The sequence below is a fragment of the Gossypium hirsutum genome, chromosome D08 (assembly GCF_007990345.1).
Source record: "Gossypium hirsutum isolate 1008001.06 chromosome D08, Gossypium_hirsutum_v2.1, whole genome shotgun sequence".
Lineage (NCBI taxonomy): Eukaryota > Viridiplantae > Streptophyta > Magnoliopsida > Malvales > Malvaceae > Gossypium > Gossypium hirsutum.
The window spans coordinates 36,415,235-36,487,323 of record NC_053444.1 but is presented as its reverse complement, the minus strand read 5'-3'; the positions used below and the strand labels follow the sequence as shown (position 1 = coordinate 36,487,323).

At 34.4% G+C, this 72,089-nt stretch overlaps 1 pseudogene; it reads left to right on the top strand.

Annotated features, from left to right (window-relative positions):
• The first annotated feature begins 23,600 nt into the window (after nucleotides 1-23,600).
• LOC107917752 (tripeptidyl-peptidase 2-like) lies at nucleotides 23,601-55,202 on the top strand (annotated as a pseudogene).
• Nucleotides 55,203-72,089: the final 16,887 nt, after the last annotated feature.

Sequence of the window (72,089 nt, the reverse complement as noted above, 5' to 3'; positions counted from 1 at the left end):
GATCCTAATGGATTATAATGAAGTACGACATTCATTCTTGCTGAATGGAGTATTTAAACCTAGTGGCTAAGGTATGGTTCTACTTTTTTCGGTATAGCTTCATGCAATCTCACATAGTTCCACCATCTCGATGGAACGAATGTTTTTTATATGCAATTCTGATAGAGAGGTCTATTAATGTTGGGAAAATTATTCTCAAGGAAATTAAAGATTTTGCTAGGAAAAAGGCAAGAAATGCTTATTTTCCATCACTGATTACTTCACTTTGCTTGAGTGCCTAAGTGAAATCAAAAGCAAACCTAAAGGGCTGTTATATTTAATGTTGCATAACAAGACATGATCTTCAAAGGTTAGTGGCGAATGTTGAACTACTGTGTAATATCCAGATTTTGGGCCTAGTTGGAACAGTGGTTTTGGGACCACAAATCCGATGAGGGAAAATTTATTTTTTCTATATTTTTATGGCCTACAATTTCAAATTTTCCCTTCTCTTTTTCTTTTAACAAATCTTCTGCCTTACAGGCTCTTTCAACCAGACCAAAAACTCTCTAATTTCTAAAACACGCACTGACAGTCAGATATCATGATTGGGCCCATCTTCAAATCTCTTGCACATATTGGCTTCGGTGGACACAAATTCCTGAGCATATTTACTAAGTCTAACAAATTCACGTTCATATTCAGTCACAGTCATCTTACCTTGTTTTAACTCAAGAAAATCTTTTCTTTTTTGATCTATAAACCTCTCACTGATATACTTTTTTACGGAACTCCTCCTGGAAGAAATCCCAAGTAATTCTCTCACTCGGTACCACTGACACAAGAGTCTTCCACCAATGATAGGTCAAATTTCTGAGAAGTGAGACAACACACTTCATGCATTCTTCAGGTGTACAGATAATTCATCAAAAACTCTGATAGTATTCTCGAGCCAAAATTCAGCTTTCTCTGCATCATCATCTTTAGTAGCCCAAAACTCTTCAGCCACTTGTTTTCTGATCTTATAAACTGGTGGTCTTTCTCTTATAACTATACCTGCAACTGGGAAAGCTACATGGGGAACCTGAAAATCATGAGGGGTGGAGGTCTAATAGTCGGATTCGTACGAACGAACTCGGTAAACCAATCATTCATAGCTTGGAAGAAGGCTTCTCGAACCCCTCCTCCCTGACTAACTGATACGGGCCTTTCACTACTATCGGGTGTCACCATCCCTTCTGTGGAAGCGGGCACATTCCTCTCTACATCATCTACACCAGCTCATTCGAGATCCATAACTATAAAAGAAAACATTTTAAAATCGTCAGGAGTCGTCACACTATCAAAATATAAGTATGGCATGTATAGCTAGACTCTTATTCACACTGAATGTTCCGAGAACAGACTAAACCTGCTCGGATACTACCAACAAATGTAACACCCCTTACCCGAGACCGTTTTCAGAGTTGAGCATGGGGCATTACTTGACTTAACTTATTAGTTCGGGGCATAAAAATTTTCTTTTAAAATTTATTTCATTGTTCACCATAATGCTGTGCACCTGCACAATAGTCACTAATTTAATTATAACTCGTGTTAAAAAACTCAAAATTTAGATTTGTAAATTTTACCTGAAACTAGACTCATATATTACCTTACCATAAAATTTTCAGAATTTTTGGCTTAGTCAATTAGTACAGTTTAGTCATTAAAGTCTCCCCTATTTCACTGCCTAATGGTTCTGACCTTTATTCACTAAAAATCAATTTTCTCATCGTATGATTTTCATATGCTATTCTCAGTTGTTTCTACAGAAAATAGACTCACTAAGGAATCTAGACATATAAAGTCAGAACCGGGGACTCCAAAAACCATTCTGACCCTGTCTAACCAAAATTCAAATATATCAGAATATAAAATTTCTTTACCCACACCGTTATTTTTATATGAAAATAGACTCGATAAGATTTAATTCTATATATCATTCACTCTCTAATTAATTTTATACTATCCTTGGTGATTTTTCAAATTCACGTCACTGGTGTTGTCCCAAAACTGTTTCATTGCAAATTTTTACTCTTTCATAATTTCTAGGTATAAACTATCACTTAGGAATTCATAATACCAAACATATTCTTACTTAGTCATTTTAATAGCTAAACGTTATCACATATTTACACATCATCCTTTAGCAATATCATAAGGACATACATTCAAAATGACTAAGTCGCTATACATGCCATAGCTCAAACATTGATCATCATAAAATACCGAGTTGTTGTTGTTGATAGTGTGAGCACTCTTCGACGTCTTTAAGATTCTCGACTTTGCTTGTAATAATATAAAAGAAGAAAAATAAAGGAAGTAATCATAAAGCTTAGTAAGTTTACAAGCAAATAAATAACAACATTTAACACAAATAAATATACTCAAGTGTTATGATCTCTAATTTCCTCTTTACTTAATCTCTTACTCGTTCACTTACTTGTTTACTTAGATAACTCATGATTATAACTTACTTTTCTCTTGCTAAAATGTTGGTTCTCAATTGATAACATAATATGTTCTTAACTCTTATAACTCACCTGAATTTGTTATTTATGCTTTTACCTGAACTTTCATGGAATATAATTTGTTTACTAGCCCGTTGAGTCACATTGGAATAATAAGGATACTTGGGCCTCTTTTCTGATAATAACATGCCAAATACATGTCCCAGACATGGTCTTACATGGGATTTTTCTTGTACTGTCAAGGTCATATCCCAGATATGGTCTTACATGAGAGTTCTCATATCAGTGCCCATGTCATGTCCCAAACATGGTCTTACGGGGGACCTCTCATCTCGGTGCCAACGTCATGTCCCAGACATGGTCTTACATGGTACCTCTTATCTCGGTGCTAATATCATGTCCCAGACATGGTCTTACATGGGATCTCTTTATCAAAATGTCATGACATTTGTATCCAATACATTCCTTATGTTTCAACGGGACTTTTTAACACTGATTCTCTATCATCTTATACTTGAGTCAAAATTAAATAATTTCATGAAATAAATACATAATTGCTGGAAAATAGCAGCATTAATAATAATTATTGAAATATTATATTTATTTACTGTAAACTTACCTCGATACAAAATATGGTCAAATCTATCAACTTAGTCTTTAACCTTTTTCTTTCCTCGGTCTAACCCCAAATTTTATTCTTCTTAATCTAAAATAGAAAATTTAGTTTATTTAATACTCACATTTATCAAAACAGCCCTCGACTCTAACTTTGGCAAAATTATGATTTTGCCCCTAAACTTTTACATATTTACACTTTTGCCCCAAAGCTCGGAAATTAAAATTCATCTCATATTCTTATGTTTTATAACATGCTGAAAATTTTTCACTTCTATGGCAACATCGACTTCCCACTCTAACACTTACTTATGAACATTAGGTATTTTTATCGATTATGTCGTTTTACTCGTTTTCACTTAAAATCTCTTAGAAATAGTTGTTTAACATAATTTCAAGCTTCATATTCTATCATAAAACATCAAAATAAACACATTTCACCTATGGGTATTTTTCCAAATATAAACCCTAGGTTAAATTATTGCTAGGATAAGCTAAATCAAGTTAACGGGACTCTAAAAACGTAAAGAACATTAAAAACGGGGCTTGGAATCACTTACTATGGAGCTTGGAAGCTTGAAAATCCTAACTATGGCTTCCCCCCTTGCTAATTTCAGCCAAATGAAGAAGATGAGCACAATTTGCCATCTTTTTCCCTTTTAATTCATTTTAATTACTAAATTACCAAAATGCCCCTAATTTAAAATTTTCCTGTTTCACTTATCTCATGTCCACTTTTGTCCATAACTTAACCAATGGTCTAATTACTATATAAAGACCTCCAATTAAAAATTTCATAACAATTGGACACCTCTAACATGTAGAACTCAACTTTTACACTTTTTACAATTTAGTCCTTTTGACTAAATTGAGTGCCCAAACGTCAAAAATTTTGAACGAAATTTTCACAAAATCATTTCGTGAAATTGTAGGCCATAAAAATATAGTAAAAATAAAATTTTCCTCATCGAATTTATGGTCCCAAAACCACTGTATCGACTAGGCCTAAAATCGGGATGTTACATACTGAACCAGATTGAGCCAAATGAACCGAACGAACCATAATTTGATGAGTCGTCAACCAAATCTTAACCGAAAGTTGACTCAGTAAATGAAATAGAAGAGGCAGAATCTGAAGGGGAACCAAACAGTCCTGAACCAAGGATGGAACAAAATGTTGCTAAACTAATGGAGCCAAGTGTTAATCCTAAGTTGGTCATTCCAATGTCCACTTCTTCAAACACTATGAAAAAATTAGAATTTTTAATTATGATGGATATGTGAAAATTCATGCATAACCAATAGCAAGCTTATTGAAGATATACAAAAATTAGAGATGATTTCATACGAAATACTTTTAAGAATGTATCTAAGTATTTTGTTCCTGAGTTTCCAGATCATATCTTCGAGACATGAAAGAAGAAATTTTGGGATCAAGTGAGACTAAGAAGGCAAAGGAGAAAGACATAGAAGATGAAACAAATTAAAAAGGGGAAATTTCTTTTTCTTAGTACTTATTTTTAGGCATTTATATTTTTCTTTTCGTAGTTAGTATTTTTCTTTCACAAAATAAGTAGGAAATTACAAACATGAATAAATTAAGCTCAATGTTTCTTCTCTAATAGAAATCCAAGTAATGTGGTAATGTGAATGAACATGTCTAGGATTGGATTGTTAAGAAAGACTTGATACTTAAGTAGTCTTCATGACTCACCTCTCTTTTCTTACAAGCCTACCTGGTGTTTAGTTCACATTCATGGGGTGAATTTTGTCTCAATTGATAAGGAAACTTTGTTGAATGGTGAATGTTATTTATGACCTTGAAAAGCATGCACTCTATGACTTATGTTAGCATTTTTCCGCACTTAGTAAAAAATTTTGAAATAATGTTTACATATGAGTGATTTATCAATAGAAAGAGTTTGTGAGCATAACTTTGTTGATGTATGATTATGTGTAAAAGATTATTCTACTTAAACTTATTGCAAGATTGTCTTATCTCAATTTTGCTTTGCATTACTCAGGACAAGCAATGGATTAAGTTTGAGGTGTGTAAACTCTAAATTATATAAATTTTTTATAGTTATTTATGGCATCTTTTTCCTTAAAAAATTATGTTAATCCCAAATATTTGATATTTAATTGGGTGAATTTTGTTTACATTAAGACAATGGGCATGGTTTAGTAACGTATGCAATTTTATGCTTTTATGTATTAAATTTTTACATAATTTAATTATTTCATGTGACATAATAACTTACTTTATTTAATTGTTGCAGTGGGACCACAGAATTAATAAGTTGAAAAGCTGATTATTAATTATACAGGGACATGATCTCTATTTCACCTTAGTTGTATGGCACGGGCAACCATATTGAGTCAAGAGAAAGTCACTTTGATCCAGTTAAAGTATATTTAATTGAATAGCAAGTCTGACAATTATTTAGGTCACAAAACCATCCAAGTAAGGGGCAAAGAAGCCCAATTTGGAAAGGGCATATGAGTAGCCCAAAATTAGCTTTTGGAAGATTTATTCAGAGGTCCTTACACTAGTAAAACAATTAAAAATCAGCTCCTAACAAACACCCAAGAAACCATCCAACCCTTGCTTGATTCGTGCATGAATCAAGAAACAATCAACCTTCCTCTCCATATTTCATGATCTGCCAAGTGAAAGGGATATTCAATGGGTGGTTTAGATATTTTAAGAAAATCTCTAAGCATCCCTTCAAGTATAAATAGGCCTTCCATTTCACAACATCAAGCATCCCTCACTTCACATTCTATCATCTTTTCTCTCATCTCATTTCCTCTCCCTCTCACGCATAAACCATCCATATTCCCCTACCATTTAGCTAGAAATTCCTTGAGAAAATTCTTTCTTGGCCGGCCACCTTGATGAGCATTTTGCAAAGGAGTAATTATGAGGATCAAAGGAAGCCACCGCGATCAATTTCTAAAGGATTGCCAAAATTATTCAGAGTTTCTTTTTCCTTAATCTTTATTGTTGTTCTTGTTATTCAACATGTTTGCAATTTGCTTTGTAATTTTTCATTAGCGATGATAGCTTAATTTTGTTTAGCTAGAATGATTACATAAATTTGATGAAGTTTATTTGATTTATGTTCATGATGTTCTGTTCCCTAATCGTTCATGTTTTCAATTAAAATCATGAATGTATTTCATTCATTAAAATGTGATTGAATGCAATAGAATTAGTTGATCAATCCTGACCAGATGAATATTAATGGATGCAATATTGGAAGGTGCATGCTTAATTTAGGTCCTGGTCCGATTAAATTAAAGGTTCGTAAAAACTTGCGAGAGCTCTATTACCTTGCATAACTTTAGGGATGTAAGATTAAATTTCTTTAAACCTGATCCATCCTTGTTACTTCATATAAACTCTAAGAAACCCTTAGTTAAATATGATCATGGTAGTATGCATTTTTTTTGAATAAAAGATTTCGAAAGGACTTAATTCTAGTTTCAAAGTTAATGAAAGATCGAGTTTCCATGGGATATTTTCCTGAACATTCTGAACATGATGAAAATGAACCAAGTCAAATGTTGTAACTATTTTAGCCTATTCATGTTATTGTTGTTGAAGCTTTTGAATTTTCTGCTAAACTCACACCATAAATTTTAATTATTCATCACACTTAGGTTAATTTGCATTTAGGATAATTTTGCATCTAGTTATTTATTTTTACATCAATCACTCGAAATCTATGCTTTTCTAACTAATTTGTAAAACTTTAATTTTGCAAAACATTGATTCACATAAATAGTACCTACGGAGACAATAACTCTTTTACATACTTATTACTTAATAACAACTGTTTACACTTGCACAAACCTACACGTTACAATGTCACAAGTGAATAAACCCATAAACAAATTCAGGATCTATTCTGCTTGGGTTTTATTTAGTCACATCTATGTCTCTATCTTCTAGAAGTCATCTGCTCTAATGCCCAAGACAAGGCATGTAATAACACGTTTTCAATGGTGTCGAAAATGGTGGTTTCGGGACCACAATTCCAACAAGTGAGATAGTAAATATTATTTATTTAAGATTTACGAGTATTTATTAGAGTCATATTAAAATTTGGTTTAGAAATTATAATGTTTAAATAGTTAATTTAGAAAAAAAGAGGATTAAATCGTAAAACCTACAACAGATAGTCTCTATTACTTAATGGTGTTAGATACTTAAATTAATAAAGTCAAAAGGTTTTATGTGGCAATTATACCATAATCAAATGGTATACTGACCACCTCCGGATGTACCAACATCCAGGGTAGAAATCTTGCACAAAATATATGAAAAGGCGGTATCCGCAAGTATACGGGTCATGTTGTAATATAGTTACAATGGAGTGGATGAGTACTTTGAGTATCATACCCTATGAAGGCGAGCACTAAATTAATTCTAACCTAAGCATAAATAGAACTAATTAGTACTTTAAATTAATTATATTACGATGAAATAAAAAGAAAGGTTTTTGTGATCTATACTAATAATAATGAAAGAAAATAAATAAATCACGAGAAATCAAATAATAGAATGTATCAAATCTGAATATGGGTAACTAGCTTACTTAAGTAGTCATAACCAACTATTGCTTTGGGTTTTCTTATTCAATCAACTAGTCGATATCCCAGCAGGGTCTTTCGATCTACCACTAAAATCATGAGTCGGTAAGAATTACTTATCTCTCGACCTCACAATCCAAACCAGTTCAGGATTAAGGTGTTCACAGATAGGCTACTGTCTAAAAAAAAAAGAAAAAACCTAAAGCCTAAAAAAAGAGAAAAAAAAACTAAATACTAAATCCAAGAAGAAAATTATACAAATCCAAGTTTTCCATAACATGTGTTAAATGAGTCTATTTATAGAATTTAGAGTGGTCTTCGTCCTTAACCCTAGGTCAGCTACTGTCCTCAAGCTTAATGTTTGATTGTACGAACCAAACTGCCCCTAACTCGTAATTTTTCTCGTAAAGAGGTGATGTCGCGACACACTAGGTCTTGTGACGTCGAGGGTAGTATGTTCCATCTTCAAGGTGTCTTCAAGGGTGTGTCGCGACACCATTAGGTTGTGTCATGACATTGAAGGCATTCTTGAAATTTTTCTATTCTTCTTCCTATGTTGCGACCTCCAACTCTTTATATTGCAACACAGCGACTAGTATCGAGTTAGTATGCCTTCTAATGGTCTCTTGCACACTCACAAAGTATACTAGCTCACCCTTAGACCTTATTCGGCCCCTAAGGTCAATAAAAGACTCAAATTACACACTTTATTGAATGTAACTAAAATTGTGAAACCATAATTAAAATGAAACCAAAATGCTTGTGTTGAAGCTCCTAAAGTGTGAAAACTAGTTTAATCATCTACACCGAATTACAGTAGATCAAACTCTCCCACACTTAAGTTATTGCTTATCCTTAAGAAAAGCAAACAAAAATAGTAAATGAAAAGATGAAACTTGATCAAGTATGGTAAAAATGTTGGTTTTTGAGCACATGAATAAACATTTCATATTTACTCATAATCTTGGCATGATATATAGCTGACTTACCACTTCTGATATTAAACACCTAAGTTTAGTATATTACAAATCATACAAGCATTAAGGGTCTCAAATGTAGGAATCCATCAATAAATGTGTAAATATGAAAAGAGTTTAGCACATAATATTGTCCCCTACTCTCTCCCTTAATGACTTTTTCCTACTCATTGCCTTATTTCTCCTTCTCTCACCTTTCTTATTTCTTCTTACAGGAATTCTCAACATCATATAGTAACTATGGCTAGCTCACGGGTTTTTGTGCATTAATGAATGAGTTTTTATATTTTTATGACTTTGTCACTTTTCTTTCTTTTTCGCAGTACCTTACCCACATATGCCTTTATTTTTCACGTACTTTTTCTACTCGTCTAATTTCCATTTTTTGAATTTTTCTTTTCACACTTTTAAGCTCATTTGTAATCACTATACTCCACTGATGTTTCCTATCACTCTATTTTTACAAAACCACCGTAATGTATCTACTTACCATCAATATGTATGGCTAGACGTCTATAATCATGCAGTTTAGGACCAAATAAAAGAGTAAGCACAAATTATCATTTTTAGCTCGGGTTTTGTATAGAGGTTCATCAAGAAGCGTTTTCTGGCTCAAAATTACAAAGAATGAATAAATAGGGTTAGCTTTTTTGCTCTAGGTGTATACCAAACAGTGCCTTAGGTCATCCCTAAGCATCTCAATATTAAAAAATTTAGTCAACCAAACAATCAAAAATTCAACAATTTATCATTCATACTAGCATACTCGTTTCCTTGTATTCTCTATCATTTGGCACATTCAATTGCTTAATACCTATTTACAGTGTAATATATAGAACTTCATAGTCTAATAATAAAAAATTTAAAATTACCTATCCTCATGCCAAATTTACTGCAAATACAATCAACCTATATACATGCTCCTAACCAATAACTTGTATTTCTACTAGCTCAAGCACACAATTGACAAGAAAAATCAAAGAAAATTGTAAAAATTAAACAAATTTTCTTTGTTACCCCCTACAGTTTAGAAAACACATTGTCCTCAATGTGTAGCCCCTAAAAAGATAAGGAAAGAAGTTACTTGATTGATCATGATGGTTTCGTGAGCTATTAGTTGGTGCTTTCTCCTTCGATCGTTGAAAGCTCAAAATTGTTGTGCATCTACCATGTAGGGTTCCTACATAGAAAATTTAAATAAAACATTAAACAACAAATAATTGACTATTACTCCTATTCCTAACAATTAAAAATCAACCCAAATTTAATACAATCTTTAAAAACAAAAATTAGAAGTCCAGTCATCCTCCTAAAAATCCATCTCATAATCTTCCTCCCCCTCCTCAGTTCCTTCTTCCTCTTCGCTCTCTTGCTCTTCTTCTTCTTGCTCTAGATGCGTTGGTCCAAACATATCCGGCGTGTAATTAGGTACCCTAATATTTTTTTTCGTGTGAATTCTTAAAAAATCGAGCCCGACTCCTACATCCAGTGTATTATTCAGTCCAGCTTGGAATAACTGCTCTCTCCAATTTCTTGTCTAGTGGTCGATTTTACTTTCCTTTGAGATGAAGTCGAAGTAGCCATCATCTCTTGTTGTCATTTATTCCACTCATTAATCTATTTAGCCAGAAGCTTAGTGTACTATGTTTACAAAGTGTCACTAATTATGCTTCGGGATGGCTTCATTGACTGCTCCGTAGACACCATCGGAACGCCTGCTCTTTTGCATAAGGTTGTCACTAAGTGGGGAAAGAAGACTCCCACCTTTTGGTTGCCGATGCACCGTTTCATATTTTGATATATCCATGTTTTGATGCATACCTGTTTTCTCTACAAAATAGCATAAAGCAAAACCGCTCGAAAAGTATTAACATTAGAAACATTCAAAGTAGAAGCTATTCTAGTGCTCAAAAATTGAATCCATATTTTTGCTTCAGGAAACATTATTGCTTGATTAAAGGAGGTTGGAATATCAATACTTGGGCGGCATTTCCATTTACCCCTCCTATCTGTTAGGAAATTTATAATGTTATCCATGTTTATATCTTAGAAATATTCCAAATAAGTTTCTTCTATAAAATATTTTCTATAAAATATAGCAATATAAAATTCACAAATAACCCGAAGGGTAATTCGTACTTCTTTCCCTCACATAGGTATCGTTTTCCATGTACGACTTCCAGCTTTTTAAACTTTTGGTCCCATAAAAATGCATAAAATTCCTGAACTATAAGGACTACAGCAAAGTCTTTGGGGATCGTACAAAAATGTTCTCATCTATGATATCTAACTAAAGGCCATATCTCCTAACAGAGAACCATCAGTGGTTCAAATCCCCTCTCTTGAAAAAACATGTTTCCCTAACGTTTTATGAAGTATTTCTCAAAATTTGGATCCGAGAAATTAGAAAGATTTGGAATAGTCGATGGTTCTATTTCATTAGTTCTTCTAACCTTCCTTGGAGGCATACTCAATACTATTGAATGTTAAAAACTAATGAGCTATCAAGAAACAATTTTAATGAAATAGTAAAATTAAATTAAGAACCCTTAACCTGGAGAGAAGATTCATTGGATTCCTTGAGAGAGCTTGTTGTATCGTCTCTAGTCTATTATGCCAATCTTGCACCAAAGAATATTACTTTGAGAAGAAGAGTTGCACAAAGAAATTGTGAAAAGACTAAGAAAATTTTACGGTTTTAAGAGTTTTAGGTTTTAAAAAATTAAGGGTTTTAGAGAATATTAGAGGTTAAAAAGGGTTTAGGTGATGTTTAAGTGTGTTAATATGAAAAATAAGGGTTTTTGGTGTTTAAAACACCGGTTAAAATAAGGGTTAAGTAACTGGGTTACGCAATCAAGTCGGGTCAATCCTACAGAAAATTGCAATGATGTCATGACACAAGGGTTCCGTGTCGCGACATCTTTAGCAATATGTCGTTGTTGCGACATTGGGGTTCAATGTCACAACACACTCTGGAATTTTGAAATTCTGTTTATACTGTCTTTGGTGTAACGCCACAGAGTCTTTGTCTCGACATCGAGTTGGTTTTCTCAATTCTTTTGATTCTGGCCTTGGTGTTGCAACACATGGTTGCCGTGTTTCACATTGGCTCTGTTTCTTCCCAAACTTCCAATTTCTAAAGTGTCACGGTTCCTATAAAATATAATTTTGATAAAAATTAAAATCTAGACTAAACAGTTAGTTAGATACACAATAATTTACATATAATTAAATATCAATTTCAATTATCAAGTTTTATTGTCGAATTCATCAGAGAACACCATTAAGGCATATAAGGACGATTATTTGGTTCCTTCAGTGTTAGTCCATCGCCAGTTGTGCCACTCCACCTTGTTCTACTTGTCTTGCTCATTGTACCTATACTTCCGACCTGCACTAATTACATAAAACACTTCCCATTGCTCAGGGTTGTTAAGGATAGATGTAAATATTTTGTAACATGATCTCCCTAATCTATCCCTCTTTACTTCATTTTGTTGGTAACCGCATTTAAAAATGTTAGTCTCTCTATTGATTCTTATTGTTAACTCGTTCTTTTCCAAATCAATGGTGGATTTCGACATTGTTAAGAAGGATCTTCCTAATAGGATAGGTATCTCACGGTTTTCTTTGAAATCTAATATTAAAAAATCTGTCCGGATGATGAAATTGCACACTACTAACACATATTCCAATACTCCTTTTGGCTCTATTGAAGATCTGTCGGCCAATTGTAGTGTAATTTGAGAGTTTTTAAGGTCCCCTAGCCCAAGTTTTTCATATATAGATAAAGCCATTAAATTGATGATATCTCCTAAGTCACATAGAGGTTTATTAAAATAGAGGCTCCCTATTTCTATGGGGATTGTAAAACTTCTCGGGTCTTTCAGCTTTTGGGAAACCTGTCTAGATATAATAGTACTACAAGAAGCATTCATATTAACTTGTTCACTTACCTTAATTTTTTTACGCCTAGACATAATTTCCTTTAAAAATTTTGTGTACTTAGGGACTTTTTCGAGCAGTTAAATTAACAGCATGTTAACATTTAATGTTTTAAACAAGTTCAAAAAGCTTACAAACTCATATTCATCCCTTTTTTTACTCTCTTTCAATCTTGAATTAAATGGTACCTGTGTATTGGTAGGTTTTTTTGTCGCCTCTTTCTCCACTCAACTACCGATTCAGTTACCCTCTCTTTTATATCCTCTCTTTTATATTCTCTTTCAAGCTCGATTGCTTTCACATGCTCCTTCCCTTCCTTTTGAGGATTATTTTTAGTATTGCTTGGAATGTCAGTGCCAATTTTCTTTTTAATATCTCTCATCATACTCATCAATTGGATCATCTAATCTTTTAGCTTAGTTAATGTTTTTGCTGGATTAGTGCACTCAAATTGCACCTGCTTCACGTCCATCCTCATTGACTGCATTTCACCCTCGATCCAATCCAAACGTTGACCACATACAATATGGCCATTTGCCTTGACCCTTTCTTGAGGTTTTTGTAAATAAAAAGGTTAATAATTAGCGTTTTTGACTTGATTAGAACTATTGCCTACTTTATTTCCTACTAATATCAAATTTGAGTTCTTTCTCCATCTGGGATTATAAGTATTTGAATAAGGTTTTCTAGCCCTATTCTTGATGTAATTTATATCCTCAGTTGGATTATTTATATAACGAAAGAGGGGTTTGTCCCATTCATATATAGATGATGCACTATTCTCAGACTCTACGGTTGATTCTATCCACTAGCTGTTAATATATGTCATCCTCATGAACAGTCTTTACTATAGATGATCTCTAGCCATATGTGTGTCATTCACTTGGCCACTACCAGGAGTAGAAATCTTGTACAAAATATATGAAAAGGCGACATTCGCAAGTATACGGGTCAGGTTGTAATATAGTTACAACGGAGTGGACGAGTACTTCAAGGATCGTACCCAAGAAGGGCAAGCACTAAATTAATTCTAGCCAAAACATAAATAGAACTAATTAGTACATTAAATTAATTACATTACGATGAAATAAAAAGAAAGGTTTTTATGATCTATACTAATAATAATAAAAGAAAATTAAAAAAATAAATCACGAGAAATCAAATAATAGAATGTATCAAATTTGAATATGGGTAATTAGCTTGCTTCAGTAGTCATAACCAACTATTGCTTTGGGTTTTCTTATTCAATCAACTAGTCGATATCCCAGCAGGGTCTTCCGATCTACCACTAAAATAACGAGTCGGTAAGAATTACTTATCTCTCAACCTCACAATCCAAACCAGTTCAGGATTAAGGTGTTCACAGATAGGCCATACCAAATTTGGGCTAATTCTCACCTTAATGACTTCCTAAGGTTGTCAGGCCTATGGTTTAGGTTCTTCATTTCCTGAATAGTTGATCCACTAAGAGAACCCTAGAAAATAGTTAATTAATCATACCTCCACTCGCTAATGCCCTACAAGAGGATTAGTTTCTCATGAATCTCATAAACAATATAAACTTGATAGAAAAGTAGACATGAATAATAATTCAAGAGTATAAAGTTTAGAAGAAGCTTGGTTTTTATTATATTGAATGTTGAATCCTCATAGAGTTTGATTATGTTTCCCAAATCTGATTTCTTCCACAAAAGCAAATAACAAAAACTGAAACAAACCTAAAGCCTAAGAAAAGAGAAATAACTAAAGACTAAATCTAAGAAGAAAATCATATAAATCCAAGTTGTCCATAACATGTGTTAAATAAGGCTATTTATCGACTTTAGAGTAGTCGTCGTCCTTAACCCTAGGCCAGCTATTGTCCTCATGCTTAATGTTTGATTGTGCAGACCAAAATGCCCTAACTCGTAATTATTTCCCGTATAGAGGTGATGTCGCGCACACCAGGTCCTGTGTCTGACATCGAGGGCAGTATGCTACATCTTCAAGGTATCTTCAGGGATGTGTCACAATATCATCAAGCTGTGTCACGATACTAGAGGCAGACTTGAAATTCTTCTATTCTGCTCCCTTTGTTGCAACCTCCAGCTCTGCGTGTTGCAACCCAACGACCAATATCGAGTTAGTATTCCTTCTAATGGTCTTATGCACATTCACAAAGTATATTAGCTCACCCTTAGGCCTCATTCGACCCCTAAGATCAATAAAAGACTCAAATTACACACTTTATTGAATGTAACTAAAACTGCGAAAATGTAATTAAAATAAAACCAAAATGCTTGCTTCAAGCTCCTAAAGTGTGAAAACTAGTTTAATCTGCTACACCGAATTACAGTAGATCATATACACGATTAGTGTTTTAATTAAGTTAATTTATATGTTATAATTAAAAATTATAAAGTAAGGTTAAGTTAAATTATAATAAACAAAAGTAAAAGCATTTTATTTTCTTTATGTTCTTCTTCTCCAAGCTAAAAAAACACCATTGTTGAGTCAAGGTGGTTCAACAAAGCTTTTCCCTTTGCATGGTTTTGATTTTGAGGTTCATTTTTAGTGATTTTTATGTTTTTGAGATCGTTTAAGCTTAGTTTAGTTAACCCGAGAGTTAATTTGTGAAATTGTTAAAATTCTAAGGACCTACCATGAATGGATTGAATGTGTTTTGAACTTATTTGTTAGATAAAAAAGGTTGATAGTTAAATAGAAGTATATTTTAAGTGGTTTTTAGTAATATTAATGTTTAAGGATTTAATTGATTAAATGGTAAAACTTCATGAAAACTTTGTAAAAACATGATAAATATGGCTGTAGAGGATCTTTAGGAAATTCGACTAGCATGAATCATAGTTAAAAATGGTTAATTTGCAAGTTTCGAGTTTAGGGGCTAAATTGCATAAAGGGTAGAATGTTAGGGTATTCTTTGTAAATTGATATTAAAATGGCCTATAAGTATAAATTTGATTATTTAATCTATTTGAATTATTTAATTGAGAGAAAATTATTATCTAGATCAAGAAACGAATAAATCGAACTTGAATCGTGGAAAAACTATAGTAGTGGATTAGTCGTCGGCTTTGCACTTATAACTATTTTTGTTTCAGTAAGTTCGTATATTGATTAAGTTGGTTAATTATTATTTTTTGGTTGAATTGTTGATTAATTTTGTGCTTTATATAGCTTTAGTTGATTGTTAAATGTTAAATTGTGACTTGGATTAAATTATAATGTTAATCAAATTGATAATTATGTTTGAATTATGAGTTTCATGATGTACATTGGACAAGATATAATGGAATAAAGATAAAGGATTTGAGTACGTAATGTGTTCCGTTTGAACCTAGTGAATACTTAGGATAAAAATGACATGCCATTAGGGGTTATACAGTTTCAAGTGTTAGTCTTAGATGTCCTACTGATGGTTGAGATCTTGCATTTGTTACGGCCTCTCTACAGCCCGTGTGAGCAGCATCGTATAGCTTTACATCCCGAACCATAGCTGGTGTGAGCAAGCCTATTTCACAGCTCGTGTGAGCATTACAGATATAGTTACAGTTATAGATACAGGCACACTTTGTGTGAGCATGGTTCTCGTGTATCCGATGTTGTTTCCTTTGGTTCAACGGGCAATAAAGGTTTAAACGAGTGAATTTAATTATGTGAAATGTTATGAGATCATGATAGATGAAATGGAAAATGTTGGCATAAATGCTTGATTGGAATGAGTAATGCAAATTGAAATTTGATGAATGAAATGTATATTGACATGTTTTATATAATAATAAGATTATATGTTACGTTATTGAGCTCACTAACTTGTGGGACTTGTGATGTATATAGGATTTGAATGAAATCATGAGAATGTTAATGGAACTATGTATGAACTAGATAAATTGAGCCTATTTGGTAAGTTTACGTTTAAGTTTTATATAAGCTTACTAAGCATTAGTTGCTTATGTTAGTTGTTTTTCTTTTCTTGTAGATCATCGGAAAGCTCGAACGATTGAAACCTAGTCGGAGCAAATACACACTATCCGTCCATAATTTTGGTAGATGTTTTGGTTATTTTGTTGATGGTTATAAATGGCATGTACTAGGATCTTTTATGCTATTTTACTATTATAATGTGGTTTGAACTCACATCTAACTTACTTATATATATATGACTTTGGTTTTTGACTTGTAAATGTCTATGTATATGTATTTTTGGTCACTTTGTTTATGCCTTTTGAAAGTAAATAGGATATGGTGGAATGGAATGTGATTGGAATAGTTAAATTAGTATGTTTCATATATGTTTAGGGTATGAACTTGTAGCATTGAACTTGAGTTAAATTGGTGTATGAATTGCGTTGCCAAATGATGGCATATTGGTTGGCACTTAGGTTGAATGTTTTGGTATATTTTAGGCTTGTTTGGATGTGTTTTGAAGGCATGTATATATGTGAATTTGGTTTGGCTTTGCACATAAGGAAGGGGCTTTGTTTTGGCTAATTTTGGTAGGTATTTTAGGTGCACATAGCCTCAGACACGGGTTGTCACACGGCGGTGTGCCATACACGATCACACCATATGGCAATGTGTGATTTTGATTTTAGGTGCAGGTTTGTCCACACAGTCATAGAGAGTTACACGGCCTGGCGACACAGTTGTGCGATCTCATTTTGAATACTCACATGGTTTAGGACACGACTTGCGACACGGTCGTGTGACCTTATTTTGATTTGTAAACAAGTAGGCATACGGGCTACGACACAGTCATGTGACCCATACTTCGAATGGTACATGGTTTGGCCACACGGCCATGTTTTGAGCCACACAATCGTGTGACCCTTGTTTCCAAAATTTTCAAATTTTTCCATATTTTTTTATTTGATTCAAATTGGTCCCTGATTGTTCCTAAACTATTTTTAAGGCCCCGTAAGCTCAGTTTCAGGTTCGTAAATGTAATTATACTATGAATGATATGTCATTTGAATTTTTGGTATTTAAATTACAATTTGAAAGGTTTTATGTTATCATTTGTTTTGTTTTGTGTCGTACTACTTCGAAACCCTAATCTGGTGACAAAGATGGGTTTGAGGTATTACAAGACATCTCCCCAGTTGGGCTTGATAGATGACATATTAGTCTTTCAATCGGTTTGCTTATTTCTGATTAGACTAAGGACATGTTTAGGTTCGTCTACTAGTACAAGTTGTCTTTCTGTATTACGATTCGACCACGTAATACCGCTTAGTATTAGTTAAACATTTAGACAACCGATGAGCAACATTTGCTTCCATTTTTCTTTGCCTACAAAAACCATGTAAGGACAATTATACAAAGTATATTAATGTAATCAATGAATTTGTTTTATTAACCAATCTGTTTGAAAAAATTACAAGTGTATATTGAAGAATATACTACACTTAGGGCACTAGATCCAACAATTATTGCCTCCCATAGGGGCTGTAATCATCCCAGCTAGTTGTTGAAGTACCATCCGCATCAGACACGAACAATTCTTTGTGCCACCTATAGCTATTATTAAACATGATTCTCAATCAAATATCAACAAAACAAGATTAAGAACATTGTTAAAATAGGGATAAAATGTCGTATTTATAACTTTGACTTTTGTCGATTATCTCTCTAAATAATGCAATGGGGAAAAAAGTAGTTCAATCAAATGCCGATTCCCCAGCAATGGTGCCAACAACTTGACTGCCTTTTTTCTCTCTATTTGTCCTCTTCGAACGAAAAGAGAGAAAGGTATGAATCAATATTCGGGGATTAAAATTAAATATAAAAATCACGACTTTATTGCAAGTATGATAGGTCAATTGTAATATTTGTAGTGTTACAATGGAATACTGAAGTATTCCAAGGATCTAACCAAAGAGAATTGTGGATTGAACAATTTTTAAGTAACGTGCGTGTAAAATACTGAGTCTAATTAACTAATTGCAAAAGAATTATATTACGACAAATCATAAAATCAAGAGAGATTAACCTAATTTACTATCTAGCTAACAAGGACTAAATTGTAAAACATGTAAAGTTACAAAATTAACAATTAAATAACAAAAGATGGTTGGTTGATCTTGATGTGGTCACTAATCCTCGAATTAGGGATCCATTTAACTTAAACTCCCAAAATTGCTCCATTTTACCTCTCTATTTCAATTTTACCAAGTTAGACAAATTGATTTGGATTATCTTTCAATCATACTGGTTAACTTAGGACTAATGAATTGGTGCCCAAAAAGATATCCTCTCAATCTCACTTTCTTATATGTTCCCTTAGGGTCATCAATGCTAAGTTTTTAGGTTCATTCAAATTAGTCTAATTTATTACGATTTGGTCTCTCATCCAAAAATCAACTCACCACATCTCCATCAACCAACCCCTTAAAGGTTTAGCTACTCATACTGGAAATAAAACTCATGAACATGGGAATGAAAAACATGGAAGTCATTAAAGAAAGCTTGAGAAAAATATAAAAGTTGGGATTTTTATGCAAGAAAAATTAAAAGACATGTAAAGGGAAACATTCAACAAGAAAATCTAAAACAATAAATATAAAAGGAACAAACTTTAACAAGTGCAATGAAAAAGAAATTGAAATACTTTAAACTAAATCTGAAAATGTCTTACAACCAAGGTACAGAGACTAAAAGTGCAAACAACTCTAAGCTATAATGGTAACTAACTTAACTAACACTAAGAAAAACTAAAACAAGAAGAAAAGTTGTACAGAAATGTTAAATCTATAGTTAAGGAAATGAAAATAAGAAACCCTAGAAGAAGAGAAAGAAAAGCTAACAGAAAACCTAAACTAAGCTAATGTGGTTTTTTTCTCTTTCAGCCAAATTTTGGATGATATAGCAACTATTCTGACCCAATTCTTGTGCCCAAAATACCTTTGAATGGGCCTTCAATGATTAGTGTTTCGGGTGAATAAAGACTACCATTTTGTCCATTTTTACCCTCTCACAATATCGGTATCACGATATCGGTATCATGATACTAAGGAAAATGATATCGTGACACCTCAGATAGTTTCAAACTTGGAGGACTCTTGGCAAGTGGATATCACGATACTCAAAGTGGATATCGCGATACCACTAAAGGGTGGTCTTCAGTCTTGGAGTTGTTGGAGGTATCGCGATTCCAAGGTTTGAATCTTGCCTTCCTTTTGTGTCGTTATTACTCAATTTTAGCCTCCAACATGTCCCTACATCACTCAACCATAAGTTAGGGCCCCCAATGACACTATTGGCCAATTTGGATCTCAAAATGAGTAAAAACAAGGCATTTACACTTATTAACTTAAAACCTAAAACTTAAGAAAAACTACGAAGAAGACACTATATTGCTTGAGAATAAACTCCTTAAGTGTATCGTGAAAGCCTAATTTGCCATATCAACTTACGGTAGATCACAAGACTAGGCTACCATGCTACAGAGCAATGCTAGCTTTGGTTGCTTCAACGAGTCCTACTCATTATGTTGCATCATGATGAAGAACTCCTTGACGTCATGAAGTGAACATTTTATTTTGAAATTCTTACAGTTTAGTTCTATTTCGATCTCGGGTTAGTTTTAGATTTTTCGTAAACTCGGATGAGACCCAAAAACTGTAATATTTTGTATGGTATACATGACTGAGATAAATTTAATCATTTAATAGTATAAATTGAATTTAGTTGATCATAGTTACTTCGGTAACGAATGTTACACCTTGTAACTCAGATCCAACGATCAGGTCGAGTATCGGGGTGTTACATCTATGCAAGGTGCATCAATCCCAATTATATTTTTACCCTCAACAAAGTGATCGGTTCTATAATTATCATCATCAGCAACGTTTCTTGATTCCCCAAACATTTTTAACTAAAAAATAAAGGAATTTTTAATCGACATCCAAATAGCGACTCATATTTGACTCAACTTTGGCATGTACCTATAAACTTATATTTAAGCTTGATTTAGTTCAAAAATAAGCTAAACCTATAGCTCTGATACCAATAAATATAACACTGCATACCGAACCTATCGTCGGGTCTGAGTTACGGGATGTCACATCTTTTGCTAAAGCAACTACGATAAACTATAATCAAATTCCATCATTATACACTTAGATAAGAGAATCACATGTTTGAAATATGATATATAATCATTTTTGGGTCATATACGAGCTTACAAAAGCTCAATGCCATCTCGAAGTTGAACGATGACTAAACTACAACATTTTCAAAACATCCTAGGTTGGTGTTGCAACTTCTAGGGTTCGGTGTCGCAACTTTAAAGATACTAAGCAAACTTCCCAACTTGAGGACCAAATTATAAAATTTTCAAAATATTATAGGGTCAACGTCGCAACAAATAGGGTTAGTGGCACACATTCAGGGTGTATAGTCGCGACATCCTTGATAGCCCATTAACTCTCAATTTCATACATTCCCAAACTAACATATGTCAACAATAGATGGCCTTAATTAACCATCCAACACAAACAAGATACTCAATTTACAATTACCAAACTATTAGTACCATTTTCATGCATGATCAAAACCATTTCCATATATTCACAACTCATTTACAACAATTTGACCATTTCCAACTTAAGTCTAGATAATCCTAGGTACATGTCATTTGACCAAAATAAAAAAGAGCTATACAAATTTAATTGAGTTGAAAACTTTGATCTGGATACTAACTTCACTTCCTAGGCTTCGAGAAATACCTATACCTGTGCACAGAATAAAAAAATCGTACGCTAAGCGATAAAACTCAGTGGTATTTTCATGATTTAAGATATTATAGCATAACATTAACAATTTAACATAATGCAACAAAAGTCATTATATCATGTACATATAAGCATTCTTATAACAATGGCAAACAAGTCTACTCAACATTTATCATTTTTAACCAATTCAATTCATTTACCACTTTCCTTTCAATAAGCCATTTAACATTCATATTCAATCATGAATTCAACATCTATACATACATGTAATTAACATTAAGTCATCCGAATTTCATAATCAATCTATACCATTTACCTTTTAACTTACCATTCAATCCTTTTCTAGAGTCTATCAACTCATTAGTATTCGTTTCGTCCCCTAGGGCTTGTTTTCAATTGATTTGCACAATAAATTACATGCTTTCTTTATCACAATTCACATATGAACATATTTGATTCCATAACATCATATAATTTTATTTCGGTATCATTTATCAAGCTTACAATTTATAACCCCTACTAACCTAACTCGTAATCGAATAGATACATAGATCGTCCAACCAACACACCAACTAGCACCAAAGTGCATCATCGAATAAACCGAAGTGGGGAAACTGGCACATATAATGCATACTGGAGCATGAAGCACATCCTAGCGCATCTGAAAGGGCTAGCTGTTCTTACAACTCTTTAAGAGATAAAATTGGGTTATTAAGTTTATCCACTAGAGTAGTCACATTCAAGGTAATACTTTTATTACATTTAACTCTGTCTTTTCAATCTTCTATTATATTAATCTCAAATGTTTTTAGGGAGCCTATCAGCTCATAACACATATTGTGCTAATATTCTTGACTTCTTCAATAGTTTTGAATTTGATAACAAACTTTTCAGGGAGTGATTGTAGTATCTTGTGGGTTAATTTCTTGTCAGGATATTCCTCATCAAGAGTAGAAGCTCATTAGTTATGTGATAAAGTTTAACATAAAATTTAGAAGTGCTCTTGTTATTAAACATTCGTAAGGATTCAAACTTGGTGGTAAGCATTTGAAGCTTTGATAGCTTGACTTTAAGAGTTCCCTCATAGATGGCTTCAAGGGTATTCCACGCTTTACATGCTAAGATACACTTTAAATCCTTTTTGAATTTTTATGGATTTACCCCATTGGAAATACTATTCAATGCTTTGAATTTAAATTCACTATTTTATCTTCTTTAAAGGTCTAAGTAGCTTTAGGCTTTAGGGTTTATAACCATATTTTAGTATATAGAGGCTCATATCTAGTTCGAATTAATCTTCATGCTTTCTCATCGAGTTATTTGATGAAAACCCTAATTTGAGCTTTTTAATATGCATAACTGGAACCATCCAATAATGGTGGATGTAAATTAAAACAAGCTTTTGAGCATAGCAAGTCTCGTGTTGAACTTCCTTCATTCCTGCCATTACACAACTACCAAATGCAAATCTTTAGATAGGATGCTCTGATTTTGATGGAAAATTCGAGTTGGGTAGTGAGATGTGGTAAGTTGTGTGGGCACAAACTTTAGAACACCAACTAATAAAGGCAAAGATAATGGAAGAACAAAAGACCAAAATTTAATGCAATTCAAACTTAACTTGCGTAAATGAGCCTTGCTTAGAAACGACTCTACTATACTCTCTAATATACAATAAATCATTTAAGCCTAATCTCCTTGAAATATGTTGCAACTTACATGTGTACAAATAAGTGAATTCACTCCTCAATCACTTTGCCTACAAAAAGTAGTAAGTAAATCGCTCAAAGGCGAGTAAAAAAGCACATTAAAGTTCGCCTCAAAATGAATAGAACTATACACTCGATTAATACCATGAATCCCACATATTAGCTACATATAAGCTATAAAAGCTAGAAAATGAGATCAAGTTGCGCTAAAGAAATAAATTAACTATAGACTTTTTATCGTCCAATGATCACCTTTTACCATTACCAACAAGTAAACAATCTATATATACTTGAGATAAATAAGGTGATAAAAGCATTATCAACCAAATATACCAATGATTCAAACTTTTATCACTTATATGATGTATTTAAATATTCTCAAACTCACGATAGTAAGGATGTCAATTGGCAACCTATTGAATCTAACGATCATTTTCACATGCACTGGAAATTTAGAGTTAGATGTCGTTTACTTTAGAATAGAAGGACAAAATAGGTAACTTAATTACATCTCAGCTCCCGCGCCACCCAAACCACATCCAATCATCAAAGCCCACCTACAAATACAAACTAACCTTATCCCCCTATACAGGAGGCGCGCTATTCCATAACGCCTTTCCTCCGCCGCAACACCCACCGCAATTCCCAAAACACCCTCTCATCCCCAGTCCCATGAAACACCTGTAAACTTAGAATGCAAACCTCGATATTTAATGTTCTGACCTGGGCCAAACCCCCGGTGACATTATTAGCTCCACCATTTCACACTTTCCCTTCTCTACTAATCATTGCACCCAGAAGAAAGCTTAAATATAATAATAATTTCAAGGGAAGAACCAAAAAGGAGGGGAATTATCATCGAAGCCGAAGCGGGAGTCGCGGTGGTATATGTAGAGCCATGCCTTGTTCTTCAATAGTGACTACTGATAATACTTGTGCTGATGTTGGTGGCGGGGGTGAAGAGAATGGGCGTTTTCGCAAATTTAAACTTAATCATTCCACATTCTTAGCCTCTCTGATGCCGAAGAAGGAGATTGGCGCCGATCGCTTCATTGAAGCTCATCCTTTTTACGACGGTCGCGGTGCCCTCATCGCGATCTTTGGTACTTTTTTGACATTGTTATTTAAATGGGGGGGGGGAGCAATATTTTGAAATTTTTTCATTTAATTAAACTTTTTTTTTCAAAGATTCTGGTGTTGATCCGGCTGCCGCTGGTTTGCAACTAACTTCAGATGGGAAGCCAAAGATCTTAGATGTTATTGACTGGTACTTACTCCTTAGCCTGCCACACTATCTGACCGCTAAATTGGTTCTTTTCATTTTTTATTATTTTCTCAAGTTACTTGAGAAGTATTTGTTTATTTATTTTTTTAGTACTGGGAGTGGAGATGTTGATACCTCAAAAGTGGTGAAGGCTGATGGAGACGGTCGGATTCGCGGGGCTTCTGGTTGTATTATTGCGCTTCTTTTTATTTTTCATTTTTCATGGTCATAGGATTTCGAATTCCTAAGTTCCTTGCCTTAAATGGTAGAAACATTGTGGGGTTTTTTCTTGTTCCTCAAGGCTTCTTCGATGTTGCCTTGAACTGGTAGCTAAAAGTTTACCTGCATTAAATGATAAGTAATTGGCTATTTCTGTAATATGGTTTCGACTGATTAATTGTCTCCATTTTCGTGTAGTTCTTGGACATTTCCGTTCTTTCTGTAACTTTCACTTTGTTAAGAAAATGTATGAATCTTCAAATGTATGGGGAATAGTATTTAACTTCTTGATAATGTTCTGTGTTGTTCTTTTTTGGCCCTCCTATATTTTCCATGTAGAACCATCAGCATCAGCATCTATTTTAATTCTGAGTTGACTTCTATTTTCTAATCCCATCTTCTATATTTTGTTAAAAAATAAATTATAGGGGCTTCACTGGTTGTCAGTTCTTCATGGAAAAACCCTTCTGGCGAGTGGCATGTAGGCTATAAATTGGTTTATGAGCTCTTTACAGACTCTTTAACTTCACGTCTAAAGGTAAGAAATATTTTCTGTTTAATCCATTAAGAAATTTCAACTTTTGATATTGGCCCCTGTTAAATGAACCGAAGGCTAACTATTTTATGGTCATTCACTTTATTATTAACAATGCAGAAAGAAAGGAAGAAAAAATGGGATGAAAAAACCCAGGAGGAGATTGCAAAGGCTGTAATGCATCTTGACAAGTTCGAGCAGGTTGTTGAAAATTCTATTTGGTGACCTTTTATTGTATGATCATAGGCATAGATTTTCACAGTAAAATTTCTTTAATAAACATAGTATAATTGTTAATTATTAATATATCTTTTGCATTTATTTGTGCATCCATTATGTGAAAGTAAAACTTGTTCTTCAATTTTATTTATGCGTTGCAGTCTGACCGTGTTGTGTGTATACTACTGTTCCTTTAGCTAACAACAAAAAGATTACACGCTTGTATACTCTTGTCATTCTTTTTGGTGACAAGTGCCATGCATTTTAGCCTCCGTTTAATGTGCTTAGTGCTTTCCTTATGCATATGCTTCAAAATATGACGTTTTTTCCATGATAAAGAAAATTCTATTGGGACAAACAGAAAAGCCCCACGCTTTTTTATGGTTTCTGTGTTACTGATAGCATTCTAGCTGCTGCTAGTCTGATAAGATCATACTTGTGCAGCATTCATTTTATTGATATTTCTGTGTATAATATGTTATATGTTCATTTATAGAAACATACGAAAGTGGAGGATCCAAAATTGAAAAGGGTTCGCGGTGATCTCCAGAATAGAATAGACATCTTAAGAAATCAGGCTGATGTAAGTGCTAAGGATTTTATCGAATTACCTTTTTTAATCTAAGTTTTTATTACTCTAAGCTTTCTACTTGTTCATGTGTTAGACCTATGATGACAAAGGACCTGTTATAGATGCTGTTGTATGGCATGATGGAGAAGTATGGAGGGTTGCTCTTGATACACAGAGTCTTGAGGATGATACTAAATCTGGGAAACTGGCTGATTTTGTGCCCTTAACTAATTACAGGTCTGCATGTTTGGCATTTATATTATCACCCTGTTAACTAATCTTTCTTGGACATATATACAAAGGCAACAAAATGGTTTATTAATGACGGAAGAATGTTATTATTAATGCAGTACCACAGTAAATTTGGTTTTGGATGTTTGACATGTGACATTCTATTTGAATATTGTTTCGTATTGTTAAGAACTTCTCATAGCAGTAATTTTCGTCATTGATTTTCTGCTCTGAGTTTATGTAACAAATGTCCTGGAATTGTTAGCTAACTCTGCCGAATCCTTGCAGGATTGAACGAAAATATGGCATTTTTAGCAAATTAGATGCTTGTACATTTGTTGTTAATGTGTATGATGAGTGTAAGTATTGTTACAGATAGCTCTCCTCATGGTACTCATGTTGCTGGTATTGCTGCTGCTTTCCACCCACAGGTATTGCTATTTAAGCTTAATTAATCAGTTTGTGGCATTTTCCTTTTTGAAGTTGGAATAAAATTTGTCTCTGATTTGCATCATGGCTGACAGGAGCCCTTGTTAAATGGTGTTGCACCTGGAGCACAGTTAATTTCATGTAAAATTGGAGACTCGCGTTTGGGTTCGATGGAGACAGGAACTGGCTTGACACGGGCACTAATAGCTGCTGTGGAGGTGGGTCAATGTGCATTTTTTCTCCGATGATTATTAACTTCTGTGTTGCTGTCATCCTTAGGTATTTATCATCTCGTGTGCTTGCGTAAATATCACCTTCTTACACATATCCAGATCATGTTCATTATAAACTCAGAACAGATGCATTTATCTTTTTGATGTATTTATGCATTTAGTGTCAATGGGTAACTAGCAGGTTGTCTCAGGTACTGCAAATGATACCAGGTTGTCATTTTGTATGTCAGTGTATCATATCTTTGGACTTCAATATGTTGCATTTTCATAATATAACCATATGGCTTTTCTACCTCCTTTTCCTTTGACAGCATAAATGTGATCTGATCAACATGAGCTATGGAGAACCTACATTATTACCAGACTATGGACGCTTTGTCGATCTTGTTAATGAAGTAACAATTCTGGACCTTTCCCTATAGGCATAAATCTATTATGTAGGTTGCCTCCTTAATTTTCATATCTCTAATATGCTAAGAGTGTCAACTTTGGGTTTAATTTAGGTGGTGAATGAACACCGCCTGATATTTGTGAGTAGTGCTGGTAATAGTGGACCAGCATTGAGCACTGTTGGTGCTCCGGGTGGTACCTCTTCAAGCATCATAGGAGTCGGTGCTTATGTCTCTCCTGCAATGGCTGCTGGTGCTCATTCTGTAGTTGAACCTCCAGCTGAAGGGCTTGAGTACACTTGGTAAGTTCTAATTTTCAGTGTTTGGCCTTGAAACATGATGTACCAGGCTACCAGCCTTCCACTTGTAGATCATTGTCCTTGTTTGCATCCAACTCATTGAAAGATTGGTCACAATGGATGCAGGTCCAGCCGAGGACCTACAGCTGATGGAGACCTTGGAGTCTGTATAAGCGCTCCTGGAGGGGCTGTTGCCCCTGTTCCTACTTGGACTCTCCAAGGGAGAATGCTCATGAATGGAACATCAATGGCCTCTCCATCTGCTTGTGGGGGAATTGCATTGCTTATTAGTGCCATGAAGGTCTTCCTATGAATTTTTCAAAATTTTTTAGTTTTTGATTGTTCCTTTCCCCTCTCATTTTGTCTTCACATGTTGGTGCTATTCTGTGTGCATCTAAAGGCAGATAATTTAATGTTGCCTGCAGGCAGAGGGAATTACTGTAAGCCCATACAGTGTAAGGAAAGCTCTTGAGAATACATCTATTCCTGTAGGTGGTTTGCCAGAAGATAAACTAACCACTGGACAAGGGCTTATGCAAGTTGACAAGTAAGAAATCTGCCCCTATCCTTGGCTTCTTTTTTATATTTATTTCATATTTGAATCTCATCTTGACCCTTATGTCTGGCAGAGCATATGAATATATACAGAAGTCTCAAGATTTTCCGTGTGTTTGGTATCAAATTAAGATCAATCAATCTGGAAAATCAAGTAAGTTTAGGTTGATATGCAGAAAAATACTATTCAGTGTGTTTGGTATCAAATAAAGGTCAATTGATCTAGAAAATCAAGTTTAGATTGATAGGCAGACAAGTACCATCCAGTTTTCCAAGTGTTTGGTAGTATTAACTTATGCCCAACAAACTTGTGTATGTTTATTGAAGATTAATGGAAAGCCTCAAGCCATTTATAAAACAAATTAAAAAAAGAAAAAGAAAAAAAAAAGAAGAAGAAGATAATATCTACATGGTTCTAGGGGTGCAACTTGGGTTGGGTAAATCTGAGAGCCAACCTAGCCTGAGTACTATGGATTGGGTTGGCTGGAAAAAATTTCAGCACCGGTCAGACCGTATTGTTCTTCACAGATCAACCACGGGTTGGTTAGGTCAGGGATTGTATCATGGGTTGCTGACCCAGCGTCCTATCCTTCATTTAAAAAAATCTATATGCTTTTCATTGATTACCACATTAGGCATTGAAACTTAACTGAATCTATTTCACTTGCAGCACCTACATCACGAGGTATCTACCTAAGAGAGTCTACCGCTTGCCAACATTCTACTGAGGTGCACTTTTATTACTTATAAATTTTAATTCATTAAAACAGTATTTTTTTGGGTTCTTTGCTTTTCATTTATTACTAACTTATGAGATTTCTTGCGAGAAATTCTATCAAGTGGATTTATTACCAACTTATGAGATTACTTGCATGAAATTCTATCTAGTGTTCATTTTCATAAAGTAATATATATATTACTTTCCTCACACACTGTTCATTTCAGATTCAAAATAAAGAAACTGTTTTGAAGATTACTATTTTCATGGCTATTTTCCTCGTAACTGTTTAAAACGGTATATTTTTTTAGTTCTTTGCTTTCCATTTATTACTAACTTATAAGATTACTTGCATGAAATTCAATCAAGATTTCATTTTCGAAAAGTAATATATATTACTTCCCACACTGTTCATTTAGATTCAAAATAAAGAAAGTTTTAAATATTTTCCCCTTTCACTTCATGTTTTCAGCTTATCCATGAGTTTTACAACTGCTAAAGTTTTATGTTAAATAGTGGGCAGTGCAAATTGAACCAAAGTTTCACGAAGGTGCAAGTAAATTAGACGAATTGGTTCCCTTTGAGGAGTGTATTGAGCTACATTCTAGCGATAATGCAGTTTTGAGAGTTCCTGAGTATCTTCTCCTTACACATAATGGGCGCCCCTTCAAGTTAGTTAACACTGCTGCAATATTCATACGAAAGTGCTTAATTTAATAATTATGCTTTTTGGTTATAAATTCCTTTTTCTTATTTTATTTTCTCTCTTTTATGTTAACCTCTATTTACTAAAATTTATCATTTCCAACCTTTTTTTCACTTGTAAAGTAGTTGAATCGAACTTTCTATATTTTCCAAATTAAGCTTGTGATCCTAGAAGATTATGTGTTTGATATGGGAATTATTTTCTCACCTTTTCAGCATAATTGTTGATCCTATGAATCTTCGTGATGGTCTTCATTATTATGAAGTCTATGGAATTGACTGCAAAGCCCCATGGCGTGGTCCTCTTTTCAGAATCCCGATTACTATAACAAAGCCAAAGGCTGTAATGAATCGGCCACCACTAGTTTCATTCTCAAGAATGTCATTCCTTCCAGGTCTGTTTGGCACAGAATGCAATCTCATTTATGTTTTCTGCACCCTTTGTGCATTCTAGAATCTTTCAATGTTATGATTTTTCCATGATTTGATTCACCTTTTGTGATGGTCTTGTTTAAATAGGCCACATAGAACGAAGGTATATAGAGGTGCCACTTGGTGCTAGTTGGGTTGAGGCAACAATACGGACATCTGGGTTTGATACTACGAGACGATTTTTTATCGACACCATCCAGGTATAGCATGCAGTGAGAACCAATACTAGAATTGACCTAAGCCTTGCTTGATGTGTGTAACATGCAGATTTGTCCACTAAGAAGGCCTATCAAGTTGGAGAGAGTCATAACATTTTCATCCCCCACAGCCAAAAGTTTCGCCTTTAGTGTCGTAGGTGGTCAAACAATGGAACTAGCAATAGCTCAGTTCTGGTCAAGTGGCATGGGAAGTCATGAGACAACCATTGTAGATTTTGAGGTTAATTTCTGTCATAATATTTGGAAACTTTATTCAATTTATAATTTTCCAGCCATGATATACTTCTTTGATTAATTTTTTTTATCAATGCTGCTTTAATTTCTTGTTTAGTGAATATTTGTTGCTCTAAAACATTTTTTGTGGCAAGGTGACCGTTCATGCAAAGTTGGCAAACACTTCAACTTTGGTGAACTAAAAATGTGAACAAGATTTAAAGAGATTGCTTGCAAGTCAAGTTAAACAAAATATATTTTCTTTCTAGAAGATTTAGTATTTATTAGTTTAAAAAATCTTTATTATTTCTTTCCATATTTAGGAGTTTTTTTGTTATTAGTATAAAAATACCCCTGTTACATTGTTCAAAATATATGAGTGAAAAACAATAAAAAACCTTACCAGACAATTTTGTTGCTAAATTTCTCGTTTTTTCTCTGCAATTCTTTCTTAGTATAAAATTCCAACAATTGGTATTAGAGCTGTCTTCTTACAGGCCATTACTGTTCTTTCTGAGTTATACATGGCTTCCGCAAGTTTCTCACCACCATTTGTTTTCAATGGAGAAAACTATAATATATGGGTTGTCCAGATGAAGACCTACCTACAAGCTTATGACTTGTGGGAGGTTGTAAATACTAATGTCGAGCTAGCACCATTGAGGGACAACGCTACAGTCGCTCAAATTAAACATCATAGTGACAAGCGAGCTAAAAAATACAAGTCAATGTATTGTATACAGAATGACGTCTCGGATGTCATATTTACATGTATTATGGCTTGTGATGTGAGACTCCAAAAAAAGCTTGGGATAAGCTAAAGGAAGAGTTTCAAGGTTTTGATAAGACTAGATGACAACTTATTAATCTCAGAAGAGATTTTAAGAATTTGAAGATGGAGGCTGAAACAATGAAGCAGTACACTGATAGGATTATGGTGGTTGTAAATAACATCAGGATTCTTGGGGAAGAGTTCGTTGATAGTAGGGTTATTGAAAAGGTCATAACAACACTTCTTGAGAATTATGAATCAAAGATTTCCTAACTCGAAGACTCAAGGGATCTTTCGGCGATCTCTCTTTCAAAATTGATAAATGCCCTATATGCTCAAGAACAAAGAAGAGCATCAAGGCATAAGGAGCACGCAGAAGAAGTTTTACGAGCCCCGAGTGTTAAAGATGTGAACCCTTAGAAACATAAGGGAAAGAAATGTTGGTCAGAGAGGAAGGAAAAGTCAATGCAAGATGGTGAAAAGAAGAAATATTCACTATGCTCGCATTGTAAGAAAAACACTCACCCTAAGAAATATTGCTGGTACAAACCAAATATGATCATGCAAGCAGTTAGGCCACACAGAGAAGGTATGCAAGAACAAAGGGTGAACCCCTCAACAAAATGTGCAGGCTCAGGCATTTGAGGAAGATCGCATTTAGGAGGAGCAAGTGTTCGCAGCCACAAGTTCTATATCAAAGGAAAAAGTCGTGAGAGGTTGGTTGATCGATAGTGGATGCACCAACCATATGACCTCAAATGAAAGCATCTTCTGGAAGATTGACCGGAGTTGCGATCTTAAAGTGAGGATTGATAATGGTGAACTCTTAAAAGCTAAGGGTAAGGGCGAAGTTGTGATTAATTCGTCATTAGGTACTAAAGTAATTTTTGATGTTCTCTTTGTACCTGTGATAGATCAGAATCTTCTTACCATTGGTCAACTGCTTGAGAAAAACTACATTCATTATGGCTGCATAATATTTGATTTATTGGGACATGAAGTTGTAACAGTTTTAATGAAACATAAAATTTTTATGTTTGATTGGAATTTGGCGAACTCAAGGGCCTATACCAGTATGGTTGATGATGCGAACCTTTGGCACAAAAGACTGGGACATGTGAACTATGAGTCTACTAGTCGAATGTGTGAAGCAGGTTTAGTTAAAGAAACAATAAGTGTAGAGAAGCAAAGTGGCAAGTGCGAAGCTTGTCAACTTGGAAAGCAAGTGAGGTTACCATTCCCAGCGAACAAAGCTTGACGAGCTTAAGAAAAGCTACAGTTGGTGCACTCTAACGTGTGCAAACCCATGAAAACACCCTCATTGAATGGATGTAGATATTTTGTCTTGTTCATTGACAACTATACCAGGTTTTGTTGGGTACATTTTTTGAAATAGAAATCTAATGTAGCTGATGTGTTTTGAAAGTTTAAAGTACAGGTTGAAAACCAGACAGATTGCAAACTGAAGAAAGTTAGGTCTGATAATGGAATTGAGTACTCTTCAGATAAATTCCAAAGGTATTATGAAGAAGCAAGAATCCATCACCAGCTCACAAGCAACTACACTCCACAACAGAATGGAGTGTGCGAGAGAAAGAACAGGACAGTAATGGACATGGCGAGGTGTCTATTGTTTGAAAAGAAAGCTGTCAAAAGAATTTTGGGTTGAGGCAGTGAACACATCAATCTATTTGCTGAACAGATTACCAACCAAGGTTGTAGAAGGAAAAACTCCATTCGAAATTTGGTTTGGAAACAAACCTTTTGTTTCTCACTTTAAAGTTTTTGAATGTCTGTTTTGTTCATGTTCCACAGGTGAAAAGGAGCAAGTTAGAAAGGAAGTCGTAGTCAGGTATCTTTCCTAGATAGAAACAATATGAAGGGTTATAAAATTTATGATCCTTCCTCCAAGAAAATTTTGGCGAGCAAGGATGTGTTCGATGAAAGTAAAACATGGAATTGGGATGCTACTAAGGCTGAGCAAAGGTTGGTCGAACTATGTTCGCAAAACCACTATGATGATGGTGAGCTGAGGTCACAGTCTAGCGATGAGCTAATTGAAGTAGACTTCAACGACACTCCAGTAAGAGGCACGTGATCCATTGATGAGATCTATCAGAAGCTGACATAGCACTATTTGAACCTATGAGCTTTAAAGAGGCTAAAACTATAGAAGGGTGGAAAGAAGCCATGCGAGAGGAAATGAGCATGATTCATAAGAACCAAACTTTGGAGCTCATTGACAAACCATTGCACAAAAAGGTCATTGGCGTCAAGTGAGTGTTCAAAATCATATTAAATGTTGATGGTTCGTTTAACAAGCTGAAGGCGAGGTTGGTTGTGAAAGGTTTCAGTCAACAGTATGACATTGATTACTGGGTGACTTTTGCACCAATAGCAAGGCTGGACACAATCAGATTATTATTGGCCTTAGCAGCACAGATGGGTTGGAAAATTCATCAGCTGGATGTTAAATCAGCATTTCTGAATGACTATTTGCAAGAAAAAATCTATGTAAAGCAACCTCTTGGGTTCGCAGTTAAAGGAAAAGAGGAAAAGGTATATAGGCTTAAAAAAGCCTTATATGGTTTGAAACAAGCTCTACAAGCTTGGTACGCAAGGATAGATGAGCACTTCGCGAGCTTAGGATTTGAAAAGGGTCTTAGTGAGCTTACCTTATATGTGAAGAAAACTGACGAACTCACTTCGCTAATTGTTTCGCTATATGTAGATGATCTACTTGCGATTGGAAGCAGCGAAGTCTTCGTAAAGGAGTTTAAACAACAAATGAAGAACATGTTTGAAATGTCAGATCTTAGGGAAATGAGATATTTCATTGGGATGGTAGTTCGACAAGTTGAAGAAGGAATTTTCATAAGTCAACTGGGTTTTGTATTGAAGATTTTGAAGAGGTTCTGCATGGCCAAGTGTAAACCAATCAGCACGCCTATTCACTTGGAGAAAAACTCTATAGTAGTGAAAACTTTCATAAAGTTGATGAAAAGAACTATCGAAGTCTTGTAGGTTGTTTGTTGTACTTAACAACAACACGACTAGATATTATGTTCGTAGTTGACTTCTTGTCAAGATTTATGCACTGCTGAGGTACTTCTCATTTCAAAGCGGCGAAGAGGGTGTTGAGATACGTCAAAGGAACAATTGATTTTGGTGTTTGGTTCACAATGTTGAACACGACAATGGCGAACTCCTTATAACTTATTGGGTACATTGATAGTGACTGGGCTAGATCAGTGGATGATATGCAAAGTATCTTCGGATATTTCTTCTCACTAGGATCTGGGGTACTCTCTTAGAGTTCTAAGAAGCAATCAACAGTTGCTCAATCCACAACCAAGGCTGAGTATGTAGCTGCAGCAGCAGCAGTTAATCAAGCAATTTGGTTGAGAACAATTTTATTTGATTTGAATCATGTGCAGGTTGAAGCAACTCAAATTTTTTGCGACAACCAATTTATCATAGTAATTGCAAAAAACCTAACATTTCATGGAAAGACAAAGCAATTTAAAATCAAGTATTACTTTTTGAGAGAAGTCGAACAGAGTAAAGAAGTGACTCTGGTCCATTGCAGTATTGAGGATCAACTTGCAGACGTCCTGACCAAACCACTTGGAAGGTCTAGGTTTGAAGAGTTGAGGGATAAAATTGGTGTTAGCAACATGAAGGTCAAGGAGGAGTGTTGCGAGATGACCGTTCATGCAAAGTTGGCGAACACTTCAACTTTGGTGAACTAGAAATATGAACAGAATTTAAAGAGATTGCTTACAAGTTAAGTTAAACAAAATATTTTTTCTTTTTAGAAGATTTAGTATTTATTAGTACAATATATTTAACATTTATTAGTATAAAATTTTTTTGTTATTTCTTTCCATATTTAGAAGTTTTTTTTGTTATAAATACCCTTGTTACATTGGTCAAAATATATGAGTGCAAAACAATAAAAACCTTAGCAGACAATTTTGTTGCTGAATTTCTTGTTTCTTCTCTGCAATTCTTTCTTTCTTAGTATCGAAATTCCAACAATTTTGTTGAAATGACACATGGATGATCTGCTTTTGTTTTTCAATTTTATTGATTTTCTGTTTCTTCTGCTAGCCTCTCTTCCCATCCCGAGGGTATGCCTATGTCAAGGAGATTTTATCTTTAATAAGTTTTGTGTTTATCTTTGACTTTTGGTAACGTTACCAAGCATGTATTTGTTAGGGTTAAATACACATATGCCTTGTATAGTGTATCTTTTTTTTCTTTTAAGTTTGATACCTAGTGAATAAAAAATTCACAATTAAGTAAGTGAACTTCACTTCCACTACATGTTTTTGACTAACACCAATAGACGATGGACAGATCTAGTAAAAAGCACAATAAAGTCTTTATATGTGGCAAAAAAAAATCCATGATGCAATTTTGAAATACAAATTTTTAAATTTCAGAATCTTTTTGGATTTTTTTTTTTTTTTGGAATTCAAAAGAGGAAAATAAGAAAAATAAAGAGAGAGAGGGTATTAGAGAGAGAGAATGGGGAAGAGAGCCAGTGGAGGGGCTGACAGCTGATTGGCCAGTATGGGGCAAGCTGGGTTGATCTGTCTCAGACCATGACTGTTAATGGCTGCAGTGGCATAAGACTCACAAATGACATGGTGTTTTACATGATAGGTGATTAGGCTTTACTTGACAGCTGGCCTTTTTTGATTTATCAAACGTGCCAAATCATAAGTCGTAGCAGAATTAGCTTATGGTGGTAATTTGACTTATGAAAGACAAGTTCCTGACTGAGAAGTTTTATTCGCTAGGTACTAGATTGAGAAAAGCAGTATAGCATGGGCCAAGAATGTGTATTCTACCTTATTTGTTATATATTTCCGGTTGCGTGTTCTTTGGATTGTGGTTACTCAATGAAACAGATTGGGAATACTGTTTTTAAGTCTAATTAGAACTCTTTCTTGCATTTAGTAACCTGACATGTGGATTATAAATCATTTAGATTGTCTTTCATGGAATTGGAGTAAACAGAACTGAAGTAGTCCTTGATGGAAGTGAAGCACCCATCAGAATTGAGGCTGAAGCACTATTGGCATTAGAAAAACTTGCCCCTACTGCTGTTTTAAACAAGGTAAAGCAGGCTATTATAGTCTAATGTGGGCCATGTATGATTTCTCTTTTCTTTAGGTTACTTGTGACTTTTTCCCGCTGATGTGCTTGCTCATATTTAGTAAGTCATCTTTCTTCTAATTCTGATTCTTTAAATAAATATGCAGATAAGAGTTCCCTACCGACCTATTGAGGCAAAACTTTGTACTCTTCCATCCAATCGTGACAAATTACCATCAGGGAAACAAATACTAGCATTAACATTAACGTGTGTTTGTTTTCAGCTGCTTATAAGTCTTATATATGGAATAATTTGTTTTAATGCTTATATGTGTCTTCCTTTTCTTTTTGCTTCTATAGCTACAAGTTTAAGTTGGAAGATGGAGCAGAAGTGAAACCTCATATTCCGTTGCTCAACAATCGTATATATGACACTAAATTTGAGTCCCAATTTTTCATGATTTCTGACACAAACAAGGTACATTTTTCTTGCTACTTTAATCACTTAGGAAATAATCCATATAAAAAAGACTGGTTCTGGTGAATTAGCTTTGAACTAAAACAATTATGCTTTATTTCATGTGAAGTAGAACCCATATTTTACATGTGTAGTGCTTTAGACATTGATCAAAATACGAATTCTACCATAAATTGATTTTTAATGAGCATCTACTTTATTTTTGTGCCACAATTCTGCTGACTTACCAAAATTGCTTCACTCTCATCAATTATAGCGTGTCTATGCAATGGGTGATTGTTATCCAAAATCTTCAAAACTTATAAAGGGCGAATACACTCTGCAACTGTATTTAAGGTACACCCAAATAAGCTTTTTACTAAACATTCCATGTTTTCTAGGCTTACTTTTGCTATCTGAATGAGAAATTTTGGATGCCGGTGGGATTCTCTCCTCCCTATCCCCAAACTACAACTCATCCACAGGTCCTTTGTTGTTGTTTTATCTAATTAAAGAAGTTCCTGAATAGCATGACTTATCTTGTATCTTAGAGTTCTCCTTTCTTAAGATCCATAATTCTCTTGTTTATTGAGGTTAAGGAAATATGTTTTCTCGTAGGATAGTTGTAAAACAAGAAAATTCATTCTATCAATCTTTTCTAGTAAGGCACTTCAATCCTAGTTTACTTTCACTTACTGTGACCTATCATGATTCAGGCATGACAATGTACAATACTTGGAAAAAATGAAGCAATTAGTTCTATTTCTGGAAAGGAATATGGAGGAAAAGGTATATTATGCATTTGTTTTGATATTTATGTTAAAAATAGCTCTTATATTTGAAGCACTTAGTAATGCTGCTTATAAATTATGAAAGGATTTGGCATTTTGATATTAGAGAGGGGCATACTAATAGATGTACCTCAAATTGTTTTAAGTTGGTGACACTATCTTTAGTTATTGTCATTGCGAAAAATAAAAAAGAATTGTATTCAACATCTTAATCAAAATGTTACAAGTCTATTTGAATATATACATGGAATCCTAGAATTAATTAGCATAAGAATCCTTGAAAAATAGGGATTAAATTGATTCAGTTTACAACAAAAAGACAAAATAGCAGGGGCTCTAACTACAGAAATAATTTTAAATTTCCATTGACCTTAACCAATCCCATAAAATATTCCCACAAAATTATCTACTCTGACACTCCCCCTCCAGTTGGTAATTGGATGTCTTCCATTCCCAATTTGCCGACAAGTTCTTGAAACACATTGCTTGGTAGACCTTTTGTGAGCATATTTGCCAAGTAATTCTTAGATGAGACAAAAGGAGTGCAAATCAGTCCGCTATCCAATTTTTCTTTAATAAAATGTCTATCCACCTCAATATGCTTTGTTTTATCATGTTGCATTGGGTTGTGAGCACTACTTATTGCTGATTTGTTATCACAATATAACTTCATAGGTTTCTTCCGCTATATTTTTATGTCATCAAGAATAATCTTCAGGCACAATAGCTTACAAACTCCCAGAGCCATGTTTCTAAGCTCAGATTCTGTGCCAGACCTTGTTATTACATTTTGCTTTTTGCTTCTCCATGTCACCAAGTTTCCACTCAATAAATTACAATACCCAAATGTTGATCTGCTGTCTATAGATGAACCTGCATAGTTAGCATCCGTATAGGCTTCCTATGTTAGATCTCCATCCCATTTGAACAATATTCATCAGTCAATTGTTCCCTTGACATATTGTAATATTCCTTTTGCAGCTTTCTACTGACTTTCCTTATGATAATGCATAAATTGACTGACAACACTTACAACAAAGGCAATATTGGGTCTAGTGTGGGAAAGACATCAATTTCCCAACATAAACCATGATTAAATTCAATTGGAGTTGTCATTGGCTTGCTCCATAGTTACCCATCTCCTAGAGCAGATCATAAATGTATTTTTGTTGTGAAATGAATATTTCTTGTTCAAAATGTGCTACCTTAATACCCAAGAAGTACTTCAAATGTCAAATTCTTTGAGCAAACACTCCTACAATTCTTTCTTTCCAGTTTCATCATCTCTTGAAACAATAATGTCATCAACATAGACTAATAAGATTGTTAATTTTCTAGAGCCAGAATGCTTGATAAATCATGTAGATCTCCTTGGCTCTACTTGTAGCTTAACTCCTTCATTACTTTTGCAAATCTACCCAACCACACTCTTAGAGACTATTTAAGTTTATAAAGAGCCTTTCAGTTTACATACTTTCCAACTTATAGATTGAAACCCCATGGAACCTCCATATAAATTTCTTTTTCAAGATCATCATAGAAAAACACATTTTTAACATCAAATTGTTGTACTCTATCTAAACATTGCCGCTAAAGACAACGCCTTTATCATGTTCATTCTTTATACAGGAGCAAACATCTCCATGTAGTCAATGCCATATGTTTGTGTATACTCCACCACTAATCTTGCCTTGAATCTCTTAATGGACCCATTAGATCTATATTTAATTGTAAATACCCATCTACATCCTACTAGCTTTGTTCCCTTAGGTAATTCTACCATCTCCCATTTTATTCTTCTCAAGTGCCTTCATTTCTACTTTCATGGCCTCCTCCCACTTGTTTCCTAATGCTACAAACAAGTTTTTAAGGATGAGAACTAAATGGAGCGTACTCAAAAAAACTTTATGATTGGGAAAAATTTTGGTAGGATAGGAGAGAATATAAAGGATGTTTAGTACAAGTGTGAGTCCCTTTCCAAAGGGCTATGGGCAAGTCAAGATCATTTCTTAATAAAAAAGATTTGTATTCAGAATCTTAATAAAAAAGTTACAAGTTTATTGAATATATACATGGAATCCTAGAACAAATTTACATAATAATTCCTGAAAAATAGGGATTGAAATTGATATTGTTTACAACAAAAAGAAAAAATATCAAGAGCTCTAATTATGAAAATAAATTTAAATTGTCATTGACCTTAACCAATCCCATAAACTATTTCCAAAGTCTAATGGTTATATTCTATCTTTAGTTATTGTCATCTTCCATGGTTGTTTGGAAAAGGTTTATGAGTGTTAGAAACAAAATTAGCAGTGGAAAAAGAAGTTTTGATAAAGAAATTTTAGGTTTTTCTCATATCTCCCTTGTAGAGGATTACAATACTTTTATACGCACACAAAAAGGAAGAAAAAGGCAACTAAATAATTTACAATCTTTAATTATCAACTATCAAAATAATCCCTAAAATACTACTGTACAATTAGTCAACACTCCCCCTCAAGTTGGTGCATAGATATTACATATGCCCAACTTGCAGAACAAATTATGATAAATTTTGTTGTTTAGTCCTTTAGTGAAGACGTATGCTAATTGATTGATAGATTTCACATGGATTAGTTTTAAAGCTCCAGTAGTTAATTGTTCTTTGACAAAGTCTCAATCAATTTCAATGTGTTTTGTTCGATCATGTTAAACTAAATTATGAGAAATATTGATGGCCACTTTATTGTCACAATACAAAGATAATTTGCTTTCTTATGATAATTTTAGTTCCTTCAATAATCTTTGTAACCACAGAAGCTCACAAACTCCATGAGTCATGGTTCTATATTTTGCCTCTGCACTTAATCTAGCAACCACACTTTGTTTCTTGCTCCTCCAATATCAATACCCAGATGTAGGCCACCTATCATCCAGAGAACCTGCCCCATATGCTTCTGTAAAGGCTTCTATCTAAAGATGATCATGTTTCGAGAAATGAAGACCTTTTCTTGGTGCGGAAAAACAGTGTACATGTGAGACTCCGATACGGGAGAGAAAACGAATAGAGAAAAGAGAGAGAGAGGTCGAAGAAGAGAGCAAAAGAGAGAAATCTGTTGAATAATTCCTTGAATGATGCTCCCCATGCAAAACATGCAAGTTTTAAAGAAATTACAATGAAAGAAATGACGTGGACAAAAATCTGTTATAACTAAACGCTCCGTATCACTTAATCTTAAACTCCCCGTTTTGACTTAGCTTAGAAAATTCCTCTGCTAACATTTCAGCTCGCAACAGTATTTCCTTCCTCGAAAACAGCCTTGTCCTCAAGGTTGAAAATTTGGAAATTTAGCTTGTATCACTGTGAAAGCTTCTCATGTCGCATCCTCCGGAAATGAGTTGGCCCACTCCACTAAAACTTCCGTTACTGCCTGACTGCCTTTCTTAACTATCCTCCTGTCGATAATTCGGACTGGTTCTTTAGGTAAAGCCCCATGATCATCCACCAATGGCAAGTGAGCTTGGGTTGGACTCGTTCCCACATGCTTTTTCAGTTGAGAAACATGAAATGTAAGGTGAATCTGGGAGTGTGGCGGGAGTTGTAAAGTATAAGCCACTTCCCCCACTCTCTTAATCACAGGGAAAGGGCCATAGTATTTTGGGGACAACTTCTGGTTGATAACCTTCCGAATTGTCTGTTGTCTATATGGTTGCAGGCGTAAGTAAACCATGTCACTCACCTGAAAACTCCTTTCCGATCGGTGCTTATCTGCCATATGCTTCATGCGAGATTGAGCCTTCTTGAGACAAAATTGTAGTAGTTTTCGAGCGGCTTCCCTAGCTTGTAAACTACGATCCACGACATCCACAAGGGAAGCACCCGCCAAATAAGGCATGTGTGTGGGTGGAGGCTGTCCATACAAGGCCTTATATGGTGTGAGTTGAATCGCGGAATGATAGGAAGAGTTGTACCACCACTCTGCGAGAGGCAGCCACGTGAACCAGTGTGCAGGCATTTCTCCAGTCATGCACCTCAAATAGTTCTCCAAACAACGGTTAAGGATTTCAGTCTATCCATCCGTTTGCGGGTGATAGGCTGTTGATAACAACAGTTTAGTACCCGATTTCCTAAATAACTCCTGCCAAAAACTGCTAACGAAAATTCTGTCCGTCTGATATTATAGAATCAGGCATGCCATGCAACTTGTAAATTTGTGTCAGAAATTCTTGGGCCACGTCTCTAGTAGTGAATGGATGACTCAAACTAGGAAATGACCGTATTTGGTCAGTTGATCAACCACTACCAAGATGACAATCTTCCGATTGGATGCAGGTAGACCTTCAATGAAGTCCATATTGATTATGGACCAAGCCCTGTCAGGTATTGGAAGAGGCTGGAGAAGGCCAGGAGAAGCTACTGATTCACCTTTGCATCTCTGGCAAATTTCACATTCGCGGATCTACCTCTTCACGTCCGTAGTAAGGCCCTTCCAATAAAGTTGACTCGACAACCGCTTCCTAGTAACGTGCACCCCCGAATGACCCCCCATGGCACTGGCATGGAAGTGACGAAACAGCTCCCTACGCAGTTAGAAACCTTCCCCACCACAATCTTCCCTTTTTCTGTACAGAAAATGGCCATCCCATGAATACTTTTGATCATTATTTCGAGTCTACAAAACACTTTGAATAATTTTCTGTAGGCGGTCATCCAACGTGTAAGATCGTTGTACTTGCTCTAAAAGTCCCGAAATCGCCGAACTAGTTGATAACAGAAAGTACTGACAGTGGTCAAACTGTGGATGTCGAGAGAGGGCATCAGCGACCTTATTATTGCTTCCTTTTTTGTAGGACACTTCGAAACCATAGCCTAGCATTTTCGCGACCCAACGCTGCTGGAAAAGAGTAACGGCCATTTGCTCAGATAGAAAACGCAAGCTCTAATGATCTGTCTGGATCTTGAAATGCCATCCCACCAAATAAGGATGCCACTTCCACACCGCCAGCAGAACTGCCATCATTTCCTTCTCGTAAATCGACAACGCTTGGTGGCGTACCCCAAGGGCTTTACTGAAGAAAGCAATGGGTCGACCTTGTTGCTGTAGGATTGCTCCAACACCCACCCCACTAGCATCCGTGTCTACCACAAATTCGAGCTGAAAATTTGGTAATGCCAAAACAGGTGCTGAGCTCATAGCTTCCTTGAGTGCTAGAAAAGCTTCAGTTGATTTGTCAGACCAATCCCACCCATTCTTTCTTAACAATTCAGTCAACGATCGGGCAATCACCCCATAATTCTTGATAAACCGTCTATAGTACCCTGTGAGGCCAAGAAAACTACGCAGTTCTTTTACTGATCGAGGAACAGGCCACGCAGAAATACAGTCAATTTTTGAACTATCCATGGACACTGTACCCTCCTGCGAAATGTGTCCCAAATGCTGGACATGAGAAGAACCAAAACAACATTTGGCCTTGTTAGCATACAACTGCTGCTCCCTGAGAATTAGCAAAACCGCCTTCAAGTGTTGCAAGTGTTCAGACCACGAACTTGAATAAACGAGTATGTCATAAAAAAAACAACACAAATTTCGTAACAAAGCCTTAAAAACTGAGTTCATAAGGGCCTGGAAGCTTGATGGTGCATTAGTGAGGCCAAAGGGCATCACTAAGAATTCATAGTGTCCCTCATGTGTGCAGAATGCAGTCTTATGTACATCAGATTCCCACATAGGAATTTGATGGTAACCTGATCTTAAATCCAATTTAGAAAACACCTTGGCTCCACCTAGTTCATCCAGTAGCTCTTCGATCACTGGGATAGGGAATTTGTCCTTGATCGTCTGTTGGTTCAGTTGTCTATAATCCACACATAATCGCCAACTCCCATCTTTTTTCTTAATCATGACAATAGGGGAGGCAAACGAGCTTGTGCTATCGCGAATAACTCCAGCTTGCAGCATCTCTTGGATGAGTTTCTCCATTTCATTCTTTTGAAATGCTGGATATTTATAAGGTCGAGTTTTGATTACAGCTACCTCATCCCGTAATGGAATCTTATGGTCATGCGGCCTGTGAGGTGGTAACCCCTTTGGGATCTGGAATATATCATCGAACTCCCTCAACAGCTCTTGAAGCTGGTTCGCATGGCTTTTGTCCTCCATGGTGGAGAGTGTCATTTGTTCAGGAGAGCTCAAAATAGCTGAGAAAAGTCCCATTGGTTGCCCCATAGTTGCTAAACATCGCGGATGTGAGCCCTTATTACCAGCTGCTAAGGACCCAGGCACAATATCCTGCAAAACTCAAGATTCCCCTGCTAACTAAAACTGCATGGTCAATGAACTGAAATTCCAAATAATGTCTCCAAGAGTCAAAAGCCATTGCACACCTAATACCATATCACATCCCTTTAAAGATAACACCATAAAGTCAGTAGAAAACTTATGGTTTTGCACCTCCCACGTAACCCCTTTACATACCCCGTGAGTAAACAGGCTACTACCATTCGCTATAGATACTCGCAGCTGCTCTTGTTGCACCACTGGCAGAGACAATCGATTGACCAGTTTCAAGTCAACAAAATTATGTGTGCTCCCGGAATCGATCAAGATGATAGCCACATTGGTCCCCACTGTGGCAGCCATTCGCATGGTATTGTGTCCTTGCAACCCCGTCAAGGCATTCAAGGAAATCGTTGGCGATTGAGTCCCTTCCTCCTCAATTTCACTTGCTTCTAACTTGTCAGAGCATTCTTGAAAATCCTCATTCTCACCATCGGAGTGAGGTTCCAACAGAACTTGATACAATTGGGATTTCATGCATTTATGTCCAGCATGATATTTAACCCCACACCAGAAACAAAGCCTTTTTTGTTTTCTTTCGGCCATCAAAGCTGGAGATATGCTCTTAGATCCGGAGTTGTTGGACGAGACCCTAGTAGCGGACTGGCCACTCGCTACAGATTTCGTTGGAAATGAGGAATGCCTTGGTATAGTAGAAGCATTGCTAAAATTTTTAGGGGAAAGTAACACCAAAAGTTGCTGACCCTTTCCTCGGATTCGAAACAAGAACTTCAATTTTTTTAGCTAACTGGAAAGCGTCCATTAGCGTTGATGGGGCAAATAGATCCAGATAATGACCGATTTCAGCTTTCAAGTTTCTCAGAAAGATGCTAAGAGCATATGATTCAGGCAATTGGAGTTGATTAAGTAACCCGACAAAAAGATCTTGAAATTGCTCAACAGTACCTTGTTGTTTCAGGTTGACCAACTCACGCATCGGATCTCCAAAAATCCCGCAACCAAAACGATCCTGAAGGCTCTTTATATACGCCGACCAAGATAGCATGTGCAAACCTTCATGACGCTAAGAGTAGAAATGATGCCACTCCAACGCTCAGCCTTCCAAGTTCAACATTACAAGGCGAACCTTACAAGCATCAAGGGTACCTTCCGCTTCAAAGTATTGCTCCAACTTGGTCCACCATCCCCGAAAGTCGATGCCGTCGAACTTGGGACATTCCAAACGGCTAAATGGGGCTGAAGTTCCCAAAACAAATGAATTCTTCAACTGTACATTACCTCCATCAGAACCCAAGGGATCCGTTTGCATCTGAGGTAGCTCGGCATTCTTAGGTAAGAACCCAGGAAGAGCTCCCAAAACCCCCTTCCCCTTATCCTGTGAAACATTTGCTGAAGACCCTGTTGGCGGTGGTCCAAAATACTGACTCAGCAAAGCTTGAAGATCACCCTTAATCTTGGTTTTGAAATCTTGTAGTCGGGTATCCATTTTGGTCTCCATTCTGGTCTCCAATTGCACGATTTCCTCTTGCATTTTCAAAAGTTCCTGCTGCATACTGCCTACCTTCTTTTGCAACCTCGTTGATACACCTTCGCCGGCCATGAAAAGGGATCGTGAAGGCTCTGATACCTTTGATACGGGAGAGAAAACGAATAGAGAAAAGAGAGAGAGAGGTCGAAGAAGAGAGCAAAAGAGAGAGAAATTTGTTGAATAATTCCTTGAATGATGCTCCCCATGCAAAACATGCAGGTTTTAAAGAAATTACAATGAAAGAAATGACGTGGACAAAAATCTGTTATAACTAAACGCTCCGTATCACTTAATCTTAAACTTCTTGTTTTGACTTAGCTTAGAAAATTCCTCTGCTAACATTTCAGCTCGCAACAGACTCGAGGATCATGCATTAATTGACTTACTAATGTTTCTGTCAAAAGATCCAAAATATACTTTCTTTGAGAAATGAATCTATTTTTTTAGCTGGCTACTTCAATTCCCAAAAAGTATTTTAGCTTTTTAAGATCTTTAGGGTCTGTTTGATTGCCAGTAAAATATTTTCCGTAAAATGATTTCTGGAAAATGTTTTACTTTTCTGTAAAATGATTTAGTGGAAAATATTTTCTGGTGTTTGATTGAATCTGTGTAAAATATTTTTTGCTATTTGGCAGATTTTCTGAAAATATTTTCCGGAAAAATTGTTTTTGCATATATTAATATGTATTAATAAATTTTTATATTTTAAATTATTTTTACATATATTGCAATGATTTATTTATAATAATACTCAATTATTAAGCTACAATATTAATCGTTATAAATTGAAAAAAACTAATATCAAATAAATTATTTGTAATTGTGTTAAAAAAACAAGTATTGAATAATTAAAAAAAACAAGTTATCGGAAGATCGATAAACAGAAGCAATTTTCTACCGGAAATGAAGGAAGGAATGAAGGAGGCGATAGAGAGGAGAGCACGGAAAATGTCTTACGGAAATTGAAAGGGTAAGACATTTTCCTTAAAATGTAACCCATTTTCCCTTGTTTTCAAACTCCTCTGCCAACAGATTTTTAAGTCAAGCAATCTCTTCTCTTTCGTCACTTGTTATTACAATGTCATCAATATATACTATAAGGAGAATGATCTTACCTTTTTGATGTTTTATGAAAAGAGTATAATTCGCATTGCTTTGTAGATAGCCAGAAGAGATTATGGCTTTCTTGAACTTGTCAAGCCACGTTGTAGGAGACTGTTTCAAACCATACAAAGGTGTTCTTTAATCCACACATTTTGCCTTGTGATTTATTATCAAATCGGGAGGAATCTTCATGTACACTTCCTCTTCTAAGTTTCCATGTAAAAAGACATTTTTAACATCAAATTGTTGTAGTTCTCAATCAAGATTTACCGCACAAAACAACAAAATTTTGATAGTATTCATCTTAGCAACAGGGGCGAATGTCTTCTGATAGTCCACTCCATAAGTGAACCCTTAAGCAACCAACCTAGCTTTGGATATCTCAATTGAACCATTACCTTTGTGCTTCATAGTGAACACCCATTTTCACCCAACCGGTTTTTTTCTTGGTGGCAAAATGACTAATTCCCAAGTACTATTCTTGTCCAAAGTCTTCATTTCCTTGGTCATAGCTTCCCTCCACCTTGGGTTTTTTAAAGCTTCTTGCCAATCATGTGGAACAAACACAAAGGACAAGGACAAAACAAAAGCTCTACAGGAAGAGGATACGAGTCATGGGAAATGTAGTTAGACATAGGATGTTTAGTACAAGACCTAACACCTTTCCTATGAGCTATTAGTAAATCTAAATCATTAGTAGAACTAGGAGTTATGGATGACTCACCAAGAGAGTAAGATTCTTGGCGTTGATGGCTTCTTCTACCTTATTCCTCCTTGTGTAAGTCCTAAAATCTAGCCTATCCAAGCACCCCATAGTCTTCCCCTGAGCAGATTCTTCCCTTAGAGTAACATCTTTAAAGTAACAAAACTAGACACCACATGCATCATCTCTTCTTTCACGTGCTCCCCCTAAAGAGGTGATTGGTCAAAGTAAGATTCATCCTCACAGAAAGTAACATCCATGCTGACGAAATATTTCCTGAATGGAGGATGATAACATTTGTAGCCTTTTTGTTTAAGGGAGTATCCAACAAAAACACATTTAAGAGCCCAAGGGTCCAGCTTTCCAACATTTTGAGTGTGAATGAAGCAAACACACCCAAACACCTTTAGAGGAACAACATAATCCCTTTTTCCTTGTAGAACTTCTAAAGGTCTCTTAAAATCAAGTGTTTTAGTGGCATTCTATTAATAAGATATGGTGCTGCTAGAATCTCATCTCCCAATAAAGCTTTTGGAAGATTCATGGTGAACATCAAGGATTGAGCAACTTGCAATAAATGTCTTTTCTTTCTTTCAGCTACTCCATTTTGTGCACTAGTTCTGGGACAAGTAGTTTGGTGGATGATTCCATAAGACTATAGATGATCCTCAAAGTTGTACTCTATGCCATTATCATTTCTCAAAATTTTCACCTTAGCATCAAACTAAGTACTAATCATCTTATGAAAAGATTGGAAACAAGAAAAGACATTTATTAGCTGATGTTGCATTAGAGGAAGAGCCAAATTGGGACAAGAGACGCCGAAGATGCTGAATTTCATCTGAAGAAAATGTCTCAGTAGAAGCTACCTCTTTGGATGACATTGTGCTTTCGAACAAGTTTGCTTGACCACGAGTTTGATTAGCTCTTTTTCCTCCTCTTCCTCTGGTGGGTCGACCATGAAGTTTCCCACAAGTCTCCTTTATATGCCTTGGCTTGCCACAATAATCACACTGTAAGTGATCTTTTTCAGGATTCTTTGCTTTTGGCTGCTTTTGTGTGCCACTAGCCACCAATCCGGCATTTTCAATAGGTGTCACATAGAGCATAGCACTCCGAGGGCCCTCTTTTTGCTGAACATGAGCAACAGTTTTCTCAAGTAAAGGAAAGGGAGTTTTGCCAAGCACCTAAACCCTTATTTGTTCATACTCATGCTTTAACCCGACAAGGAAATCATAGACCCGCTCTTTTGCAATCAAATTTTTAAATTTAACTGCATCTCCTGTACAATTTGCTTGAAAGTCTTGATATAATCAAGTTTCTGCATCTCACCTTGCTTAGTATTATGAACTTTATCTCATATTCGAAGACTCGAGCATCATTTCCGTTCTTAGAATAGGTAAGAGCAACTGCCTCTCATTTTTTGCTGCAGTATCGAGTAATAAATAAGTCTTTGAAATATGCGACTCCATTGCATTAATAAGCCAAGGCCATACAAGGGAATTCTCTGAGTCCCATTTGTCAAAGGTAAAGGTAGGATCATTTTCAGCTGGTTTCTTTGTCGTTCTAGTCACATATCCTTGTAAGCCTCTTGCTTTGATGAAGGCCAAACACAAGCGCGACCATACAGGATATTTCCTTTCATAAAGCTTAACGAGACTTATGAGTAAGGAAGGATTGTCGAACTAATTGAACCAGCCTTTTTCTCTGTTCTGTTATTGCCATTAGAAAAACATACTCCAAGCCCCAAAAAAATAACAGCAATAAAAACAGAAAAAATACCAACGTTCAAGAGGAAAAACAATACCCAAAATCTTCAAAGTCCCGTACCATTCAACAGCAAAGGGAAGGTTTTAACACCGTTACGAGGCCAAAGGAGGCAACTGGAAGACAAAACTCTGGTGGGGTGAAGCACACGCGCCGGCACGTGAAGAACAGAAAGGATACTGACAGCGGCACGTGAAAGACCATGCGCAAAGATTTTTGGTCACCGGACTTTAGGGTTTTTCCGGCAGTGAGAACAAAAACCAAGCCTAAAGAGGGAAACCCTAATTTTTGAGATTCTAGGGTTTAGAAAAAATATAAATCCCTAAATCCGGAATATAGGCTCTGATGTCATGTTAGAAACGAAATTGGCAGCGGAAAAAGAAGTTTTGATGAAGAAATTTTAGGTTTTCCTCATATCTCCCTTGTGGGGGATTACAATACTTTTATGCACACACAAGAAGGAAGAAAAAGGGCAACTAAATAATTTACAATCCCTAATTATCAGCTATCAAATAATAATCCCTACAATATTGTTGTACGATTAGTCAACAGTCAACAATGAGGTATGCTCACTACAGTTCCTGTGGTTATTTTGAAACTAGGATGTTGTTCGATTGAACTTTTTCTCTGAACCAGATGGCCCTGTGATGGGAAATGGCACCTTCAAATCATCTGTTTTGGTTCCAGGGTATGTTTAATTATAGTTCATATAAACACTCAACAACTCTATGTACAATCTTTTCTTATTTGTAAATGTAGTTGACTTGACGCATTATTTTCTAGGAAAAAAGAAGCATTTTATTTAAGTCCACCAAACCAGGATAAGCTTCCAAAGGTATTACATTTATTGATGTCTCTTTTACTTTATTAATAGCATAGAAGATGTACAGTAACACTTGGATTGTTCCTTCAGAACTCCTCACAAGGATCTATATTGCTGGGAGCAATATCACATGGGAAACTATCATATGCTGGTCAGGAAGAGGGAAAAGATCCACGAAAGAATCCTGTATCTTATCAGATCTCTTATGTGATACCACCCAACAAGGTCGTGATATATTTGCCTTTACATATGGAGTATCTACATATTTTTATTTCAGCATGTTTGGTTTGGACTGGCCTAAATAGTGCTTCTATGGTTAAAATGATGCACTGCTGATATTTACCTTCTTGTTTATTCTGCCATGGTTAATAGTATTTATTGACAGACAGATGAAGACAAAAGAAAAGGTTCTTCGGCAGCTTGCTCTAAACCTATAGCTGAGCGTTTAGAAGAAGAGGTATACGTTAAACTTGGTACCTGTGGATTTAATGGATGCAAAGTTTTATTTCATCATTGTTTTCTTGTTATGAAACTATAATAAGTTCTTATTAACCATTTTAATATAATGGATAGTTGTCAAAAACCCATATAGTCATGGTTTCTTCTAGCGTTATTGCTTTGAATATTTATTTTATTTATTCCTTTTTCAAGATTTTTACTATGAATGGCATCAATTATGAAAACTGGAACAGATTTCCTCTGGATACTTAGCTTTTCTGCAATTTGAAAGTTGTCTAATGTTCTTACCTGAGTGTTATGATGATTCTACTTTTGTGGTTATAGAACTATTATATTTTGCGCAACTGTCCATTGAGGTTCCAAGCATCAGGTTTGCAAATTTTCAATATTAGTTCCAATTTGCAGCAGGTTGTCTGCTGTAGAGGAAGTACATAAATGCTGTTCGTTTCTAGATACTACAGGAAGTTAATTTTGTTCATTTATTTCTTATGTGTGAAATTTGGTAAGGCAAACAAACTACAAAAGTTGTTCCCTTAATAGCTAAAAATTTATATCTGACATTCATTGTGATGCTTTAGTCTGAAAATAGCTGTGCTACACCATTCTTTACAGTTTCAAACTTACTATCAATGACATAATACATCTTAACATCTTTGGAATCTGGTCACTGTTTCTGTTTGAGTCCTTCCATTTCTGTGGGATCCTATCACTGTATAGTAAAGTGTCTGTTGTCAATGTGTTTGATACATTAAGGGTGTCTTTGGTTTGCCGAATGTAACATTACACCTTGTAATCTTACATTCTAGAATAAGATTATCTTGTTTGGATTCTCAACATTCTGGTTACCTCGTAATCTGATATTTCCAAATAGTGTCAAGATTCGGAATATAGGGTGTAATCGCAATACCACCCATTCTTTAGGTTATCTTAGATTACGAGCATAATATTAAATTTGGACCAATTTACCCTTTATTTTTATTATTTTAATTAGTTTCGTCTTTTTTCCTTTTTTCCCAAATAAAGTTCAAGTCTAACTAAAAACAAGAATCTCTCTTTTTTCTTTAACAGCAAAACGGTAAATTTCATATTTTAAAACTATAATTATTACATTTACTCTAAAGATTTATTTATTAATATATTAATTATGATTATAAATATGATTTATAAATTTATTTCAACATCATATAATTACTTATTAATATATAAATTGTAATAAAAACAATAATTATTATAATTTATCATAATTATATGAAAATTAAGACTAAAAAGTATTAAAGTAACTAAATTTGTTAAAATAACAAACTCTATAACAAGAATAATTTAGTAAAATGTGCTTATAGGTAATCTTATATTCTGCCAACCAATCATCAAATTCTTGCATGCCAACCAAATGAACCACACAAGATAATGTAACATCCGCATTTCACCCCGTAATCTTACATTACCATAATCTTATTATTGAAGGTATATTTACATTCCTTAAACCAAACACCATTTAAGCATTTGCAATGTTGTCATGGGGGCTGATTTTGAAGGCAACTCTAAATTGCCAACTTGTAGCAATTACCATTGGTAATAAATTGCAATGGTTGAATGGCTGAATAATAATTAAAATTGCATGTTCTATTGTTGTATCCTCTCATATCAATTCTTTGCTTGTGATAAGGCCTTATACTTTTCAATTTAAAACATCTATTTTCTTTGATGTCAAGATATAGAATAATGCTTGTTCAACTCTTCAATTAGGTTCGAGATGCAAAGCTAAAGGTTTTTGGAAGTCTGAAGCAAGATACTGATGAAGTTCGCTCAGAATGGAAAAAGTTAGCTCAATTGCTCAAGGTTAGAACTCTATGTCAACCTTTTTTTAGTTTAGGTATATTCTTTCCAAAGATTAGAAGAAAGGTGCATCTCTTTCTGAGGAAGCATCCTCTCTCCCTAGGCATTGTTTGAAGAGTTAGTTTTCTCAAACTTTGTATCAAGCAGTCACTGGGCTAGTGTCTACCACAATCCAAGTCTAGCATATTTTCTGTTTTTTTCCTGTTGAAAACTGAGGTATACTTGTAGCAAAATCATATATAGGAATTAGAGATGTGAAAATTTATATACAAGTTACGCCTGAAACAATGATTTCCAGCACCAAATTTTGTTAGCTCTTCAAATACAAGCTGAATATTATTTTATAACTGTCTAAATTGTTGTCAAACATGGTGAAGAAAGTTTTGTGCCAGTGTTACACATGCCAATTTTTCAATGTGAGAAGGTTGCTATTGTAACTACTTGAATTCATCTGTGTTTAAATTGGCATATAATTCCTGAAAGTAGAATCTGTTTTATATGACATCTATATCTAGATATAGATTCTTAATGCAAGAACAGATGGTGTCTTTCTTTTAGTAATTTGGAACTGCTCAATTGGCTGTAATTTGTGCTTTGTATCAATTAACATTTATTATGTGCTATCTGGCAGTCTGAATACCCTGAATACACTCCATTGCTTGTGAAGATCATGGAAAGTTTGCTTTCTCGTGACAATATTGATGACAAAACCCAGCATTATGATGAGGTGAGTATTAGGGAAGCAGAGTTTGGTATGTAAACATTGATGCCTCTCTTATGTCTGCTTGGGAAAGTGTCTTGTTGAGGTTGCCCCTTGTTTCGTTGAAGTTTATGTGCTTGGCAAGACGTACTGGCTAATAATTAATTCTAGCTAGGAGTTTACAGATATAAAAGCAGAAGCTTTGAGACAAATAGTCAGGGTTTTGTCTGTTCAACTTCACAATACTCCAAAACTAAAAGGGGGAAAACCTAAACTAAAAATAAATTTTCTTAATATAATTTGACCATGCAGGTTATAGATGCAGCAAATGAGGTGATTGATAGTATAGACAGAGATGAACTGGCAAAATTCTTTTCACTCAAAAGTGATCCAGAGGATGAGGAGGCTGAGGTACTACTTAGATTGCCTGTTTGCCTTTCCCCTTCCCCTTCCCTTAACCATGCTGTACAATTCCATTTAGGAATTCAGGAAAGTATATTATCAGAATTAAAGTCACTAAACATGCTACTTTCTTTTTTTAAGAAGTTTGATGCTCTTTAGTGTGTCATCCATGCTACTATCTCATCTCTTTATGTATACTCACAAGATTTTGATCTTTAATTTTATGATTTTTATTTCTTCAGAAAAATAAGAAGAAGATGGAGACTTCTCGCAACCAATTAGCACAGGCACTATACCAAAAAGGACTGGCATTGGCTGAGATTGAAACTCTAAAGGTAGTCATTGGTATACGTATCACATGGTTATGTTCTAATAACTTGTATCCTAGCTAATATTGGCTACTACCAGTAATTCGTTTTCTTTAATGAGGGGAAGAGAATGCACAGATGAGACTGAAATAATGGCATGTAAATAAAATCCATGACCACTCTCAGAAAGTTAAATCTTTGGTGTGGCTTAAGGACTTGAATATCTCTATCTTATCTCCCTCCTGCGTAGGACCATAGTCACCAACATAAGTCAAGGATTTGCTTGCTTTCTTCACATCTTGTGAACTAATGGAAACATGAATGTAAAACAGCAGTATGTCATTGTTGGATCTTCCTCTTTATTGTTTTAGGGGGCAGGTTGATATATGTAATCAAAGATTTTCTACTGTCGTAAGTCCTGCTGCACAATTTTCTGTACATTAGTCTACAACTTTAGTGGGAATCTTTTAGTTCATTGTTTTATAGCATTCTTCATTCTGATGTTGATTATATTCTTTTACTGTAAAATGAGATGATATCTGCTCATATACAAGACTTGTAACAACAAAATCAGTAATTGTAGCTTATCATCTTCATAAGAATTAGAATTTATTGTCTTTACTGCTATAGGGTGAGAAAGCTTCAGTCTTGGCTGCTATTGAAGGCACAAAAGACTCGGACCAAACTGGAGGCCAATCTGCTGTGGGCTCTGATGTCCAGTCAGATTTATTTGAGGAGAACTTTAAAGAACTAACGAAATGGGTAGATCTGAAATCCTCTAAATACGGCACTCTCTCTGTACTGCGTGAGAGACGATGTGGAAGACTTGGAACCGCTCTAAAGGTATTTTCTGTCAGGATAATCTAAGTGGCATGGTGTAGTTATTAACTAATTATTACTATTTGGAAAAAAAAATAGCACTTAGTCATTGTTATATTACTGATGGTTTATTTCGCATGTCAGCCTGCATAAAAAAATTTATGAAACATATTTGATTGAAGAAAAGCATGATTGTCAGTCCCATTCCATAAAAACCTATGCATGTGCTAATTAGTGTGCATTGGGCTTTTGATAAGGTTTTGTTTTCACATTAATACGTTGGTTGACTGTAAATGTGGTAATTTCCCCTGTTACCGGATAGAGAATTCTTCAAATGAAAGCCTAAACAAGTGGCTTCACTTGAGCTCAATTCAATTATCGACTGTTGCAGGTAGTAAATGAGATGATTCAGGATGATGGAGAGCCTCCAAAGAAAAAACTCTATGAATTGAAGCTCTCTTTGCTTGATGAAATTGGATGGAGCCATTTATCAACATACGAAAGACAATGGATGCATGTGCGCTTCCCTCCAAGCTTGCCCCTATTTTAAGATTGCTCAAAGCCTGGTTAGTTGCCAGTTCCAGTTCGATATAAAAAAAAAATTGAACACAGAGGATAAATTTTTTGTTGTAACAAAATAGTTTGTAATGATAAAATGCAATTCTCTGCTTATCAAAATCTGGTTTATGGGGACTGCCCCTACACTGTATAGCTACCCTCACACACCACGATCAGCATGGGGCACTCTATTGTCCTTTTACCCAAGATGGTGGATATGAGGTGTTCGGTGGCAGATGGGAAAACTCAAGTTTGGATGAGGATTTGACATTTGATGTAGTTTGGGGGTAAATTAAGGGGTTTGCCTAAATGTGATAAAGAAGGTGGAAGTCTGTAGTTGGGGGATTGGATATTGGCCTAACAGGTTTCAACACTCTAAAGAAATAACCTGTTGATGGTGTTTGAATCAATCACAACCTCTGTGTCTGGTGTTGGAAAGGATCATGATCTTGTGAATTTGTTTATTTGAGTTCCATTTTTTTATATTTATGTGGGTCCTTAATTTTCCTTTTTTTTTTCTTTTACAAATGTAAAAACATAAAAAGTTATATCATCATCATCATCATCATCAAAATAGTAAATTTATTATTTTATTTAAACTTAAATTAATTAATACTAAAGAATAGAGATGATGTGCTGGTTGAGTCTTGAACTTGGTTGATATTGGTATTGTTGTTAGTGTAGGAAGACATGAATTCGAGTGTGCTCAAGTGTGTTTTATCATTTTATTTAAGAGTTGGTGAGGGATTATGGGTAATTTTAAATATTATATCATATTATATCATATTAATCTACTTCAAAATTAATCATTTTTAATTTATTTATTTAAATTTCAAATTAATAAGAATGTTAAAAAATTTTAACTAATTTAATTGAAATATAGTTGTTAACATACAATTAAGTCATTAAATTTTTAAGTTTTAAGGGTAAATTATACAAATAGTTATCCAATTATGCTCGTGTTTCTGTTTTGGTCACTCAATTTTAAAATTTTTCAATTTAAGCACTATCATTTGAATTCATTCATGTTCTGGTCATGGAAAGCTTTTTTCTAATTGATATGATAATACATTTAGTCTTCAATACTTCCATATTCTATCAATTTGATTCTAATTCTAAATAAATTTAACTCTTCACATTTATAAATTTTATGAATTTGCTTTCAACTTTTAAAATAAAGACATTCTATATCTATTAATTGTTTTATTTATGGTTAAAATTATCCAATTCGGTACATAACAATGTTTGTTTATATTTTTAAGAAGTTAATGATAGAAATTAACTAAACACCATTAAAAATAATAGAAAATAAAAATTTTAAAAATACAATATATAATAAAATTATATAAATAATTTTTTACCCTGACTAGTATAATTTTAGTTTTTAATTAATTTGGTAAATGATTTAACACTACATCATATTATTAGTGATACGTGTTGCTTATTGTGGATTTAAAAATTAAAACAAATAACTAAAAATAAATAGAACACATAATAATCTCTTCATTAGTTTATAAAATTAAAAAAAATCATTATCAATGTAACAAAAGGAAATTGAATATATTCTTTCACATTTTTTCTTATGAAAAATTAGGTTTTCATAAATTCTTCTTATATAATTATTGATTGAACAATTAGATTTTTGAAGCCATAATTTTTAACTCTGGATTTAATTTCCAATTTTAAGAACTAACTTCGAGGATTATTTCTATATACCTTGAAGAAAATATCACAGTATTAGCAACAAGAGTAAATCTAAACTGTTTTTTTTTAAGGATTTTCCATTTTCTTAATTTTATCAATCAAAAGGGTTATAAAATATATTGTTTAGAAGAAAAATAATGAAAAAAAAAGGAAAAAAAAATTAAAGATAAACTCATTGGTATTAGGAATTGACTTAGAAAACAGCTTGTTAGTTTAGAGAAGGTTTTTTTTTTTTTTTGAGTTTTACAAATTTATAGATGTGAAATTCCTCTATTAAAAACTGGAAGCTTTGGTTAGTAAGTTTGTAAATTTATAGAACTTGTAAATATGAATGGTTAAATTTATAGAATATCAAATATTGCGAACTAAATGTGTTATTGTACTTGTTTAAAAGAAAAAATTCCGTTATTAATTTAACAGCAAGTAATCAAAACATAAATGAATTCAAATATTAATACCTAAATTAAATATTTTTAAAGTTAACGAACGAGAAAACAAATGGTTAGAAAACGATAATATTAGTAATTAATGTGTAGCTTTACATAATTAAGTCGAAAACTTTCTAATAATTGAATGAGTAACCAAGGATTGAGGTTGATTAACAAATTAACGAAAGATGAACTTTAAAAGCTAATTAACTAAAATTGTAGAATAATTAACTGAAGTTTACCATAAACATTTATGTAGAAGAGATTGCACGAACGACCCCTCAACTCGGACATTAGAACCAGAAACGTCACTCATTAATGTGCATTGGGACAGCAACGGGATCATCTTCATTTTTGTCCATTTATAATTCAGCTTATCTCATTCTAAATGTTGTTTTTTTAATATTAACCACTTCAAATTTCAAATTTGATATAAAAAAGATTTACCTCATTAATTTTAAAAGTTTTCATATTTAAATATTTTATTATAAAGATAGGAAGTTTCAATATTTTAATTTTCATTAGCAGTTTATTAAACCCGTAATTGAGTTAGGAAATTAGGAAATATCTTTCTATAATTATTATCATTTTATTATTTGAGCGCATTTTAGTCTTTTCATTTTAACAAAAGGAATTTAAACCTGCGCCTAATTAGATTACTAAAACCTTAAATTTACCATTCAATCAAAACTTAATTTTAATGAATTTTATACATTTTGTTTTAATATACACATTTTATTATCTCTATCAGTTGTATATTTATACTAATACTAATATTTTAAAATCATGACTGGATTAATGTCACTTTCAATCGGGTCAACAACTAAATTATTAATTTACCAAAAGCATTACTAAAAATCTAATTTATTAATCATTCCTGTAGATTCCCACAGCTTCTTATCTTCCCCACAAACCCGTTAAGAAATAATTACCCATTTAGATAGAATTCTAGACGGTGAGTAAAACTCGATTTGATTTAAAAAAGTTGAAAAAATTCAAATTTAAAATTAATCCATTTTTTCAAGTAAATTTGAATGCCTACTTTATTGGTTTCTTGAGTGTAAAGATTATATTTGTGCTGTTATATTTATGGGAAAAACCCACAACATTCAATTCAATGCCTCCATCTTTTAATTTTGACGCAAGAAAATGACTTAAAATTCTTCTAACCCAATTTCCTGCCCTGAAGACTATAACAATCATAATAAAATAATTTCCATCACACTAAAACAATGGAACATCATTTTCTTTAATACTGATATCAATTCCTAGCTGACCTTCTATATATTTTGAGATTTAGCCCCTACAATCTTACTTTTTCCAATTTCAAAATTGCACACCAATGATTATCGCTTTTGATGGTTCCTGTCAAAATTTAGGGTTTAGGGTAAGGATAAAATAAGAATATTTACGGGTTAGTATGAAAATATATTGAAGAACGGTTAAGTAATTTAACCGAGAAAATCATTAATTAAAGTTCAGAGACTAATTTGTAAAAGTTCAATCTATATTGAGTTTTAAATTAGAAAATGCTTGAGGACCCAATTGGTAATTAACCAAGGGACCAAAATAATTATTAAATAATTATTTCTTATGTGATAGTGGAAAATGATGATGACAATCATTAGTTTTATAATTATAATTAATAAGCAAATAATTATCTTAATTAAGCAAATAAAACATGATTAATTAATAAACTAATCCTAATATATATATTAGATGTTAGTGGATGGAACCAAAAAGCCATCATCTTCTCTTCGGCTGTCCAAGTGAAGAAGAAAGAAAGAAAATTTTCCTTTTCATATTCTTTGCAAATTGGTCTAAAATTCTTAACGTATTCATATTTTTTCTTGAATATATGAATTTTGAAATATGGGAGTTTGATTTAGCTAACTTATATTTTAATTTATTTAATTGTTATGTCATTAAAAGCATAATTGATGAAATTAAGCTTAAAATTGAAGAGATTGTTAGATAGGGAGCTATGTCAAGGATTAAGTTAGAAATTAAGTTAAGATTTATAGATAATTTTGTGACATTAGGGACTAAATTGGATAAATTGAAAGCTATCATGAAATTATGTTATAGATTGAAAGTTCTAAGTTCCTAATCACTACACCAAAACAGGCTTTTAGTAGCGTTTTTAGCGGCGTTTGGATAAAAAAACGCCGCTAAAGATCGATCATTAGCGGCGCGTCATGGAAACGCCGCTGAAAATAAGCATTAGCGGCGTTTTCCATAAAGCGCCGCAAAATACCTAATCCCAACGACGCCGTTTTTCGAGCTTTCGGGGATTTAGCGGCGTTTTTAAAAAAGCGTCACAAAAAAACGTAAGCCCAACGACGCCATTTCTGAGCTTTCGGGGATTTAGCAGCGTTTTTGGGTAAGCGCAGCTAACGCTCAGGGCTTTAGCGGTGTTTACGGTAAAGCGTCGCAAAGAAACATAAGCCCAACGACGCCGTTTTCTGAGCTTTTCGCGGATTTAGCGGCGTTTTTAGTTAAGCGCCGTAAAAATACTTAAGCCTAACGATGCTGTTTTTTGAGCTTTTGGCAATTTAGTGGCGTTTTTTAGAAAGCACCGCAAAAATACCTAAGCCCAACAACGCCATTTTCGGAGCTTTCGGGGGATTTAGTGGCGTTTATGGGTAAGTCCGCTAATGTTCTGGTTTTTAGCGGCGTGTTTGACAAAGCGCCGCAAAAATCATTTTATCTTAATTTGTTTATTATTTATATTTATTAAATAAAATTGAACTTATTTCTAATTGAATACTTAAAATCTTCAGAAAAAAAATAACACGTAGAAATAATTTGAAATAAAAACACATGGAAAAATTAAAATGCTATTTTTTAAAAGAATTTTAAAGTTTTTTAGGTACATGATTACTGATTGTTTTTTAATTTATAATCATAAAAAATTTCTTATATAATCATAAAAGAGATAGTATTAATTTAAATTTAAAATATTAAATTAATTAATTCTCACTATAGTTAATTTAGGGTTTTAGGTTTAGGGTATAATATATATATGATTATTAATTTAAGATTTTAGTTAGGTCAGATTTAGGGTCGGGTTACTATTTTAAGGTTATTATAATTGATCATGAGTGTATATATATGGATTTAGGGATTATGGTTTAAGAGCTGATCAGATTTAATGTTTAGGGGTCAGGGGTTGGGTTAGACGTTAGGGGTTAGGAGTTAGGGATTTATGGTTTAGCCAGGGATTTAGGCGGGTCGGGTTAGGGTATTGGGTTTAGATCTTACATATGTAAATGGAATAACAAAGCTTGGTGGACACTTGTATGGATTTAGGGTTTGAGATTTAAGGTTTAGGGGTTAGGGTTAGGGTTAAGGGTTAGGGGTGAAGTTAACAGTTAGGGACTTAGGGTTTAGATCTTAATTAGTTTTTTTAATTTATATTTTAAATATGTTCTTATATTTTTGAACAGAAATAAAAATTATTAACCAACCAAATCTGAAATAATTAATAAAACACCACATTAAAGCACGATAAAACAATAATTCTTAAAGAAATAGAAAAAAATCAATAAATAGAATAAAAAACAGAGCTTGGTGGACACACTTACATATGTTAATGAAATAACAATGCTTGGTGGACACTTGTATGGATTTAGGGTTTGAGATTTAAGGTTTAGGGGTTAGGGGTTAGAAGTTGAGAGTTAGGGATTTAAGGTTTAGGGATTTTGGGGTCAGATCAGAGTTTTGGGTTTAGAGTAATTAGTTTTTTTAAAATATATTTTAAAAATTTAATCTAAACCAATTGATGTATTTAATTAATATTAGTTTAAATAGAATTAATAAATAAGTTAAAAAAAGTATTGATATATATATATGGATGGATATATATATAGGTATAATTAATTATTTTGGATATATATATAGGACCAAATTATAAGAAATGAAATAAAAATACAAACAAAAAAGACAAGAAAACCTAAACTTTATAATTTTATATAATTCTTATAAATATTACTTAAAAATTTTAGAATTAATTATTTAAAACGTCACCGTTTGGTTTAAGTAAAATAATTATTTTGTGGCGTTTTTCAAAAAAACACCAGAACTGTGCATTGAAGCTTAATAAAATGGCGCAGTTTTCGATTAGAACTTTAACAATTAGTGGCGTTTTTATTAAAAGCGCCGCTAATGCTTAAGCAATAGCGGCGTAAAAGTGACTTAAAATTTTGGTTGAACGGCGCCGTTTATTGGCTAAACGTCGACGTCTAACTTAAGCAAATTAATTTTTAGTGGCGCTTTAAAGGAAAACGCCAGAAATGTGCATTAAATATTAACAAAACGGCGCCGTTTCGGATTAGAACCTTCATTCTTTGTGGCGCTTGTCTAGAAACGCCGCAAGTACACAAGCTATAGCGGCGTTTGTTCAATAAACGCCGCGAAAGTGTCTTAAAATTTTTGCTAAACGGCGCCGTCTAGAGGTGCTCATGGGCCGGGTCGGGCTGGGTTCGGGCCGTGCCCATAAAAAATTTCGGCCCGAGTCCTAGGCCCGGGCCCGACCCGAAATATGGGCCTAAGATTTTGCCCAGGCCCGGCCCAAGAAAAAAATCATAAGCCCAGGCCCAGCCCGGCCCGGCCCATTTTTATTTTAAAAATTTTAAAAAATTAAAAAAAATATTTTAAAAATATTTTAAAATTAAAAAAATTTAAAAAAGTATTTTAAAAATATTTTAAAATTAAAAAAATTTAAAAAAGTATTTTAAAAATATTTTAAAATTAAAAAAATTAAAAAAGTATGTAAAAATATTTTAAAATTAAAAAATATATATTTATTATATTGGGCCGGGCCGGGCCGGGCCTGGGCCGAAAAAGTGGTGCTCGAGGCCCGGCCCGTTTTCTAAACGGGCCTCGTTTTTTCCCAAGCCCATATTTCGGGCCTATATTTTTACCCAAACCCTCCCATATTTTGGGCGGGCTGTCGGGCCGGGCCGGGCCGCCTGGCCCATGAGCACCTCTAGCGCCGTCCTGTACACGCTTTTATACTTAGTATTTTTTCTATATTAATTCAACGGCGCCGTTTTTGTTAATTTTTGTGGCATTTTATATGCGTTTTTATATAAAACGCCGTAAAAGTGACATAAAATATTGCCTAAACGGCTTCATTTAGCTTTAGCAAATTAATTTTTACTAGCGTTTAATCAGAAAACGCCAGAAATGTGCATTACATCTTAATAAAACGGCGCCGTTTTGGATTAGAACTTTAAATTTTAGTGGCACTTTTTAGAAAATGCCGTAAATGTACAAGCAATAGCGGCGTTTGTTCAGGATGCGCCGCAAAATTGTCTTCAAATTTTGTCTAAACGACGTCGTTTCTGTACTAGTTTTTTAACTTAGCATTTTCTCTAAATTAATCCAACGGCGCCGTTTCTCTTAATTTATAGTGGCGTTTTTGCGCAAAACGCCGCAAAATGACTTAAAATATTGTCTAAACGACCCCATATAGCTTAAGCAAATTAATTTTTACTGGCGTTTTTACAGAAAACGCCAGAACTATGCATTAAAGCTTAATTAAACGGTGCCGTTTTGGTTTGAACTTTAATTTTTAGTGGCGTTTTTCAGAAAAACGCCGCAAATGTTTCTTAAACTTTCGGTGAAACGACGTCGTTTCTATACCGTGTTTTATGTCGTTTCTGTACCGTGTTTTAACTTATAATTTTCTCTATATCTCAGCAGGTAGGAAGACAAACAGAAACAGGACAGAGGAGAAAACGAAAGAGAAAAAATGAAGGAAAAAAAGGAGAGGAGAACTCAGAAATCATCAGAAACGAAGCATAACGTACGAGTCAATCTTGAGAGGATACTATCAAAGCTGCAGAATTTGTGGTTAAAAGGTAAGCTTTTTTTTCTTTGGAAACACTGTATCTTGATTTAAGGTTTTGGTTTAGTGTAATTTGGGAATTTGGGGTTTAGGGTTCAAGTTCAATCACCAAGCTTGTACCAGTTTGTTTGGGAATTTGGGGAATTTGGGAATTTTTGCGTGTCTAGGGTTTGGGAAGAAGTTCCGATCTTGTGTGTTTGTTTTCTAGTTTGTTCTTCTAATTGTTGAAGGGCCCCCAAAAATATTTATAGTGTTCTTATGTTCATGTTTTGTTCCCCAGGAGTAACACTGCATTTGCCCAACTGTTAAAGAAAGGAGAATTGAAAATTGTGGATTAACCATTTGTTACTGCTCGTATTTAGGTAAGTTTGCTGATTTTATTTTTATCAACATTTGAATGGCTTGGAATTTTTGGTGCATTTGTTACGGCTCGTATTTAGGTAAGCTGCTCTTCATTCGTTATATATTTTTAAATTTTTCGGAATGTTGCAGTAAAAATTGTTAAATCAAAACAGCCTCGAAATAAGCCCCATTCTTTTTTTGTTCATGATAATTTATGATCTCTTTTCAATTATTTAATGACAATTCGATGATTTTTTTTCACGTCATTGACACATAATTTTGGTAATTTTTTTACCCTGAACCCTGAACCTCGAACCTGAATCCTGGACCTTGACACATAATTTTGATAATTTTTCTTTTTCATGTATTTTCTTTTTCATTTCATTATAAATCAAATCAAAATAATAATAAAAATAAAGCAAATCATATATATATATATATATAAACCTCTCTTTTTCATCATTTCTACTCACCTCTTTAATTTAGTATGAACCATAATTTTAATATGTAAATTACACAACACAAATAAAACATAAAAAAAGTTAAAAACATTGACTTAAATATGTAAAAATTAAAACATATATTTATTTGTTTTTCAATTAAATTCAATATAATAACTTACATATTTATATACATTTTTTAATGTATATATTTTTAAAATCTATATTTTTTTTCAAAATTTATCAATCATATCATAACTTACATAACTCAAATTTATCAATAATATATATCATAACTTATATATAAACTTACATAATATATATATATAGAAACTTGCATAACTTATATAATAACATAATAACTAACATACAATATATAAACATATATAGAAACTTGCATAACTTATATAATAACATAATAACTAACATAATACATAACCTACATAACTTACATAAATTAAATAACTTACATAACTTACATAACTTAAATAACTTACATAATACATAACCTACCTAACTTACATTATTTACATAATACATTGCCTACATAACTTACATAAATTAAATAACTTACATAACTTACATAACTTACATAAATTAAATAACTTACATAACTTACATAAATTAAATAACTTACATAACTTACATAACTTAAATAACTTACATAACTTACATAATACATAATACATAACTTACATAACTCATTTATGGTTATAACTAGTGTTTTAAATTACCCCTGCAAATTATTGTCAACGTCAGACTTCAAGAATTAAGAAATGGACCGGTCTTGGATGAATTTGTCAAGGGTTAGCAACGGTTATCGAAATGGAGTACAGACTTTTCTAAATTTTGCATTTCAATATGCAAGCCAAGAGAACATGATTCTTTGCCCGTGTAAGAAGTGTGTCAACATAAACTGGCATTATTGTGAGGTTGTATACGAGCATCTAATTTTTGATGGGTTTGTTCGGGGTTATAAAAAATGGTTATTTCATGGAGAATGCCCGCCTAGTACTTCCTCTTCAACGATGGATGTATCTTATCCTGGTACTGCTTACCATCAGTCTGATAGAGGGGATGTCATGGAAGGTATGTTGCGGGATGCATTTAATATGCACAATCATGGTGTGCAGTCGTTCCCAGCAAATTTTGTAGCATCTGATGATTGTAATATTGGTGGAACTGCTTTTACCGAACCGGGAAGTAGTGTACCTCATGAAGAGCCGAATGGAGAAGCGGCGAAGTTCTACGCTTTACTTAATGACATGAACGAAGAACTGTATAAGGGATCAAAATTTTCAAAAATGTCCTTCTGTGTTCGTCTTTTTCAATTAAAATGTTTAGGAGGGTGGACCGGAAACTCGTTGACAATGCTGTTAAAGTTTTTGAGAGAAATGTTTCCGTTTGCAAAAATCCCTCAGTCATGCAAAGATATGAAGAAAATGATAAAAGATTTAGGCCTGGGGTACAACAAAATCCATAGTTACCCAAATGACTGCATGTTGTATTGGGGCGATCGGAAAAACCAACAGTGCTGTCATGTATGCGGCCAATCCCATTGGATAAATAAAAACACAGAGGATGAGAAAAACGATGAAAATGATGCACAGTTGAGGAAGAAGCCAGTCAAGATTTTACGGTATTTTCCCTGATACCGAGGCTTCAAAGGCTTTTCATGTCGTCCAAGACAGCGGAGTCTATGACGTGGCACCATGATGGACGAACTGATGATGGATTATTAAGGCATCCGGCAGATTCTTTAGCTTGGAAATCATTTGACAATAATTTTCCAAGCTTTGCAAGTGATCCTAGGAGTGTGAGGCTTGGGCTAGCATCTGATGGATTTAATCCTTTCAAGATCATGAGCACTGTATACAGTACTTGGCCAGTAGTGTTTATTCCTTACAATCTGCCTCCATGGATTTGCATGAAGCAATCTTCCCTTATCTTATCTATGATTATCCCTAGAGAGAAAGGGCCCGGGAATGATATCGACATTTATTTACAGCCACTTATTAAAGAGTTAAAACAATTATGGGCTGGTCGAGACATATGATGTGCTGAGAAAAGAGAACTTTAATTTACGTGCAACTTTGATGTGGACCATTAATGAATTCCCCGCTTATGCTAATTTATCCGGTTGGAGTACCAAAGGTCGTTATGCGTGTCCTTGTTGTGCTGCACAAACATGTTGCAATGGTTGTACAATGGGAAGAAGTTCTCTTACATGGGGCATCGTCGGTGGTTACCGAAAAATCATAGATTTAGATTTTAGAGTTTTGTATTTGACGGTACTGAAGAGTTCAGAGAAGCTCCTTCGCAGACCAGTGGCTCTGAAATCTTGTTCATGTTGGAAGATATGAATTTCATTTATGGGAAGATGAACCAACCGCCAAACACGCAAAGAAATAGAAGATCAAATGTTGAAGCTGATGATGACTTTGATGAAGAGGACGATCCTAGTAAGGCGGACTTGTGGAAAAAAAGAATTATTTTTTTGAGTTGCCTTATTGGGAGCATCACCTTTTACGACACAATCTTGATGTCATGCACATTGAGAAAAATGTCTACGAGAACATTGTGGGTACAATTTTGAATGTCGACGGAAAATCAAAAGACAATCTTTAGAGTCGACTTGATTTAGTCCAAATGGGAATTCGACCTGATCTTCATCCCAATCCACTTCCGAATAGGAAATATCGGTTGCTGCCTTCTATTTTTTCAATGTCGAAGACGGAAAAGAAGTGTTCTACACGGTGTTGAAGGATATAAAGGTTCCAGATGCGTATGCATCAAATATATCTTGATGTGTTAGTGTTAAAGATCGAAGATTATATTCGCTAAAATCACATGACTATCACATCTTGATGCAAGATTTACTGCCAGTTTCTCTATGATGTTGTATGTCCAAGAAGGTGACGTCTTGTATAATTGAACTATCCAATATAATGAAAGCCATTTGTGGCAAAATTTTGGATGTTCAAGAACTTCAGAAGGTACAGGATCGAGCCGCTTTGACTTTATGCAACATGGAGAAAATCTTCCCACCTTCCTTCTTCACCATTATGGTTCACTTGATAATCCATCTCACGTATGAAGCAATTCTTAGTGGGCCCATTTTCTATCGATGGATGTGTAACAGCCCAATTTTGACCCTAATCGGAATAGTGGTTTCGAGACCATAAATCCGAGTCTGAAAAATATTTTAATATTATTTTGTGTGTTTATGATGTGTGAATTTAAATGTGTGAAAGTTTCGTGAATTAATTTTGTTGTTTATGTGTTTAATTGACAAAAGTATCAAATTGCATAAAATGTGAAGTTTGATTATTAATGTGTAAAGTGCTTATTTGATGGTGGCTTTTAAATATGAGGTTCTTAAAGGGCAATTAGCCCATTTTAAAGGATAGTGGACGGCAATGATAGTTAATATGTATAGTTTTTATATATTAAATATAAAAGTTATAATAATAATATAATATTATGTTATTATATCATAAAACATAAAAGAAATAAACTTTTTCTTCATTGTTTGTATCACCGAAAATAGAAAAGAAAAACTAGGTTTGAGAGCTTGAAATATTTAGCCCTTTTGAAAGCTTAATTCAATGTTAGTTTTTGTTCGATTTTTGATAATTTTTACGTTTTTGAGATCGTTGCTTTGAATACTTCAAAACCCATGCCTTAATTTTGTGAATTGTTGATGATTTGAGAAATGCTATTGATGAATGCTTGAGCTTGTGATAGTTGATGATGAAATATGAAAGATATGTGAAAGATTAACATGCTTTGTCTTTGAATTTTTGATGAATTTGAGTAATTAGGGTTAAGTTGTAAAAATAAAATTTTTGAGGGACTAAAATGTGAAATAAATGAAATGTGTGGGTTTGTATGGACACTAGGAATATTCGGCCCTTAAGGAGTGTAGTCAAATTTTGTGTATTTTGTCTTTTGAGCAAAAAGGACTAAATTGTGAAAATGTGAAATATTAGGGGTAAAAATGTAATTTGCCCATTTATGTGTTCTTAGACTAAATTGAATGAAAACATGTTTAAATGAGATTTATTTGAATATGTTTAGATCAAGAAACCAAGAAATCGGATTTAGATCGGGGGAACTCAAAGGTAGTTGAGTAGTTGATTTATTAGTCGACGATATCCGAGGTAAGTTATTAAGCATACATATTTGTGTCGTTTTAAATTATCTTAACATCTACTTAATTATGCTGAATTGAATTGATATATATGTAGTGATAAAAATTTTTGAAATATGACGAATTAAGTTGTCGACTTCCAACACTAAGTGTGCGAGTATAAAAATATACGATAATGAGATTAGCACTAAGTGTGCGAGTTTAATTGAAATGCACTAAGTGTGCGAGTATAAGGGTAAAGCACTAAGTGTGCGAGTTTGATTATTAAGCACTAAGTGTGCGTACTTATTAAATATTTTCGAAAGATTACTAATATCAAGTATTTGACTTATTGAGAAATTATGAGTAATAAAGTGAGTAATAATTATTTTGGTGGTATTCAAGATTAAGTTTTGTAAGTATTAAACCTAGGTGGTGATTATAATTGGAATCATATTTATTTAAGATGATTCTTTATATTTTATGATAATAAAATGCATAATGTACTTGGCCTTGTACTTAAATTTGAAGAAATGCTTATAGTTGTGTTAATATATTGATTTTTGTTAAATCATAGTATGAAGTGAATAATTATATTATGCCATGGTAAGCTAAAGGTAAGATGATTTAGAAGTATGAATTGGTTAAATATTATTCTAGATGTTAAGTTAAATTGTAGAGTTTATTTGCTTGTAACTTACTAAGCTAAATTAGCTTACAACGTGTTGGATTATTGTTTTGATGTATAGATTTTGGTGATCGCTACGTGTTCGGGGATCGTCAGCTAAGCTCGTCACACTATCGGTGTCTTCTTTTGGTATTTTGCTAAATTGTTTTCAAGTATATGGCATGTATAGCATAGTTAAAAATGTTGATTTTGAAACCAATGTGTTTGTTAATTAAAAGCCATGCGAAAATGGCTTATCTCTTTTTGTTTGAATTTGATTTTGATACATATAGTTAATGGACAATTTGGGGTATATGCTTATGTATCATGTGCATGATTAATTAGATTTAGATAATGTATATATTTGGCTTAGATATAAGTTCAATAATTATTTTCTTTTTAAAGATGTGATGACCTATTGTGTGGTACAGGTTTGATTTAGTGTATGCATATTAAGCATGTAAATTAGGTACAAAATTAGAGGTTAATAGTGTATAATATGGTGCAAGTTGTCAAGGTCATATGAGCACATAACGGTAGTGAGAAAGTAGGTGCATTTTTGTGTTATAATTTGATGTATAATGCTATCCAATTAAAGCAATTTAAAGCTGCCAAATTTGATGTCCATTTTGAGTGTATTGATGCTGTCCATTTTAATGTATAATGCTGTCCAATTTTGAGTGTATTGATGCTGCCCATTTTAATGTATAATGCTGTCCAATTTTGAGTGTATTGATGCTGTCAATTTTAATGTATAATGCTGTTCAATTTTGAGTGTATTGATGCTGTCCATTTTAATGTATAATGCTGTCCAATTTTGAGTGTATTGATGCTGTCCATTTTAATATATAATGTTGTCCAATTGTGAGTATATTTAAGCTGTCTAATTTGATGTATAATGCTGTCCAATTGTGAGTATATTTAAGCTGTCTAATTTGATGTATAATGCTGTCCAATTTTGGGTATATTTAAGCTGTCTAATTTGATGTATAATGCTGTCCATTTTGAGCATATTATTGCTGTCCAATTTGTTGAATAATTGCTGTCCAAAACAGAGTTGGTTCTTTATGTCTGTAGTATGTTACATAGTTAATCATTTATTAATGAAATAAATGTATGCAAATAGTAGTTTTAATATTGGCTCGGCATATGATATGTAATGATAAATCTTAATTCTTAAAATGTTTTAAGTATTTGAATGATATAAAATTTTTAATTAGTAAAGCATGATTGATATTTAGTGTGGATTGTTAATGACTTATATTTTTGGCGAATAAATTGTTTTTGATAATTAGGTGAAATAAATTAGGATTTTAAATATATATATATTTACATATTCAAGACACATATTTATATGCAGCTTGATATTTGGTTCATTCAGTTAAGTGAAATGTTTCAATATTTAGTATCACCCCTTAATCCTAATCCGGCGACGGATATGAGTTAGGGGTGTTACATTTTATTTTGGTATCAGAGCTACGATTTAGTCGATTCTAGGACTAATGTAGCGCGTATGGGTCTAGCTATACATGCCATATTTTATATTGAGATAGTGTGATGACTTCTGACATTTACAAATGTGTTTTCGTATAGTAATGGATCCCGATCGAACTGTAGCGGATGATGTCGAGAGTGTAGCCCCTGCTACCGTACAATGGACGGAGCCGGTTGATTCTCGATCGAATACGAGTAACCATGGTGATGAGACTAAACAAGCCTTTTATACTATGATGAATGAATGGTTTACTCAATATATCCGAACAAATCTAGCTGTTCAACAACCTCCGACCCCGATTAACCCATTTCCAATGCCTGTGGTACCTCCGACTATCGATCCTATGAGATTGAATAAACCTCCTGTTGATAAAATAAGAAAATATGGAGCTAAAGAATTTAGGGCCACGCTAGTGATGATGCTGAACGGGCTGAATTTTGGCTTGATAATACCATTCGTGTCTTCGATGAATTATCCTGTACGCCTGATGAGTGCCTGAAATGTGCAATATCTTTGTTACGGGATTCAGCTTACTATTGGTGGAACACTTTAGTTTCGATTGTTCCGAAAGAGCGTGTCACTTGGGATTTCTTTCAGACAGAATTTCGTAAAAAGTATATCAGTCAGTGATTCATTGATCAAAAACGCAAAGAATTTCTCGAGCTAAAACAGGGTCGTATGACCGTATCTGATTATGAGCGCGAGTTTGTGAGACTCAGCCGATATGCCCGAGAGTGTGTTGCGACCGAGACTGCTATGTGTAAAAGATTCGAGGAAGGGCTGAATGAAGACATAAAATTGCTTGTAGGCATACTCGAAATAAAAGAGTTCGTAGTACTCGTCGAGCGAGCTTGCAAGGCTGAAGAACTCAGCAAAGAGAAAAGAAAAGCTGAGTTTGAAGCTAGTGATTTTCGCAAGAGATCAGCGAGTAAAACTTTCCAGACGGCAACAAAAAAGTTCAGAGATGTTAGTAGCCGATCTAAGGCTACTGCCGGGCTTTCTATACAAGAACGATCACCAATGAGTTCAAGAGCCACCTCAGTTGCTAGTGTTGGTAATACCCGACTGAATAAACCTGAGTGTCAGCAGTGTGGTAGGAGACATGTTGGTGAGTGTTGGGGCAAGTACAACAATCGAGTTTGCTATAAATGTGGATCGAAAGATCATTTTATTCGTGACTGCCCAGAGTTTGCGGATCAAAATTCGACTCAGAATATGAGATCGGGTAACACAGCAGCTCGAGGTAGACCACCCAGAAACACGGGTAATGTGAGTGCCAGTCAGAGAGGTACTAAAGATACAGCTGTTAGATCTGAGGCTCGCGCACCTGCCAGAGCTTATGCCATTCGCGCACGTGAGGAGGCTTCATCCCCAGACGTTATCACTGGTACTTTCACTCTCTATAATACTAATGTTATTGCACTGATTGATCCTGGTTCAACTCATTCATATGTGTGTGAAACTTTAGCATTCAGTAAGACTTTGCCTATTGAGTCTATTGAATTTGTGATTAGAGTATCAAACCCCCTGGGCCGGGGTGTGTTGGTTGACAAAGTGTGTAAGAATTGTCCGTTGATGATTCGAGATTTGTGTTTTACGGCCGATTTGATGTTGTTGCCATTTGACGAGTTCGATATAATTTTGGGTATGGACTGGTTGACTTCACACGATGCTGTGGTTAACTACAAAAGGAAGACTATTTATTTAAGATGCCTGAATGACGAGATTATTCGGATTGAATCTAATGATCTGAATGGTTTATCGGCGGTGATATCCTCTATGTTGGCTCAGAAGTATGTGAGAAAAGGTTGTGAAGCTTATCTTGCATATGTTCTTGATAGTAAAGTGATAGAAAAGAAGATTGAATCAGTACCTATTGTATGTGAGTATCCAAATGTGTTTCCTGAAGAATTACCGGGTTTACCACCTATTCGAGAAGTAGAGTTTGGTATTGAGTTAGTACCGGGGACGACTCCAATTTCGATAGCTCCATACCGTATGACACCGACCGAATTAAAAGAACTAAAAGCACAGTTGCAAGAGTTGACTGATAAATGTTTTGCACGACCGAGTTTCTCTCCTTGGGGTGCACCAGTTCTATTTGTGAGAAAGAAAGACGGAACAATGAGAATGTAGATTGATTATCGACAGCTCAATAAGGTGACTATAAAGAATAAGTATCCGTTACCACGGATTGATGATTTGTTCGATCAGTTGAAAGGGGCTACTGTGTTTTCGAAGATAGATCTGAGATCAGGCTACTATCAGTTGCGAGTTAAAGACTCTGATGTGCCAAAGACTACTTTCC